Genomic DNA, 72089 nt, shown 5'->3' with positions numbered 1-72089 from the left:
CAGTTTCCTGGATCGCATCCAATCTTCAACAATACTTATAGAGTGGGCAGCCGTCAACTCAACCTCTCTGATAGATTCACCGTAGACTTCCAAGATGATGTCATCCGCAAAGCCGACAATCACCACCCCAACCGGGAACTTTAGCTTCAACACCTCATCATACATGACGTTCCACAACACTGGGCCCGGTATGGAACCTTGCGGAACCCCTGCGGTGATTGGAACGCACTTCTGACCATCCTCCGTGTTGTAGCATAGCACACGATTCTGGAAATAATTTTCCAGGAACTTGTACAGCGACACCGGCACTTGCACGTTCCGAAGCGAGTTGGCTATGAAGTCCCAGCTAACGCTATTAAACGCATTTCTCACGTCGAGCGTGACAACTGCGCAATAGCGAATACCTGTCCTCTTGCGCTGGATCGCCACCTCGGCTGTCTTACTAACAGACAAGATGGCATCCACCGTAGATTTGCCTTTTCGGAAGCCGAATTGATTCCTTGACAGACCGTTTGTACCCTCAGTGTATTGTACGAGTCTGTTAATGATAACGCTTTCCAGTACCTTGCCGGCAGTATCGAGCAGACAGATCGGCCTATAGAACGAGGGGACACCCGGAGGTTTTCCCGGCTTCGACAATAGGACCAGGTTCTGTCGCTTCCATCGGCTAGCTTCCAAGCATCTACTTATTATCGCCCCGAATAATTCGGGAGCCTCTAGAATAGCTGCTTTAATGGCCATATTCGGAATTCCGTCTGGCCCCGGTGCCTTGCTCACCTTTAGGGATTTAGCGAAGTCAATGAGTTCCTCGTTCGTAACTGTTACTTCTTCCCCGACCTCTAAACCGCCGTCGCCCCCGTTACTTTGGATGTTCGGCACGGACACCGACCATCCTACGCTATCCTAGATACTGGAACGTCGGTCGTGGGACGACTCAGCGGCCTGAGGTCAGGGCCTTGGCTCGTGGCGCGGAACGAGGCCCTCGATGATCCGCTCCAGCATCTCTGGCGATCGCTCTGAGGGCGCCATCACGCCTTTGGTCTTTGCCATTACGACCCTGTAGGCATGACCTCACGGGTTCGCATTGGCACTGGCACATAACCTTTCAAAGCAGGCTCGCTTGTTAGCTTTTATCCCACTCTTAAGCGCCGCGCGTGCATCAACTAGTGCTACTCGACATCCTGCTCTGCCCTCGTCCGAACGAGCTCTTTGCATAATTCTCCTTGCACGAAAGCAGGCTCCGCGGAGTTCCGAAATTTCTTCTGTCTACCAGTAAACCGGTGACATACCATGCCAAGTTCGGCTTTTCCTAGGCATGGTGGCGTCACACGCTCGCGACAGCACCTCAACCAAATGATAAGCGTTCGGATCGGGCATATCGCGATCACCGCACTCTTTTCGGATCGCTTCCACAAATACTTCGGGGTCGAAGTATGATTCTTCCATCCACGGGTGGTTGGAGTGTCGGCTCTACTCGCCGCCTGCCGCCTCGTTATCTGACCGACACCATAGCGGACCGCCTGATGGTCACTGTGAGTGTAGCCATTGTCTATCCTCCAGTCTCCTATCAGACCAGGACTGCCGAATGTCACGGCTCTGCCCCATTCCTATTGAAGATACTTGTGGTGCCGACGTTGGCCAGGTCTACGTTGAGCTTTGCCAGAGCCTCAAGCAGAATCTGACCCCTATGGTTCTTGCGACGACTTCCCCACACAGCCACCCAAGCGTTAAAGTCGCCCGCCACAACCACCGGCCTTAGATCAGTCAGCACAACTGATACTCGGTCTACCATCCGCGTAAACTGCTCGATCGACCAACTCGGTGGACCATAACAACTGCAGTAGAACACTGCACCCACTTTGGCAACCGCAAATCCCTCGTTTGCAGTTGACACAACCTCTAGAACCGGGAACCTGCTGGTCGTCCATATAACCGCCAACCTGGACCTATCCGAGACCCAGTTACCGTTTCAGGCAGGAATGCGGTATGGGTCCGAGATGATGGCAATGTATGTCAATGACTCAGTGACTGCTTGGTACAACAGCTGCTGGGCTGCATGGTAGTGGTTCAAGTTTAGTTGCGTTACCTGCACTACGCCCGTGTTTTATTCGTCGGCGCGCCTGCCGGGCACTTTGGGCCTCCTGTTGTGTGCTTAGCGTCCCGTTGGCCTGTACATATCAGGCACTTGGGCGGCGCAGTACAGTCTCTCGCTATATGGCCCGCACCGCCATATCTTCTACACAGGTGACTTCTGTCATGCCCCTTACAGCTCCAGGACTTGTGCCCTCGCTCAAAGCACCGGAAGCAGGCCTCTAGCTGCTGAAACACGCTCAGTGGGCATACGGACCATCCCACCTTCAGCTTGGCCACCTTCAGGGCTGCCTTTCCGTCTACCAGTGGAAGTCTTATTGTAGCTACCTGGGTTCCCGCCGGTCCCTTGCGCAGACGAACTGCTTCGGTAGTCACCACCACATTACTTTGCTCCTTGAGAGCTCGTGTCAGTTCGACCGCTTCAGTGATCTCGTGCAGGTTTTTAAGCTGGAGAGTCATCTCAGGCGTTAGTGCGCGGATCTGTACATTATCAACAAGGACCTTTTCTGCCAGCACTTTGTAGACAGAACCCTTCTCAGTGGCATCCTTTTTGAGTTTAAGGATCATGTCGCCGGTGCGGGAGTGGCGTATACTCCGCACATACGCGCCAAGATCCTTCAGCTGCTCGTCCCCTCTCATGGCCTTCAAAACTTCTGCATATCTCGGCCCCTTAGTTTTGAGGATCGGGGGCATCGCCTTTGCTTCCCTTTTTTCTGACCACTTTCGGTGGAGTTCGATCCTCCTCTTTCTTCCTGGACTTCTTCTTTTTCACTGTTTCCCACTGATTGTCGGATAACTGCGTCTTGTTACCCTCGGTGGGTTTCTCAGTTTGCTTGCGACCTCAGCGACCAAGCGCTTCTTGGGGCCCGTGGGGGTTTCTTCCCCTGGGGACTGCCTTGCACGTTTGGTGGATACCTTGTTGTCATTGGACTGCTCCGTAGTCGCAAGGGCCACAGTGTGGTCAGTCGTTGACAGGCAGTCCTCGATACAAACGCCTTCTCTGCCACTTTTACTTGCGCTTCGAGTTCACTGTGTTCCTTCGTCGCAGCACGCATGGTGCCCCGAAGCATGAGCAGACTTTGTTTGAGGTCCTTCGCTAGGATGCTGCGGCCTGCCACGAACTCGATAATGGCATCGAGCTGATGAAACGCCGCTACCACTCTTGGTAGCATGTCTCTCTTTTCTTCCACTGCTTTTATTAGCGATGGGCCATTCATCGCTGCGTTCGGCGTAGATGCAGTTGAAGCGACAGGTGTGCCGCTTCCCTTTCCGCTCACGCTGGCGCTTCTACTCGTATCCATCGGCGGAGATCGCTGGATACCACCTTTTGCGAACGGATTATTTAATCCGTACGCGCTCACTGAAGTTAAGTTTTTTTGATTTTGATTGTTCATATAGAATCCCACGAGTTGAGGGGAAAGAAGAGTCCACCGCATCAGAGCCCCTCATGATGCGGTAAGGGCTGACACTGTGGAGGGCGCGCTGGTACTCCACAGGCTCCGTTTGAGGCTGAGTATTTATAGAAGACCCCCCCTCCTCCCTTCATCCCTTGGCACGGGTCGCATGACACGGGGCTTGGGACCCTCTGCTCAGGTTCTCAGTATTTTCAGGTTCATCGAACATGCTTCTACCGATATCCGTCATTTGCAGGCGGAGAGATTACACTCAGCCTTCGCCTGAGTTTCCCCTTCTCTGTCCGCATACAACCCTGGTTTCCACCGGTTGTCCGATTTCCACTAAGGAACGTATCCCGGATGGTACCACGAGGAGGTAGAGATAGGAGTTGCTGAATAAGAGGCTGTGGAACTTCCTGGTAGTTCTGGCGCGCATAATTCAACCATTTACCATCCTGCACGAGGATTGTGCAGTGAACCAAAGGCATATAGAATCTTTGTAGGCGATTTTTTGACGCCAACCAGTACACTGTCACTCCAAAAATGAAAACCGGTCAACGGGTTACGATCACAGTGAGAAAGCAGGCATATAATTGAACTAGATCTCGCTTGCAGGTTTGCATCTGGTTGTCACAACTGTAATAACCAGAGTGATGAGTGATTTTGGTGCGCAAACCTCTCACGTTCCGATAGTAAATCAAGAACAAATGATTGGATGCCATTTTTGCGTTACTGGTGGGCCGTTGACGACTGAAACTGGAGGATTATCCAAATTTCTACGGTTGAAAGTGTTCCCCTCGTGCACAGGACCGAGATCAATGCAGGATGCTGTCTGGAAGGGTGGGGGACGGTTCAAATTTAATTTCGTTTTTTGGCATTATAGAAGATGGAGCACATGAGCAGTTTTAGAATCTCACCATCCAATCATCTTAAAAACCGAGATTGGATTGCTCCCGATTTTCAATTTTTCGAATTTGTTTGAAAGCACAATTATCACTCAATTATGTTTGATTTACATTCTAGCTGCGACCGACTTCAAAACTATGTGATAAAATAGCCCCAAAACTTTTAAGTCGTTTTTTCACAAGTTATAAAACTCGTATTTTCCACCTAGAATAAACTGTCGAAGCCCATGCATTTGGTTGTTCTTCCAAACTTCCTTTATTCGCGTGCACCATGCCGATCTGCGATGATATCTTCAAGCAACTCTGCATTTAATATTCCGACTTCGACTTGCCGTACGCGCGCTACATGGCGGAAAAATTGCAACCCCCATTCGTATACGGATAGATGTCAAAGTTTTGCATATTTCCTCTTTGCTCGACATTTCCGACACCGTCCGGTTCTGACTGGAATGGAAAATTCGACAGCAAAGTTCGGCACAGTGAACACCAGAGGCCACCACCGCACCGTTGCGAGCATTACCATACGTTTCCCAGTGCTTCTGCGATGGCGATGGCGATGGCGAGGCGAGGTTCTGACCTGGCCTGGTGGCGTGCTGACCGGAAAAGTCCATTTTATCTGTCATCCACAAAGTCCAGCATGTGCCCGATACGGTCGGGCGATATGGATGTCAGGCCCGGTATCAGATGGCAGCAGTGCCAGCGAGAGCGGTGGAACCTGACTCAACTGGTAGTAGGTCATTGGGAGGCAAATAAAAGTTTACGTTGCATGCAAACACGAGAGTTGATTTTTAAACGGCTATGCAGCTCGGAGTGTGGGATGGCCATAGCTAACGATAAAGTTTGGTTGAGCCCTGAAGAACTGTGTTCGTTAGTTCGGTGGGGCAATTGCCAAAGTTGCGCTCGGAGGAATTCCGGTGTTGTATAAGATCTGTAAACACATTGTAACTTATTTCTGGAAAATTTTGTCTACTCATTCATCTCCAACGAATAGGAGATCCAGTTGAATTATATATGAACGCCACGTTCGGGCACGGCCACCAACTAACACGACTAACTATTATTGGATAAAATTCCTAAACTTTTGTCCTGCCATTTTTACTTTGCATTGTTCTCTAACTGCTGTAAACGCACGCCGGAATTTTAAATCCGCCCAGCGAAACAACCGGGGCGTACGGTTCGGTTCGGTACGGTACGGTTGGAGTCGTTTTTGGAGCATTGTAATTTTGCTTTCCAGCAGGAGCAGCAGTGCAATAAAATACAATTGGACCGGTTGTTTTTGCTTCTAATGATATTTCCGGGCGAGCGCCAGCGAGTGGGTGGAATAAATGCTTTGCGAATTATTCCGATCGTGGAAATATGCTTCCGGTTTCGCGTGTATGCGGTCGTTTTCCATTTTATTAGCGCTTTCCGGCTGTTGCATCTTGTTTCGCTATTTGCTTCCTGCTGTGTGTGTTTTGGGATTTTGCCTGTCCGGTTGAATGCAGTGCGGCTGACAATTAGAAGGGAAAGTTATTTATGTACATTCCGACTGCGAGCTTGTTAACCGATGTACGAGTTGTTATTTTGCATTCAAATCTGCAATCAAAAACAAATCAGCGACCTGCACGGCAGGGACGAGATGTGCTGTATTTGATAGAACTGCTGTTTGAAAGTACGTGTTTTATTTATTTTTATGGCCAAGTACCTATCGCATCGCTGTTTGTAAAGTACGTGACATGATACAGCTCCAATCAGAACAAACTATAGGACAATTGGAGCCAAATTGTCAAATGTTGCTCTCGCTACAAAGGGCTCGTTAGATTGAAAATACAGAAAAAACGTAAAATAAATTCTGATTCAGCTGCAGCTATGCATATAAGGTTGGCTTTCGTGCTGATAAATATTTGCTATAGTGTTCGTTTTTTCTATGAAATTCGTTGTTCCTGTTTCCCCCAGGTTACGTTCGTCATAAACGGAACCGAGTAATACCGCATTGTACGTACGTAGTACCTAGTACGTAGGGAAACATTATGCAAATAAAAAGTTTCCCTCTTCAATAACGGCCAGATCATGTACCATGTTTTACTCCACTGTATTCACCACCTACAACAATATTTTTCGAATGCAATCTTTCTATTTTACAACCCGGTTTTACAGCGAGCGCTTGTTCGATCTAGCTAAAGCAAAGTACCTCCACACCGGACCGTCGCGTCCGGGGGCCATTGTGTGGATCTACCGGCAGACCGTCTAACTAGACCATATATAGGAAAGGTGAGAAGATGATATGTTACCAACACCTGGGAGTTAATAATAATACGACTGAAAGGAACAAAAATGACCGGTTCGGGTGCAGGAACACTGTATTGTGTTTAATTAAAAATGTTACCGGCAATCCGGGCGGGATTGGTCTCCTTTAGGAACTTTCTACTTTCTAGCAAATGGCACCTGCTTCAGTTCATTTCCTTTACTCGTTGGTGTAAATTTCTTTTCTGTGCAAAAGCAAGCTTATTGGTGTCTAACATTTTGCGAATTTTATATGGAGAACTTGTCTGGCAACTCTACGTGTTTGTATTTAAGTTTTCAATTTTGCTGAAAACTTCTATCTGTATAATTTTGCCTCCAGCGTTTGATGGTATTACATTCCGGAAACGGTCAAATGTGAAGTTAGACGTTATCACTTGGGTCGGCTACATTTTTGAGGGAGAGCCCGAGATATATTTTGATGAATATTACGATGAAGCTAAATTTAATTGCACAGAAGTGAAAATTCAACAACCAAAAGAAACGTTGGGGTTTACCTTTCGGATCAAGCCACATTGGTCTTTTATTTCTGCTACCTCATCATAATTGTTGACCAACCATGCGGTCAATACGCACGTCTTGCATAGTTTTTCAGGTTTTTCATGAACAATAAAGTTACACACCACCTGTAAATGATCCGTTTTTAATGGACCTTTTCCGTACCGGAATCAAAATATTGCTTCAAAAAGGTTTTTGCCGTGTTGTTTATAACGGGTGGCAACTAAAATTTTGGAATTATTTTAACAAACTGTCAAAAAAAGACAAAGACACATGAAGAAGATCTGATTTACCGAAATTAAAGATACATTATTCATTGTCGGAAAAAATTAGTATACATTTCAAAACGGTCCGTATACGGCTGTTCGGCGAAGCTTTCGTTTGACGTCGAAACAGGAGCGTTGTACACTCAAAATAATCTGCACATGACTAATGGTAAATTTTCATATGAAAATCCATATGATTATCATGTGCCACATATAAACACAATCCGCCCGGAAGTACACATAGAAATTATATGCATATGAATAGTATGTGCAAATTTTAGTGATAACTGTTTGGCACAAAAAGTTCATTTACTGGGCACATTGAAAAAATCTATGTGTGATGGTACACATAGAAACTATACGAAATGTTTTCTCAGTGTACGGCTGTCATGTTAACTTTGCGTATGCATCTCTTGATTCTACCAATCAACTGTTTGCAATTCGTGGCTCTCCAGTTATTTTTGTACACCAAGGAACTCAAAATCTCGAAGAAATCTTCAATAGGGCGCACTGAGACAGATTTTTGGGATCGTGGTTTTTGGGTAAAAATGAGATCTATTTGGTATTCAGGAACGATTGTGTTTTTTTGACGTATTGCGATGATGTTTTATCCGGCCAAACAACGTATTGTCCATCTGCATGATGTTTTTGTAGAAACGGGATCAAAATTTTCTTCAAACATTCGTCTGGTGCATCCCAATTGACAGTCAAACCAGAGGGCTTGTTGTTGAAGAAACGAGAAAGAGCTGGTTTTGGCTGGTCTTCCACTACCTTGCTTGCGAATAGTTGTTGGGCATCTTAAGATATGGTAAACAGTCGAAGCCGCAACATATTTGCTTTTTAAATGTTATACCGTATACTTTTTGCAGAGATTTCTGTTGCAGTTCATAGAAGTGTACAACGCGCTCCCGAAATGCTTCTTGTTTCGACGCCATTTTTAGCAAAACTGGGCAAACATAAACAAAACAAAAAATATCAACAAAAAGAGGAAAGAGAGAGAGAGCTAACACATACATACGCTCATTTCTCTCTGAGCTCATTTGGTGTTGAGCATAAGGGCCGCGAAAAAAAAATCCAAAAATTTAGTTGCCACCCGTTAATAAACATACGAACCGAATTTGCATACTGCACAAACGGGATGCGGTAATTAAAGACAATAGCAAAAATTATGCTTTCGTACGGCAAAAGTATACAGTAGGTATTTACATTTTTTTGGAATTATGCTAATAAGTAGCACAGCATAACGAGAGCATAAAAGTTTCGGTTCGTCTTTTGTTTGTCCTGCACCGGTGGCGGTGTCGATGTAAATTTGATAAACGGGTGAGTGTATGCCTAGTGAACGGCTGGATAATGCCCAACGTCAGTACCTCGCGCATTTGTAGGTATAAGCTGAAGGCCTCAGGGTTCCTATTCTCCCAGTGGTACCAGCCAGAATACGAACAAACTTAAAGGAAATCGAGTAACCAACTTCAATGGAAACTAAGGTCGTATACGGACAGGGAAGAGACCACTCATGTAAATACTGAGTATACTAACTCTGAACGGCTGTACTCCAGGTTAAGAGCGGCTCACAATAGCGTTTGATTCGGAGTAAAGCTAAGATGGCCGCCCCAGCATCATGAGACTCGGTAGCGTGGTTCTAGTAAGGAAACATACTTAAACAAAATTACTACAAACAATCAATAAATTTTCGACAAAGACAACGAATTAAAGACATGGAATGAATGGAGTTTGCAGTACGTCAAACGCTTCATAAGCGGGTTGTGGAGTCTCCTTTCCATCTAGTCCGCTGTGGTTCAAATGTTCACCAATTTCAACGATTCACAGAGCCTGGGAGGATAAGTAAAGAAGGTAAAGGGGAACGGTACACAACTTCTTAAGTGTTGCTTTAATGATCCTTCCTTACCTAATTTTCTGCTCTTTTCCCATCACGCCTTGTTCTGTACTGTTTGGCTACCATCAACCACTTTGTTTCATTCAGAAGAAGGGAACCGTCGAATGTAAAAATTTAAAGGCGGCGTGATGAACTGAAAGGGCGATCAACGAAAGGATGTGTATGCTAAGAATAAAACTACACCATCATAAACGTGCCCATCCACTCGAACGTAGATCCAACACAAAGGAAATTGACTGAAGTTTTTAGAGCGTCTTAGTAGAATTCGAAACCTGGAAATTAAATAAAAAGAAAACTTATCCAATTTCATTCTACTATGTATATTTTATTCTTAGCAGATACGTATTTCGCCTACGACTTGCAGGCTTTCCACGAAGGAAATTTTACAATTACAGTTTTCAGACGACCTTGATGGGACAGCGGAGGCAATCAACGCCAGACTAAAATCGGAAGCTAGGAGAATAGAGTTACACATCAATGCGTCGAAAACCACATAAATGGTGGGAAGAGGCTCCCGAGAAAGCAACGCTTGCCTCCCATGGACAGTAACTATTAACGGCGATGAACTGGAAGTGGTTGATGAATTCCTATATTTGGGATTTCTGGTCACCGGCAACAATAATACGAGTAAGGACAAGTACAAAACGCTAATCAGACCGATAGTCCTCTTCGGACTAGGGACTGTAACTTTGCTTACGGAAGACATACGTGCACTTGCCGTATTTGAACGAAAGGTGTAGCGAGCTATTTTTGGCGGAGTGTTCTCCGCGGATAGCGGAGAGTGGTGTAACCGTATGAACCACGAGTTGGGAGTTGCAGGCACTACTGGGAGAGATTCCCATCGTACACCTGGCGATAGTTGGGATACTACAGTGGACGGGCCTCGTCGCAAGGATGCCGGACGATTGTACAGTGAAACCCGTTCTTGGAAGAGGCTCCACAGAACTCAATGGGCGCCTCACACGGACAATTGCCATGGACGGCGATGATATCTCTCAAACTAGTTGAACAAAAATAATATCGTCGCCGAGGAGTGTGTATCGTGTGTGTAGAATGACAGGATTTGGAGAATGGAACAAAACTAGGTATTAGACTACCTAGTAGAAGGGTGCGACAGTAGTTTAAAGGTGAAACCAAGGGGTCAGACACTCAGCACAGCCGTTTTTATGTTAGGCGACTTGAAACGAGCCGATGCTGTACCGAAAGTGCCGAACTGCAAGATTTGTTAAATTCGTTGTAATCTGATAGTTCTGGAAACCGTGCGATCTGATTTTGACAACTGGCCGTGCTCCCATTTCATATGTAAAATTGAACCGGATGTGTGTAAAGCCCTATAAATGTTATTTTTATAAGGCTTTAGAGGTGTGCCGCTTGATATCTCTGAGGTGCCGCGGCATAATGTGCTGAGTGTCCGACCCCTTGGGTGAAACGCTTGATCGGCAACCAGGCTTGGTATGCTCTTTTCGCCAAGATTTTGATCTTTCCATTACTGCACCTCAGCCAAGCAGAAATTTTTAAAGTGGTGTATGGGATATTTGTAGAATTAGTTGTTATCTGCAATTTTGTTGAAGTATCCGAGTAAATGATTATAACAAACATATAACAAAAAATATCTCAATTAGATAGAAATAACAGAATTTGGTATATTTTTGATCAGACCAAATAATGAGGCTAACAGAATTATTACAAGTTTTGTTCTTATATCAAAATTGGTTATTATTTTGTTAAAGAGCAATTTCAGCTTGCTCCAGCTTGCAAACTGTTTGTCTCGACTATTTTTGATTGCAATGAAGTTTTGCTAACACATTACTATCACGCACCGAATCATTTTCCATGAAATATATGTTTTCGTCAAGAGTAACTTTTAAAAAGAGCGTATTTAGAAATGAGATTATTTTTTTCAAAACATTCTATCTCGAAAACTATTTGTTTTATGAAAATGACGTCAAAGAAAAAGTAGTAAATTCAGTGTATTTTCAGTAAACAGTTACACTGAAAGAAAAGGTTTTGCAAATACGCGATAAAAACCATAAAATTGTGAATGTAAAAATCCTAAATTTGGTGCTGGTTATTCCTCCCCACGATTAATGCGAGCAACAACTAGCAACATGCCGTATTCTACGCCGAGTTATTTTTGAATGTCATTGTAGAATTTCATATAAGAGAGAACCAGTCTTTTTAGTAAATGGCATGTAGTTGGAGAATGCCTCGTTTACTCACACTTATATTTTATTGCTAGATGCTTGGAACTGAACATAACTAAGCAAAACAACATATAAAATATGGATGGACGATAAAATAAAATCTTATCTTTATATTCTCGGTTTATGTATGTTTACAAAGTTCAAAAGTAGTTAAAATTTTCTCCAAACCTTTACCAACAAAACAAAAAAATGTCTAAATAGGTCGCATAATTACTGAGAGATAGTTTCTTCTACACATCATTTATTTATTTATTTATTTACTTTTTAATTGAGCTTTCAACCGTACACATCATTTAAATAATTAAGTTCATGGTTGTTTTTAATCTTTTCTGTGGTTGAATCCTGCTAAAATGAGCAGAAAAGTTTACAGACTCGAAAACTGAAACATAGGAATCATTGCATAATTATTTTCTTATATATGGTCGTCTTTGAGTCAAACCGAACCAAGTGACAAAACTCTTCGAGAAAAATGCGTTCAAAGTTTGTTGCTCTGTATAGTTAATACCTATCAATCGTTCGAAATCATTTGATAACTATGGCTGTTTGCAACAAAGTAAAATGCAGCTTAGAAAATTGTTGATCGCTAGCTGTCATTAACTAATTTGTTGGATTAGCGACTTGGTCCAGTCTGATTTAACGCCGAACATATTTGATGGCAATTCGTGCAACATTCTTAAAGTGGCGCAACACTGATAAAACGGATTCGATTTCTTCGTCTTCTTGATATCGGCTTTGGATTGAATGCTTATAATCTATTTACTGGGCTGGTAAACGGCTGAATAATGCGTACCGTCGGTGCCTTGTGCACGTGTAGGCATAAAATAGACCCTACAGTGGTTCATAGCCTCTTATTCAGCAACTCCTATTCCTACCGCCTCGTGGTACCAGCCGGGATACGAGCAACTTTGGTGGAGATCGGGTAACCAACCCCGGTGGAAGCCAAGGTCGTATGCTGACAGGAAAGGAGGGCTCTTCCGAGCTTCGTTGGCCCTCCGGCGAAACAGGGGGTTGGTGTAGCAGGCTTTGCAAGCCGTCACCACGAAAAATATTAAAGCATGGAACGAAGAACAAATATATTCTTACTGGAACAATCGGAATAGACCCACGCGACGAAAAAAAACTATGGATTGGAAACTCGGGACGTGGAACTGCCGATCTCTCAACTTCCAAGGGAGCACTCGAGTGCTCTCCGACGTATTGAAGAGCCGCAAGTTCGACGTCGTAGCGCTGCAGGAGGTGTGCTGGAAGAGCTCAACGGTACGTACGTTCAGAGATGGACATACCATCTACCAGAGCTGCGGCAACACACACGAGCTGGGTACAGCTTTCATAGTGATGGGCGAGATGCGGAAACGGGTGATTGGGTGGTGGCCAATCAATCCTCGAATGTGCAGGTTGAGAATCAAGGGCCGATTCTTCAACATAAGCATCATCAACGTGCACAGCCCTCACCTCAGAAGTACCGATGACGACAAGGATGAATTCTACGCGCAGTTGGAGAGTGAATACGACCGCTGCCCAAAACATGATATCAAGATCGTCATCGGGGATTTCAATGCTCAGGTCGGCCAGGAGGAGGAATACAAACCGGTGATTGGAAGGTTCAGTGGACACCAGCGAACCAATGAAATGGGCCTAAGACTTATCGACTTTGCCGCCTCCAAGAATATGGCCGTACGTAGTACCTTTTCCCAGCACAGAATCCACCATAAGTACACCTGGAGGTCACCAAATCAGACAGAATCACAGATCGACCACGTTTTGATCGACAGTCGGCACTTCTCAGACATTATCGACGTCAGATCCTATCGAAGCGCTAACGTTGACTCGGACCACTACCTAGTGATGGTTAACATGCGCCCAAGACTCTCCGTTGTGAACAACATTCGGTACCGACGCCAGCCTCGGTTAGATCTCGCGCGGCTGAAGCAGCCAGACGTCGCCGCAAACTACGCGCATTCACTCGAAGCTGCACTGCCGGAAGAGGACGAGCTGGACGAAGCCCCTCTCGAGGACTGTAGGAACACTATCAAAACAGCCATCAGCAGTGTAGCGGAGAGCTCCATCGGGCATGTGGCCCGGAATCAGCGGAACGATTGGTTTGACGATGAATGTAGGAGGGTGAGGGATGAGGAGAACGCTGCGCGGGCGGCCAAGATGCGCAGTGCCACACGTCAGAACGTGGAAAGACACAAACAGAAGAAGATGCAGCGAAACCAAATCTTTCGGGAGAAAAAGCGCAACCTGGAAGAGCAGGAATATGCGGAGTTGGAGCGGCTGCATCGTTCTCAGGAAACGCGGAAGTTCTACCAGAAACTGAACGGATCCCGCAAAGGCTTTGTGCCGCGAGCCGAAATGTGTCGGGATAAGACTGGCAGTATTCTGACGGACGATCGTGAGGTGACGGATAGGTGGAAGCAGCACTTCGACGAACACCTGAATGGCGCCCAGGCGGAAAACCATGGCGGCGGGGAAAGCGATTTCGACGGTGCAGCAAACGGGGAAGAGGTGCCAGCCCCAACGATAGGCGAAGTTAAGGAGGCCATCATGCAGCTAAAGAACAACAAGTCAGCTGGAAAAGATGGCATCGGAGCGGAGCTTATTAAAATGGGACCAGAAAAGCTGGCCGTTTGTCTACACCGGCTAATTGTTAGAATTTGGGATACGGAACAGCTACCGGAGGAGTGGAAAGATGGGGTTATCTGCCCGATCTACAAAAAGGGCGACAAGTTGGACTGTGAGAACTATCGAGCGATCACCGTTCTCAATGCCGCTTATAAAGTGCTGTCCCAAATCATTTTCCGCCGTCTATCACCAATTGCGAATAGATTTGTGGGAACTTATCAAGCCGGCTTCGTCGAAGGTCGGTCTACAACGGATCAAATATTTACACTGCGGCAAATCCTCCAAAAGGGCCGTGAATACAGAGTTCCCACGCATCATTTATTCGTTGGCTTCAAAGCCGCATATGATACCATCGACCGGAAAGAGCTATGGAAAATCATGGACGAGAACAGCTTCCCCAGGAAGCTCATCAAACTGATTAAATCTACGATGGATGGTACGCAGTGCTGTGTTCGGATTTCGGGTGGATTGTCAAGTTCATTCGAATCACACAGAGGGCTTCGTCAAGGTGATGGTCTTTCATGCCTGCTGTTCAACATAGCGCTACAAGGTGTTATGAACCGAGCGGATATCAACACGCGGGGCACGATATTCAACAAATCTAGTCAATTCGTCTGCTTTGCCGATGACATGGATATTATCGGCAGAACATCTGTGGCGGTGGCTGAACAGTACACCAGACTAAAGCGCGAAGCAGAAAAGATTGGGTTAAAGGTAAATACGTCTAAAACAAAGTACATGCTGGCCAGCGGAACCGAGGCCGAACGACACCGCTTGGGCAGTAGTATATTGATCGACGGCGATGAGTTTGAGGTAGTCGATGAATTTGTCTACCTTGGCTCACTGGTAACGGCGGACAATGATACCAGCCGTGAGATTCGGAGGCGTATTATCAGCGGAAGTCGTGCTTACTATGGGCTCCACAAGCAATTGCGGTCGAGCAGACTAAGTCCCCGTACAAAGTGCACCCTGTACAAGACGCTTATTAGACCGGTTGTTCTCTACGGGCATGAAACATGGACAATGCTCGAGGAGGACCTGCGAGTGCTCGGAGTTTTCGAACGACGAGTGCTAAGAACGATCTTCGGCGGCGTACAGGAGAACGGAGTATGGAGGCGGAGGATGAACCATGAACTCGCACAGCTCTACGGCGAACCCAGTATCCAGAAGGTGGCTAAAGCTGGACGGATGCGATGGGCAGGGCATGTTGCAAGAATGCCGGACAACTACCCTGCAAAGATGGTGTTCGCCTCAAATCCGGTAGGAACAAGACGACCAGGAGCGCAGCGAGCAAGATGGTTAGACCAGGTGGAGCGAGATCTGGCGGAGAGTACTCGGTGTCCGAGGAATTGGAGAGCGGTAGCCCTCAACCGAGTTACATGGAGAAATTTTGTTCAACAGGCTTTGTCTTAGGACGGCAAGCCATCTAAGTAAGTAAGTAAGTAAGTAAGTAATCTATTTACTGAAATCTCGAAGCAAAAACTGGCAACCCCGAATGAGCTATCGGCTAAATCATATAAGCATTTAATCTACCTTCATTCAAGAGTAGTTCTGGCTCAGAGGTTAAGACTAAAGAATCTGACTAAAGAAATGACATCGGAGCTCAGTTACTCGCGGCCTCCTGTCATCATTAAACCTGATTTGCTGATTGTTGTGCGTGACTCTGCTCAATGTTGCTTGAAAACGTTCTAACAATATTTTTTTCGAGCTCAACATTTGGGCGATTTTATAAACTGTACGCTACAAACTTGATTGCCTGATGTTTTCGGCAGGCAGCACGGATCGATTTCGTGATGATATGATGATATTTGTTGCCGTTTGCTAGCAGTCAATATTTTCTCCCGCGTTGATCGACTGATACTCCGCAAGTTTTCGAGCAAAAGATTCAGAAGGTTTCATCGAGATTTATGCGCACTTGGTTTCGACGAACCGAAGATGAGCTCCAGTGTCATTTCTTTAGTCAGATTCTTTAGTTAAAACTGTTGCATTCTGTGCGATGTGTCGTGAGTTCAATCTCGGTCGAGGCCGGAACGATTTTTGAAAATATATGAAAGTTTTTTTCTGTGATATTTGTGAATGTTCCTGATAAACAGTACCTACTATTTTTGGCAATTTAGCCGAAAGAAAATGTCGATATAGCAGATGAAGGCAAAGAAGTTTTGTTATATTTTAACAAAATTATAACAAAACCTGTTACAAATATTATAACCAATTTTGATATAATTTTGTTCAAAACATAACAAATTTTGTTACAGTTTTGCTACTGCTGCTAAGAAGTTCTGATAGAATTTTTGATATTTTAACTACTAACGAGACCAAAATTATAGCAAATCATGTTAGAAATACCGTCATAACTATTCTATTATGATTTGTTATGTTTGTCTGATCGGGTAGGGCTACTCTGGTTTCTTAGCCTGCTCTTCGAATCACCCCCAAGAGCCCAAGAGCGACTTTGAATAGCACGCAGAATAAACTAGAAATACTAGGGAAACCCATCACCATGTCTCATCTCTCGCCGCGTCCCGAAGACATTCGAAAGTGCTTCCGAGATACGCACAAAATACATCACTCTATCCAAAGTAGCTCTGATCAGTCGCGTTAGTTTGGTCCGAAAACCCAGTTCATGCATTACCTGTCATAGCTGGTCTCGATCGACTGCTGTATACAATGCTTTTAAGTCAATAGAGATGTGATGCGTGGGCACGTTACAATCCCGACATTTCTGTAATATCTGTTGGATAGTAAAAATTTGGTCCGTAGTGGTGAAAACTCACACGAAGTCCGCCTGATAGTTCCCTACAAATCGACGTGTTACCGATGACAGCCAGAGTAACAGGATCTGGGGGACTACCTTGTAGACGGCGTTTATCAGCGTTATTACAATAGTTGTGAAACTCAAATTGGTCTAACTTTTGAACCACTGGGTAAAATTAATTGAAACTTTGCATGGAGAAAGCTCAAAGGGCATTGTTTATACGGTATGAGTCTTTTTATCAGGTGCACAGAGATATGAAAAATTCCGTCGAAAGAACAGCTCGTTCGTGAAAAAATCTGCACAATTATAAGCAAAATAAGAATCTATCACATCGTGCCAAAGGTAAAAAGTTAGGAACCCAGAAAGCCAAAACTCGAGCTCAATTACGTATATTCAAGGTTCAGAAGACCCCAAAAGCTGATGAAACCATACTGCTGCGTTATGGACGACGGTGATATCGTCGTCCATAACGTGAAAGCGAACTCCAACCAGATTCCGGAGAACCAGTATTTCATTTCAAAGGATAAGTTAGATGTTCCATAGAACTTCCGAAAACAGAACATGGCGAACTTTGTCAAGGAGTTCATGTGTACAACGGGGTACACCTTTCGTGACCACAGATACCATGAATGGACCAGTGTATATATAAGAGTGTCTCCAAAAGCGACTTCTTCCTCTTCTGAAGTCTCACCCCTGTCCTACGATCTTCTGGTAGTATTTTGCCTCATGTCATTACGCAAAGGCCAGGCTTGGGTGGCATAATCCAAGTAATGTCGATTTCGTGCCAAAAGATCATAACCCTTGAAGGGTTACACCGGTGGGTGCTGCGACCAGTCGAAAAATACTGGGCTATTATGAAGCAGAATCTTCTGAAACATCCTAAAGTAGTCAAAACAGTTGATGAAATGAAGAAAATCGGATAAAAACTCGAATTATGCGAAATAGTTTTGTGTGTTGTAATTTTAACGTGGACACCCTTTGTGTTTGGCTGGTAAGTCATCATAAACTTATTCTCGAAATGCCAGAAATTGAGGCATTATTCAGCCAAAAACTAAAACTGCAGTTAAACATCAGCAGCTCTGTTTAGAGGAGAATGAAAACGGATTTTCATATCCGACATGCTATGATAGATACCAAGCATCATACTCGTCATACCATGCCATATACAAGTGAATAGAAGAAATTATTTATGACGGATGTTGCACCACATCTGCACATCCATCCGTATTTCGCTGTCACAACGTAAAATTCTCTTTTCCTGAGCAAATACCAATTTTCCATCGTTACCCACCAATAACTACTGTTGTAGGTATACAGCAACAGTGAAGCGTTGAATACCAGAGGGAAAATGTAGAAATCGATTAGAAATGCAATATGCACCGCATATTCGAAAGGGACAATTCACCTTTTGCAACATCACCGGAGGCCACCTTCGTCCGCTATATATGTTCTGACACCCGTGAACCGTACCAATGTTTGTTACAAACATATAGATTTCGTACAGTGCACTCAAATTGTTGATCTTTCCCCATTCGTCAGCCTTTTTTTTGTTCGTCGGTTTGCCAATTTCCAGCAGGATGCTTCAAGTTTTTTTTTATTTTCACCATTTGTTTCCAAACAGACACATATGAATAAAAACTTCAAACAATCAAACGTTTTTTTTTTTTTCAATCATATCACTGCATGCATCTTGATGATATAGGTATCAGTAAAAGCACATCGACCCTATGTTGCTCTTTAACGTCCCTTCGGCAGCTTTTCGAAATTCTGTGCTAGTGCAGATCCTTTTCCGTTTTCCTTCCGTTCGGCTTTTCGATATGCTGCAATCAGCAGACATCGCATGGTACATATGCATCGGCAGCGTTTTCCGGCTACCACGGGTTCACATCTATCCATCTATCCATTTATCGATAAATCGCATCTCACCGAGATGCAATTCGCAGTCCTCGAGATTCGCCGGATCGTCGTCACAGCACGGCATCCGAACACAACGGGCGCAACGAATCGAGCAATAAAGCTTTGTATTTCCTTCCCGTTTTGCCATGCATGCTGCTGAGATGGAAAATATTTTCCTAGATCATGCTTTGACTTTAACGTCTAAAGTTATTTCCAGTTCGTGAGAGCTCACAAGCAAACCTTTATGGACGGAAAAAATAAGTGCCATTGTGAAGCACCAAGACTTTTCCAACATGACACATTTTAGTGTAGCCACATATTGCTGGCTAGTTCAACTGAAAAGGTTACAGCTTTCATTACCCTTTTGGCAAAATTTCATGAAACACAGGGCGACTTTGAGTGACAGCATCGTTTGAAGCCTTCTGTAAGGGTCCCATGTTGGAAGAGCCCTTTTCTTTTATCGGCTAGTCTGAAAATCAATCACCTATCGAACAAGTTAATTAAAATTAAACTGAAATTAGTTTTGTTTAGCTTTTCAAAATTCAATTAACCTTAAAAGCAAACAACAAGTTTCATTTAGCCAAACTAACATTCTTCAAAATACTTTCATCCATTCCTAACACAGGCTAAACGTTCGAAAAGTGGTGCTTGTTACCGATAACCTACCTAAAATATCAAACTAGCATAATTATAGCCACAATGGAATGACCAACCGACCTGTTCCCGCGCTGCAACCCGAAAGTAGTAATTTTGGGTGCAAATTTAAATTACGTGTGCTAATATGCCGGCGCAAAGCCCAAATCCATCGTGATCAACCTCATTATGGGAATTCGGCGCGGCGCTAGCACACGTGTCCCGAAGGCTTCTATCTCATTCAATTAGAGCATAATAATTTGCTTACCATCACAAAACCTAATCACGAAACTAAAATGTGCGGCGCGCAGGCACCGATTGTGAAAGTGGCTCATGTGTAGCGTTTGAAATGGTTATAGACAAAGCAGGGTTAAAAGCGCAAAATTCAAAATATAATTTTACCTAATAGGACCTAAAATTTTTGTTTGATACTTAAAGACTTTAACAGCATTTAACGATTCATGAAAAAATCCGTCGCGGCACATGGGTCACATTGAAAATAGCATTACCGCGAGAGCAAGGTTCAGACCGAGTACACTAGAAAAACTATATTGTTAAAAATACAAAATCATATAACTAGATCGGTAACAGCTCAACGACTTTCTCTAAAACATTTTTTCAGTGAAAAAAAAATTTGAATTTTGCTCCAATATCCAACACTGATTGACATCAGTGTCACCAAATAGGATGCAAATTGGTATTTTTGCAGAATTCCGATAGCTCACTCGCTTGTTGCTTCATCCCGTTGGCATCCCGAAACGTCCAGCGACGATACCCGCACATCATCTGTCGCAAAATTGGTGAATAGAATGCGCACATGCCGGCTTCTGGTTTGCAATTCATCTTCCTATAGGTATTATTAAATAATATGTTCGGACGAAAATTGCGATCGCTCATTCTGAAAGGCATTCTATTTTCGAAAATTTTGCATCGTCGATGGATGGCGTCAAATTGGAGCCTCAAAAGAGCTAGGAATCCAATAAACGTTTATATTTGGAGCAATTATCATGATTTTGAACAAAAATATTAGTTCTTGAAACCGATTGAGAACGAAAGACCAAGATTTAATCCATTCTGGATATATTAAAAATCTATTTTAATAAGATGCAGACGATTGTGAAGGGAAAACCATACGCTAAATATCAATTTAGCAGCCGATTTGGCGAAATAAAGAAACTTTGAACTCTGAATAGTTTGTTTCCTCAGCAAAATTTCATTCTTCATTTGTAGCGTTGAGGCACTACCTTATTTTACAAGGGCGTTCCTCTTGAAATCTAAAAGAATAAAGAATTTTAGTTTCGAAATACTATTAATTTTTCAGGCAAGTTAAAGTTAAAGATTATAATGTAAGAGCTTTTCAAAATAGTTGTTTTAGGTAGGTATATTGTTTTAAAAATCTTTAAGATTATACTCTTTAAAGCTCTGACGGGCAACGTCGTAAAAACGATGTGTTCAAGCTAATGACTATTTTTTCATGGAAATACACTTAAGGTGAAGGTCGTCAGAGTCCAGTTGCTTTTTTTAGTGATTTCAGTACTTTCACGACGAGAACAGAGTTGCTAGTAGTAGGTAATAATCTGTTATGAACAATTTTGAAACGTAGAATCGCGTATCTATTTTTGCTATTGAACGAGATCCGACAGTAATTCTATCACATAAAATGGTGTCTACGGGGAATTTTATTATCAGTGAATTTTATAAGTATATTTTCGACACTCTACGACCGTTAATTTAATAGCGAAAATTATTTATTTAATTATTTAAAGCTCAACGTAAATATGGCAGCACTCCACTTATACATCCGTTTCCTTGGTAACGTACAACAACGACAATCGAGGATTCGGAACGTAAAGTTTTTCATATCATTTCAAGTGAACAGTTTGGGCAAAATCATTATAATATCTTACCAAATAACTGTGCGGGTGGTAAATTAAAGTTTTCTGTGTCTCAAGTTGTTTCGCGAATGATGTGACGACTGGAACGGCCGAAAAAAACTCAGGAAAAATCGACGACGAAAAAGTGCAAATATAGTGATGAATTTTAATTGGACAGAAATCTTTTTATTTAGTGCAATTTGTGCCCCAAAAAGTAATAGAACCTATATAATGCAATGTTTAGTACTTCGAGTTGCAAGATCTTATTACGGCTAGCAGCTTAGTTGAACTAATTTTATATTTTTGTGATGGTTTCTCGAGCCTATGGGAGCATGTTGGTACACTGAAGAAGGGAATTCGGTGCCATATTGACTGACTGCCATGAATGGACTCTGGCGACCTTCTCGTTAAGAAGAAATGAGTCATCATTGATTCTATAAATTTCAAAAGCAGTTTTATGTTTGAAACAAAAATGCTGTTCATGAAAATATATTCTCTGTGTTGGCAGATTGGCAAGAAGAATGCAGTGATTACATTTTTGACAACAGAACCCCTGTTTTGGACCCAACAACTGCTTCCGAAATTGGGCTTTCCGGCGAAAAGTTAATGACTGCTTATTTCCACTTAAAAGAAATTCAAGTTTTGATTTTCATGCAGAATTTGGACTATCATAGCACTGTGGGAGGAAACCGTAATCCAGGAGGACAAAAGTAATTACGTTAAAACCGTTAGTCCTAGATATATTTCATTTTCGGAGAAAATTTGTAAGTATTTGGAGTATTTTTAAGTGTATATTAAGAGTGGCCCTTATAGTACTTCTTCCCCAATGATTCTTCTCCACTGTACTCGGTCCTAGGCTATTCGTCGCCAATTCGTTGCGCGTCTCGACACACGCAAGTCGGCTGCAACCTGGTCGATCTATCTAGCACGTTGGGCCCCTCTATTCCTGGTTCGGATTTCACTGCACAGTCGTCCGTCATTCTTGCAACGTGGCCGGTCTACCGTAATCTCCCAACTTTCGCCAGATGTACAATGGGAATGTCTCCAATTAGTGCCTGCCACTCGTGGTTCAAACGCCTACGCCACTCTTCGCTATCCTTTTGTACTCAGCCAAAAATAGTTCACAACACCTTTCGTTTAAATACGGCAAGTGCACGTATGTTTTCTATAAGCAAAGTTACTGTCTCAAGTCCGTAGAGGACTACCAGTCTGATTAGCATTTCACACATCGTCAGATTTGTGCGGCTGTGTATTGAACCGCCCTGCGGAGGGAGAACTAGGCTCGTCTTCCAGCTTCAATGCGTCGTTGAATCTCCTTACTCGTATTATTGTCAGCGGTGACCAGAGATCCCAAATATATGATTTATCAACCACTTCCAGTTCATCACCATCAGTAGTCACTGTCCGTAGTAGTAGTAGTAAGAGGGAAATCCACCATCATTTCAAGGACTTGCCGGTGTATGTGGGTAGACTTACAGTAGATCCAAATTTGATTATCAAATGAATATCACACTAATGCTGTTATAGAAGGACCAAAAGGGGTTTGGCGGACCCACAAGCAGAGACACTTGTGCGCATTCCGGGGTTTCAAGATTTTCCTTCCAACATTAGGATCCTTCCATGTAATAATCAATTTCGCTGCACCAGCTTTAACCCACGTGATGGCTTGTTTGTGAGAAGAACTTGGCATAACTGTTTCAGACCTTAAGGACTCCGGTTGGCAATCCACTCCATCATCCAGCCTTCCACAATTATGCTGTTCATAACAATGATAACAATCATAACAATTATAATATGATATATAGTAAGGTTATAATAATATTCTGGTAAAAGTTCTATGTCATACCTTCATGTTTGAGTTTTACCTACAACCCATTAAGTAATTTCCCGTTTTGTAGTCCTCTCATCCTTCCTGTCCTCGCCATAGTTCTCTCCTCTCCACTTGAGCTAGCACTAATCTACAAAAAAAAAACCGGAAATCCCTTGCCGGTTTTCGTCTGGCTTGTTGTTGCAGTATGCAGATGTTATTATGTTCTCGTTTGTACCGATATTATCAATATTTTGTGTGTATGTAACAAAAGATACGACCGGCGTGAGAATGTGTCGATAAAAGTCGCGGATTAAATTGCTACAAAAGTGAAGTTCACCCGTTTTTACACCACCGAAAATCGTTCCATCGCGATCCGGAGACTCCGTATTATTTCGGGTCATGTTATCCCGTTTGTGCGATCGAAAACAATTTGTTTATTGCTGATCGAAATTTTGCCTTCACTAGACTGCTATTTCTTTATCGCTATTGCGCTATTGTCCCGCATAACACCAACAGACGAGACTCGCTCACTAGTGCCTCACACACGCGCATAGAATCTGGGATTTTCACTGTTCCATCTCACACACGAGACACGACACAATGTCGAGCGTTCAACGTACACCGCCAGCTGCTAGTGCTAGCACGAATACTCCGTTGACAAACAAACGACTGCGGACTGACGAATGTGATGCAAATGCTTATCCGATCACACTAGAAGGTATGTTGCGGACGATGATGCAGCAATTTTCGGAAACGAGACAGCTGATCGATACGGTACGAACTGAAATTAGGGATGTCAACAGCAAAATTGATTCCGTTAAAGCTGATTTGATGGATGAAATTAAATTGGTAAAAAACGAATGTGCAGTGAAATTTCAGCAACATGACAACGCACTTGATCAGCTTAACGCAAGGGTGGATAATATGACGCAACAGTTTGGAGCTTTACAAAATCGAAACGAGCTCATTGTAAGCGGAATTCCTTTCAAAAACGGTGAAAATTTACATTCGACGTTAGAGGCAATAGGACGACATCTAGCAGTGAACGACACGGCCACCACGTTGGCGCAAATCAGGCGTTTGAAATCCGGCAACAAATCGGACAGCGATGGGCTAATCGTTGTGGAATTTCCGCTGAAGACCACAAGGGACGAGTTCTACAGTGCATACTTGCGGAAACGAGACCTTAAGCTACGACACATTGGACTGGACTCAGATCGTCGTGTGTACATCAACGAGAACCTCTCCATCGAAACACGTAAACTCAAATCGGCTGCACTTCATCGAAAGAAGGCGGGAAAGCTGGTATCAGTTTACACTAAACAAGGTGTCGTCTACGTCAAGATTGCAGCTGGTGGACCACCCATAGCCATTCAGTCCGAGAATGAGCTGGATAAATATTCGTAACTATGTACATTCGTTCATTTTTGTAGTAATGTTTAAGTAGTATTTTTTGTATTCTTGTGAGTTGACTAGAAAATTGTATGTTAAACATTTTTAATTCCCGTTCCCCCATAATTATGCAGCCCTCTAGAAATTGCTTCCCATACTATATTTGATGCCACCCTCTTTTAACCACACCTCAACGAACATTCCTAGAGCAGTGCTGAACGCTGTTCTATCACCTGGGAAGCTGAACATCTGTCACGGAAATTCCCAAAGCCTTTGTGCACGTAACTGTAGTAAGCTTGATGAGGTTCGAGACATCTTATGGGACTCTAAGGTTGAAATTGCGTGTTTCACTGAATCTTGGCTTAATTCGAAGATAAGCGATCGCAGCATCGGTGTTACAGGCTATCGCGTTGTGAGGAATGACAGAACATATAAGCGTGGTGGAGGTATCGCGGTTTACTACAGGGAGTATTTAACCTGTTCTAAAGTTTTTGGCACAACGCTTGCAGAAGATGCAACGGATAAAACTGAATGTCTGGCATTGGAGTTTCGAGTGGCGGGTCGGAAAATTCTACTGATAGTCATCTACAATCCTCCGGAAAACGACTGTTCGTCTTTCCTGGAGGAAAAGTTGTCTAATCTTGCTGTACGCTACGACAATATCTTTTTGGTGGGGGATTTCAACACTAACATGCTTCAGCCTAGTAGCAAACGTGCGCTTTTCAAATCGGTGCTCAGTACCTTTTCTTTGACATCCGTTAGTGAAGAACCAACATTTTTCTATGATGGAGGATGCTCGCAGCTCGATCTTTTCCTTACCACTAGAAACTAGAAGGTCTTGCGATTCGGACAAGTCAGCTTTCCTGCACTGTCGCAGCACGATTTAATTTTTGCGTCATTGGACTTTGACATCTCACCACCTTCCAGCCTGTGTTTTTACCGAGACTACGTCAACTTCGATGCTTATGTCCTGGAAAACGAAATTTTGGCTATCCCCTGGAACCGGTTCTATGCGATGGAAAACCCGAGCGACTGCCTGGATTTTTTCAATGCGCATATCAAAAGAGTGCATGAAACATGCATCCCTCTTCGTGTCAGTACCAGTCGCCGTAAGAACAACCCTTGGTTTTCTGATAGCGTTCGTCAGAGCTTGCTCGAGCGTGACTTGGCGTACAAGGACTGGTTGCAAGCTCCAACACATTTGAAGGACGTGAAGCGGCAGCGATACAAAGCGCTAAGAAATCGTGCTAACACGAAAATCGCGCAAGCCAAACAGCAGTATCTGCATCGTTTTCTAGACAGCAGAGCTTCATCGAAAACCCTATGGCAGCGAGTGAAGAGTCTTGGAGTTGGCAAGGATAAACAGCATAGTCCCTGCGAGTTCGATCCAGATGAAGTGAATCGTACCTTCTTAGCTAACTTCACGAACAGTACTCACCGCAGACCAACACCAGAGAGTTCAGCACCAGCATCGTTGCACAGTTTCTCCTTTCAGCAAGTACAAGCAAGGAAGTCGTGAACGCTATCTGGGACATTAAGTCTAACGCCGTTGGGATGGACGATTTACCGATTAATTTTGTGAAGATCATCTTACCGTTAGTTGTGCAGCACATTACGTATTTATTTAATATGTTTATCGAACGGTCCACCTTTCCTGACTCCTGGAAACACGCGAAAGTCATACCGCTGAAGAAAAAAGCGCACCTGAACGATATCACTAATCTAAGACCAATAAGCATCCTCTGCGCGTTGTCAAAAGTGTTTGAGAAGCTTCTCAAGCAGCAAATGACATCTTACATGGAAAACAGTGGCTTACTGACGGACTACCAGGCTGGTTTCCGCAAAGGACAGAGCATCAAAACCGCAGTTCTAAGAGTGTACGATGATCTAGGAGCCATTGTTGATAAGAAAGGTGCGGGTATACTGTTGATGCTCGATTTTTCGAAGGCCTTCGATACCATTCCGCACAGCAAACTACTAGCCAAGCTATATACGCAATTCAACTTCTCTTCTGTTGCCGTGAGTCTGATAGAATCGTATCTGTGTGAAAGAAGACAGACTGTGTTTTGTGGTGGTTGCTGCTCCCGTAGTGTGGAAGTACCATCTGGAGTACCTCAAGGCTCAGTACTCGGCCCTCTACTATTCTGCTGTCATATCAATGATCTACCGACTGTGTTGAAGCACTGCTCTATTCAGATTTACGCCGATGATGTACAACTCTACGTCGGCGGACGTGGTCCCTGTGCACATGAGTTAGTCAGAATGATGAATGATGATCTCGAACGTGTTGCGGATTGGTCTCGACGGAATAAACTCTTTGTGAATCCTGCTAAGAGCAAAGCACTATTCATCACAAGCAGACGTCGAAGAGCTGGAAGTATCGTTTCACCAGTGCCTGGACTTCTTCTCGATGGTCAGAGTATCCCGTGGTCAGAAAGCGCCAGCAACCTGGGATTTATTTTTCAATGCGATCTGCAGTGGGATGGTTTGATAACACAACAATGTGGTAAAATCTATGCTAGCCTCCGAACGCTTTACTGTTGTACTTCCTCTGCATCGACTGCCGTTAAGCTGACGCTTTTTAAATCCTTGATCCTGCCGCATTTTCTATTTGGCGATGTCCTCCTCATCCGGCCCAGCGCAAGCTCCTTCGATCGATTACGTGTGGCACTAAACTGCTGTGTGAGATACGTGTATGGACTGAGCCGCTACGATCACGTGAGCCACCTGCAACAGAACCTCATTGGATGTCCGATAAAAAACTTCTACGCTCATAGATCGTGCGTCTTTCTGTGGAATCTGCTAAAAACTCAGGCCCCCAGTATTCTTCATCAGAAACTGATCCAAACTCGTGGACGCCGATTGCAAAACCTTGTGGTACCAGCCAACAACACTGCATGTTACGCTGCTTCACTGTTCGTTCGAGGTGTGGTAAGCTGGAACTCGCTACCGCCCGAAGTAAAACGTTCATCGTCGGAGGCAATGTTCAAGAGAGGCTGCATAAATTTTTGGAACCGTATAAACTAAAATATGACAAGACAATGTAATTATCGTGAATTAGTGTTAATTAGTTAATTAAATTATTATAATGATGTACCTTTTATTAGAACCGGAAGTAGCAATTTCAAAAAAGATATTAATCTTACGCTACTGGACAATAAACAAGTAAACAAGTAAACAAGTATTTGGTAATTTGGTAATTTTCAATAATATAAAAAATTTACATGTGATTGAAGGTGAATTTAATATGGATATTTTGCTCACCAGTGCCGCTGATCCAATATGGTTATTAAATATTATTATTAGAATAAATACCTGTATGGAACGTGTCAACGATACTAGCAACACTCACCCGCCTTGCTATGCCAGTTACCAATACTTAAATATACTTCCTCACCACTCCGCTATTTAGCGCCGTCTTAGCTGTCGGTGCCGCGCTCTTTCGTTTCAACGCCTACTGTGCGAGCGCAATTCAACGAAATCGGGATCCGATCCGATATATACGTGATTTATTTGCAGCTTTCCTTTGCATATATAAACCAGCCTCTGCGCCGGTTATGCCACCGCACTTCGATGTGTGCGCACAGCCAGTATTCTCTTCACTCTCCCTCTCTCACTATCGCTCGAGCTCGAGCGAGAATAGGGGGAATAACAATGTTTTTTTTCGCATAGTGAATGGTATAACGACTATTTTTGTATGGTTTCCTTTGGTGGCATAAGCAATAGTCTCATAACTAAGCTGCGATAGCTTGTTAATGAATGTGACAGCCACCAGAACTATTTGTGGACTTCCTTTCATCGCCAAAATCGTGAGCGACGTCTCTCCCAATGATGCTATGATTTCTCTGCTCGAAAACATTTCTTGAATCTTGCTCATTGTTGTGTGATCGATTTCATTTTAAAGGAGAGCCACACATGATCACACTACAACCGTAATAATTAATGCAAAGGGCATGTTATCGAAAGCGCCTTCAATATTAAGGAAAGCACAAAATACCGTCTCTTGATATTTGAGTGTTTTCTCGATTAACTTTACTACACAGTGCAATGCGGTTTCTGGAGATTTACCGTGTTGGTATGCATGTTGATTTACACGCAACGGATTTTTTTTGAAAATTCATTGCGGATATAGTTATCCGCGATTTTCTCCATCAACTTGAGAAGCGTTGATGTCAGACTTATTGGTTTGAACGACTTATGCATGATTTCCTCTTTCTTATCTGCCTTAGGTATGCATTTAGGTACATATTTGCCTACTTTTCGACAATTCCGGGATATGTCCCAAAGTGAATCTGGGAGCACGGAAATTATAACGCGGCCCATTTTCTGTAAGGAAGTGGGTAGAATACTGGTGATTTTATTGGTACAAAAGAGCTAAATGCCCATTTAATCGAATACTCAAATCAGCGTGCAAGCAGAGTCGAGTCGTCTGGCAATTATGTAATGAGAATTCTAAAACAGCGAGGCCTAATTTCATCGATTTATTCTTAACACTTTTGACTCTGCATTTAAATAAAGGAGGAAAGAAAATAATGGAAATCATGCAAATAATTCTGAGCAGCCAATTGTATTATATACAGCCAAGGATTGTCCACTACAAATTTTTAACGTTTTCTACAGTTATCACCAACCGCGAGGCCCCCTGAAGCGCAAGGGTCTATGCGACCGCAAAGATTTGACGGGCTAAACGCCGGCTCTGCTGTCAAGGCTTATTAGTATACCCTAGTCCTCGCATCGACGTATTCTATATGCAATAAGCGAAGCAATTTTCTGCTTTTTCAAAGTGAGCCGATTGGTGCAAAATATACTTTACGTCCATTATGCCAACCACACATCATGCTCGTTTTCGCTACCTATTGGGTATGTTGACCAGACGTCCAGGATTTCAATGACTCCCGGAAAGTGTTTGACATTGTTTTTATATGCTGGTAATATGTCCAAACGCTACAGGTGGGACATATTTTCTACTAAAAATTTGAACGAGTTTTTCAAAACGTTCTTCATTTACGAAAAATGGTTGAAAACAGTACCAGTCTGCTGAAAAATTATTGTAATGTTGTATTAAGTAGCCTCTAAATAAATTTGCTATGAACTACATAACCGTCAAGGTACTTTCCTTCGTCCTAATACGTCGGCAATCACCGACAGCGCAAGGTTTAATAGGGAATTAACAGGTGGGCTTTATCGAACCTCGCGTCACTACGAACCAAATTTTTACCATCCGACAGATCTTGCAGATTGTATGGAGTACAATGTGTCCACGTAACACACGTTAATTGACTTCAAAGCCGCATACGATACTGTCAATCGAAACCAGCTATGGCAGATAATGCAGGAACACGGTTTTCCGGACAAACTGGCGCAACTGGTCAGAGCTAATTTGGAACGAGTTGTTGTTGTTGTTTGTTTCTTGCGCATCGCGGGTACACTCCCGAATCCCTTCTACGGATCCACTCTACGCCAAACTGAAAGCGGAGTCTAGGGGGATTGGGAGAAAAATAAATGCGTCGAAATCAATTACATGAACCCAAGAGACTCAAAAAGAGACAACCCTGCACCTCCCGTGGACGGTAATCTTAACGGTGACGAACTTCCAGTGGTAGCTAAGTTCGTGTATTTAGACGACAGGCACTGCTTGAAAAGATTTCCATCGTACATTTGGCTAAAGTCGGCAAGCTACGGTCGGCTGGACACATCGTAAGGCTACCGGACGGCAGTGCAACGAAAATCGTTCTCTTCAGCATCCTCACCGCAACCCGGAACAGGCGATCGAAAACTACGTGCTCCTTCTGAAACGTCTGGAAAATTGGCGATTGGCCCGATTGACCCAAGATTTGACAAATAAGCCGCTGAATATGTCCCGCATTCATCCAGAAAAAATCTGGTCACTTTACTATTGGGCTACATTTTCGTAGAATAACGTTTTTTTGATGAAAATTTAAACAAAATTTACAAAAAAAAAATATAAAAATTCTGAAATTCATTTTTTTTTGTTCTTGGCTTACGCACGAACTATCGAGCGATCATTTGCTTCCGTTTATCGTTATCGGTTATCGACTGTAATAACTCAATTTGCTTTTTATACCTGCTCAGGACCTACGAAGTAGCTACTAGTTGTTTCTCCGCCGGAACCAGTATCGGTTTTTGAGAAACCAAGACCTTTTTCTTCACTTTCATGTTGAATGCGCCTTACTTTACTATTACATACGCGTTCCAATTAGAAATCCCACAGCACAAACTACGGAAAACATACTTGCGCTATATCTCACTGATCGCACTGATCACATTACTTACACCGATAAGAAATCGCGCACCACTAAACTCACTTTCGTTATTTTACTCATAAAACTTGGCGGTGCCACACAGATTGCCATGAATGGCACGATCATCGATCACTCACTCACACTCACCCCATTTGCTTCGGCTTTTACCGTTTTTTTCCTTCTGCGTCTGCCAGAAACCCACGCGCTAAGCTGCATTTTCACTAGAATAGCCTAATTTTTTCAATGGCCAACTTTATCCCCCCGCTAACTTTTGCCTTTACCAGCAACTGGCTTGAATATGACTCGGGAGACAACTTTTCTTCATCTCACTACACACCAAAAATTATACAAAATCACATTTCAGCCGAACCGCGGGTCGAACACACGTAATTTACTTCCGTTCAAATCGCCTTCAACAAAGGCGAAGTTAGTCAAATTTCTAGGTGTCCGATACTTATCTTACGACTCCACTAACGCACTTTAATTGGACTAAACTCTGAAATAACTAGTCTTTCCGCGGACTTAGCTTCATCACGAATAGTGATCAGCACACGCGATACCCGTCTATACCGTTCGAATGATCGGCTTGAACTAGAACTAAAACTTGAATGAAATGCAAAACGTGAACGTACGAACGAGAAGCCTTCATGAATGAATGAATAGACAATAAACCGTTATGATTCAAACTACGAATTCGAACAGTTTAGCTATGCTGCTGAAACTTTGTTCAAAGTTAACTGTTCGAATTTTCTTTATTTTACCTCCCTAAATTAAGTAAACCTTGATACTTTTTATTCCAGCTCTATACTGACCATTATTAACAAAGATGCAACATAAGATAAACATTTTGCTAACCGAACGGACAGACTATCAAGAGCGATTACTAAATTACGTTATTGGACCGACTGGATGTCACTATCAACCAAAACGGGCCACACATGGCAAAGAAAAAACTTCTATTTCTTCAATCCCAAGAGTATGCAACAAACCAGATGGTGGATTGCTTCCATCTCCCCCCCATATTCACCAAACTTGGCCCATCTAATTTGTACCTGTTTGCATATATCTATCGAGGATTCTACTAGGGAAAAAACGTCTACAGTCAACCACTGTTTCACCAAAAATTAAAAAAAAAATTTGATGATAGCTACCAACCAACGAATATCCATCACTTTCTAGGGTTTGCTCCACTAGATCTAACCATCGAGCATGCTGCGCATCTTTGCGTCTGGTACCAAGCGGATTCGAGGCGAAAACCATTTTTTCGGGGTTGTTGTCCGGCATTCTCACAACATGTCCCGCCAATTGTACCCTTCCAGCTTTAGCAACTTTCTAGATACTGGGTTCGCCGAACAGCTGCGCCAGCTTGTGGTTCATCCTTCTCCTCCATACATCGTTCTCACATACACCACCAAAAGAGAGTCCTAAACACACGACGTTCAACAGGCACTTGGCTTTAGATGTATTCACTACTAATCCAACCTTCTCTGCTTCACATTTCAGTTTGGTATACTGCTCAGTAACTGCTTGGAACGTCCTTCCGATACTGTCTACGTCGTTAAAACCCGCACGTTTCATAACACCTTCTAGCGCGATGTTGAACTGGAGGCAGGAAAAACCATCGCCTTGCCGAATTTTCAAAACAGGCTTCCAAATGGTCTGCGGGTTTCAAACGGGATTGATAACGCGCCCGATATGCTCACACAGCACTGTACACCATCCATCGTGGCCTTAATCAGTCTTGTCAACTTACCAGGGCAGTCGTTTTTGTCCATAATATTCCAGAGCTTTTCACGGTCGATAGTATCGTATGCGGCTTTGAAATCTATGAATAGGTGGTTCGCGACACCTTTGGAGGATCTGTCGCAGCACAAAGATTTGGTCCGTTGTTAATCACCCGTGCACAAAACCGGCTTGATCCTACAAATCTACTTGCTAGCGGCGGTAGAGGGCGAGACGATATGAGAAAGCACTTTATAAGCGGCGTTGAGAATGGTGATCGCTGGATAGTTCTTACATTTCAACTTGTCGCAAAGCACAAAGGCACAAAGCCTTTGCGGGATACGTTCAATTGCTTGTAGAATTTACGCGTTTGCTGAGAACGATACAGCTGTTCCAGGTCCCCGCACAGAAACTGGGTTTACTGCCTTCAATGCTGTCTATACCGTTTCACGTTCTGACGGGTTCCTTACTGCAGCATCGACGCCCGCGCTGCATTCTTCCCAACTAACATCCTCTGGCATTCCTCGTCGAACGTTACGACAACTCTTTTCAGCGAATCCAATTTAGTCATTCCAGATCGTATCATGGCGAGCGACGGTATCGAATGTTGGCAATAACGTAGCCTTTGGCGCATTTTAATCATCGAAAGGTAGTGGTCAGAATCAACGTTTGCACCACGATAAGTTCTAATCTAGATGACATCCGTGAAGTGTCTTCTATCAGTCAAAACGTTGTCGATTTGCGAGATGGTCTGTTGTGGTGATCTCCAGGTGTACCGATATTAGAGGCTTTGCCGGAAGTGGGTGCTTCATATGGCCATATTTTTGCAGACGGCGGAGTCAATGGCCGTTTTCGTTCGTAAGAGGGTGTGCGCTGAACATTCCAATAACCAAACTGAATTCCTCCTCCTGGCCAACACGAGCGTTGAGGTCTCCGATGATGCTTTTAATGCCGTGTCTTGGGCAGTTGTTATATTTCCGTTCAAACTGCTCGTAGAAATGCTTGTCAAACCACCTACCCATGGGAGGGAAAAATAACATACAAAATTGTTGCAATTATAATATCAGAAAAGAGGTAATTAAAGTCATAATTTCACATTTCCGGATATGTTAGGTGCAATAAAAAAGTCCAAAAAATAACTTTTTTCACTTTTTATTCAACTTACCCTTGTAAAATACGCTTCGTTTAAAATGGATTTCCTTTAACATTATTCACAGTATCGACAATCCTACTACAGCTAAATCTTGCTGATTTTCACGTTTGATTTGGGTGGATTTTGCTTTCTATAAGATGCTGGCATAATTTTCATCATCGCATCAAACATCCCTGGCAGATAAAAACAAAACAATCGTCCAATGCTCTGCTGCATGCATAGCATAACCCCTAACGGTTACAAACCGATTCATTTTCCACTTAGAGCTCGACAATAACAAAACAGAAACAAAAATGATCAAAACGACGAGAGCTCGTAAATGTTCACGCGAGTGTAAACAAAGGTTTGCTGCAAATTGAGATTGAACTAGAATGGAACCACATCTCAACTTCTAGAAGAAAGAAAACATTTTCTCCTTTAAGTTACATTTTAAACTTTTTTTTGTTGTTCACAAGACTTTTTAACCTTTTTTCCAGGGATAACCTGTTTCTTAGAACTATTATACCTACGGCACAGAAGGGAACCGGACAAATGAGCAAACGTTAAATCGGTAGAATGCACTGGAACTGCTGGTAGCCCTCTGGTAAAAAAAACAAATTGTTCTCTAGCTGAAAAACCAACTGAATCAATTTCTCGCTCCGGAGGAGGCGTTTCCTCGAACTTTCCTTCTATTGCTTCACCTCATGCTCCTAACCCTTTTGGCCTACACTGGGTCTTTCTGCGGTCTTCTACTGCTTTTTCTTAAGGGATACAAATTGATATAGAATTTGCCGCTTCAAACAAAACGCATCTTTTTTCTGGGCTTTTTTTTTTGTTTAGCTTTTGTTTCTTAATCTTTTTTTGTTTTCAACCCAACACAACAATAGGAAACTACACTAGTTAACAGTGGATATATCCAGCACTGTTCGTCCTCGACAACTCGCAGAGTTTCTAATATACAGACTTGCAGTTTCCTAGTGTCGCCTCTCGTTGATTTTTTTACTTTTTTATTTTTTTTTCCAAGTTTTGACTTTTTGTGTTATTTTTTTTAATACTTTTTAGTTTTTTTTTTCTTTCTTCACTTCTCTCCTACATCTTCTTTCACTCGACCGCTTCCGTTCACTTCAGCCTCGCTTCTTCATATAAATTAAATCTAAAAATATACCTTTAATTAGTATTCCTTAAGTTTTGCTTCACTCTTTGTAATAATAATTTAAACTTCTTAATTTTTTCACAGCCGTGTTTTTCATATCTAGTATAATTTTTTTTCGTTTTAAAAATGAACCTCTTTAAAATGTATTCATTTCGTGTTTGCAAACTTTGTCTTTGTTTTTGCCCCTAGATTATTAAATCTCAGTTTCGCAAAACTCACTTTAGCAGTTCAGTTTCCTACATTCTGACGTATAGTTTCCATATATTACTTTAGGATCTTTCAGTTTACGTGTAGTCCTTTCGCATATGCGCGTTAAAGCCTGCTGCTAGCTAGAAAGAGTATTGGGTTTACATCTACCAAGATCAGGAGAGCTAATACTAGAGCAAAAGTATTTTTATGTATATAACCGGACTGTTGATAATTACACTGGCTGCACTATGCGGGGGAAAGATTCTTTTGTAAGCAGTTTTTGTGATTTTTTTTCGTTTGGTCCCCTCACATTGAGCTTATGCGCCTGCTATCTTCCTTACCGTAAAACAACTTTTCACGTACGTGCTAGTATGTATGCGAGCGTAGATGTACAAGACAACAAAAAACCGATGGCACAAAAAACGTAATAACTAAACGAGATCATTTCATGATAGGGCGTCGCAATGGAGAATCTGATCTCCACTCACAGGTAGTTGGCCTTAAAATCGGATCGTCGCGCACAGACAATTTGTCCAATGCGCGCATGTCCCATTTCGCAGGCGGTAAATTGAACACATTTTTGCCTAACTCGTTCTGCGTGCCTTTTCAGTGTACATTTTCGACGGCAGCTGAATTCAGTAAGTAGAACTTTCTTCCTTTGACAAATGATGAAGTGATCGGCACGAGTGCCTGATATGTGTGTGTGTACGAATGTGTGAAAAGACTGAACTAGTTCCTCCGGAATTTTGAGACTATCCTATATCACACCGCTCTTTCAGCCCTTTTTTTTTTGTTTGGTTCAACTATTTACTCTAATAGAATTATAGTCAGTCTTTTGAAGCTTACCTCCCTCACGCCGCACTGAAAACTACAGGAAAAACTACGCTCAGCCGGCACAAACTGCAGCGATTTTTCTACTGAACCGAGCAAACGGCTCTAGCAACGATATCGTCGAGGGCAGTGATCATGACGTGAGCGATAGTGCCGAAGCCACCGGTATAAACAGCGGCTCACAATCAAAGATCGAATTGAGATCGTTTGTATCCTTCAACCGTCGCCAGCAGGTGGAAAATACGGATTTTATTTGCTCGAAGATATCCGCATCAAACACAGACCGGGCCGTGTTGGTAAGATCGAATGGCTCTGTAAAAATGTGGATTGCAGAGTTTCAGTTAACACGGTTGATACAGTAATTTTAAACGGAATAAAAGCTTACCTTCTATGCACAGCTGTCGCCAATGGTGTGGGTCATTCTTGTAGCTGCGAGCAACGCGAGCGCTTTCTATCGAGATAACCGAGCCCGTACGAACCGATATCGCGTAATGCGTGTAACTGTAAGTTAAAAATAAACCAACATTAAAAAGTGAACAACGGTGAATAAATAATAACTATTGTGTAATAGATATCATTTACCGAATTCTACATACGTTTTAATACCCTATCTCCGAAATATAGGGTGATTTATGTATTTTGGACAGGCTTTACGCGTAAGCTTTTTTGGACATTTACGGCAAAATCAAATAAAAATGTCCAAAATAGCGTACACGTAACGCCTGTCCAAACTACATAAATCACCCTAGTATTCTGCATATCATAAGACTCCTTTTATTCTAAATTGATAGCAAATATACATGTCATGTGTCGAAAATGTAATTGTCTCTGACTCTGCGAACTGCACAGCCTGAGTCTATACCTGATCTAAAACAGAATTACTCTAATCGGTTTCTGATTCACTACCAGAAGGTATGTGGACTGAGAACCAAAATTGACTTCGATATAGGTAATCGTTGTAATGAGAATTTGACATGAAAAAAGTCGTATTCGTAATAGTTGTTCAGAAGCGCATTTTCAGGTTTCATATGGAACCATAATGGGCCAAATAGTAAACCTCGCGGTGGAGATGTATTGAAGTCTGCATAACTCGACAACTAATCAAGCAAATAGAACAAAATTTGGCATGTGGGTGTTTTCGGTGACAAGAATTTATTCTATGGTAAATTGAGACCCCTCCCCTCTTTATAAGGGGAATTATAACTCCTCTCCTCTTTAAAAGGGGGAGCTTCCATACAAATTTCCTCATAACTCGAGAACTAATCAAGCAAATGAAACCAAATTTGGCATGTGAAGGTTTTCGAGGGCAAGAATATTTTCTATAGTAAATTAGGACTCCTCCTCACTTTAAGAGGGGGGGCTCCTGTACCAAAGAAACACAATTTTCCTCATAACTCGAGAAGTAATTAAGCAAATGGAACCAAATTTGGCATGTGAAAGTTTTCGAGGGCAAGAATATTTTCTATGGTGAATTAGGACCCCTCCCAACTTTAAGAGGGGGGGCTCCTATACAAACGAAATACAAATTTCCTCATAACTCGAGAACTAATCAAGCAAATGGAACAAAATTCGGCACGTGGGTGTTTTTTGAGACAAATTTTTTTTCTATGATGAATTGGGACCACTCCCCACTTTAGCAAGGGGGGCTCCTATACAAATGAAATGCAAATTTCCTCATAACTCCAGAATTAATCAAGCAAATGGAACTAAATTTGGCATGTGAAAGTTTTCTAGGGCATGAATATTTTATATGGTAAATTAGAACCCCTCCCCACTTTAAGAGGGGGGGCTCCTATACAAACGAAATACAAATTTCCTCATAACTCGAGAACTAATCAAGCAAATGGAACCAAATTTGACACGTTGGTGTTTTGGAGACAAAAATTTTTTCTATGATGAACTGGGACCCCTCCTCACTTTAGGAGGGGGGGTTCCTATACAAATGAAATACAAATTTCCTCATAACTCGAGAACTAATCAAGCAAATAGAACCAAACTTGGCATGTGGAGGTTTCTGGAGGCAAAAATATTTTCTATGGTAAATTAGGACCCCTCCCAACTTTAAGAGGGGGTGCTTCTACGCAAATGAAATACAAATTTCCTCATGATTCGAGAACTAATCAAGCAAATGGAACCATATTTGGCAAGTGGGTGTTTTTGGAGGCAACCATTTTTGCTATGATGAATTAGGACCCCTTACCTTTTTAAGAGGGGGGGCTCTCATACAAACGAAATACAAATTTCCTCATAACTCTAGAACTAATCAAGCAAATGGAACCAAATTTATCATGTGGGTGTTTTTGGGGGCAAGAATATTTTCTATGGTATATTTTCTATGGATTTCCCCACTTTAAGAGGGGGGGGGGCTCCTATACAAATGAAAAACAAATTTCCTCATAACTCGAGAACTAATCAAGCAAATGGAACCAAATTTGACATGTAAGTGGTTTTGGACGCAAGATTTTTTCTATGGTGAATTGAGACCCCTCTCTTCTTTAGAAAGCGAGTTATGGCCCATCTCCCCTTTAAGAGGGTAAGCTTCCATACAAATGAAATGCAAATTTCCTCTTATCTCGCGATCTAATCAATCAAATGGAACCAAATTTGGCATGTGGGAGTTTTAGATGGCAGAAATTTTTTCTATGGTGAATGACGACCCCTTCCCGTTTTAAGAGGGGAGCTCCCATACAAATGAAATTCAAATTTCCTTATAACTTGAGAACTAATCAAGCAAATGGAACCAAATTTGGCATGTGGGAGATTTTGGAGTCTTGAATTTATTTTACGATAGTTAGAGACCTCTCACCCCTGTGGTAGGGGGATATGGACTCTCATACAAATAAAACAGAAATTTTTGCGAAACTCAAAAACTAATCGAACTCGAGAAATTCGAGACTCTTCCATAAAACATTAGTCAATACAAGACCACAAAAACTATCTATAGTAACACTAGATCATTCAGGACGAGACGGTCGCGAGTGTTGCCGGTGACCCGCCGTCGGAAGCGCCGCCCACTGGGGGGCTTGCAAAACTCGAGAAGTGACAAAGATCATCCGAGATTCATGATTTATGTACAACACAGGTTAATTTGTGGCAATACGAAGTTTGTCGGGTCAGCTAGTATATTATATTTTAGAACCGTAATGAGCTAGAAGGTTGCTATTTACTACAAAGTTGTTTGTAAAGTCAAGACGCATTCGGTAACGGACACTGAAGTTTGGAACTAGTCTACTAGATGGAGTATACGGTGAAATTCAATTCATTTGGCGATATTTCCGAACCATGATGAGATAGAGGGTTGATGTTTCAGACAAAGTTGTTTATCAGATCAAGATACTTCCGACGATGGTAAATAAAATTCGGAATTAAGTCAGTAGTTGGTGGAGATGACGAAAAAATCAAATTCTTTTCGGAATATTGCCAACCCATGATGACTTAGAACACTGCTATTCACTACAAAGTCGTTTGTGTAGTCAAAACACGTTAGATAACGCATCATTGTCCTTTTCACCATTGATGGCGTTGTCAATTCCAGCCAATCAACAGCTATTTCTATGGCTTTCTGACAGAAGCAATTGATACGTATTTCTTCAACTTTTATCAAAAGACATCTGGCGATCAATTTGACCGATAGGGAGGACTTTTTCGGGAAACGTCTTGTCTGTTTTGTTAAACGCAGGTACAACATGTTGTCTGAAATTAGGAGTGATGACAGGACGGAAAAACAGAAATCTGACAAAAATCTTGGACATTACTAAATATGTATCTGGAAGATTTTTGAGCTTTGTCGGGTATGCAATATAAATCTGTTAAAATCTAGATTTATCAGCAAAGCAAAACCATGGGTATAAACGTCCTTCGAACTTGAAGAATTTGACCCTTCTTTATCGATAGACTTCGCAGCCGTTTATTAGAGTACAGGAAAATCACGGGGCTCGTGCAAAGATCCTATTAACTCTGTAGCGGCACCGCCCAGTCAAGACTTGAACATACGACGACTGGCTTGTTAGGCCAGCGTCGCACCTTGGAGCTAACTGGCCGCCCAGCCAGCACCAACTCATATATCAAAGTACAAAAATTATTGTAAATATCTCTTAATAAACTCGGAATCGTAACTAATGCTTAATAAAGTGCGCCCAAGTTGATTTTCTGTCGTATATCATAACAGTAACTGACACACATACGATATTCAGCACAGAATCGTATAGCAATACGGAGCGAGCCGGGCTTAATCGGATATTATCGTGGATAATTATTTATATAGCTACTAGCTGACCCGACAAACTTCGTGTTGCCACAAATTAACCTGTGTTGTACATAAATCATGAATCTCGGATGATCTTTGTCACAATCTCGAGTTTTGCAAGCCCCCCAGTGGGCGGTGCTTTCGACGGCGGGTCACCGGCAACACTCGCGACCGTCTCGTTCTGAATGATCTAGTGTTACTATAGATAGTTTTTGTGGTCTTGTATTGACTAATGTTTTATGGAAGAGTCTCGAATTTCTCGAGTTCGATTAGTTTTTGAGTTTCGCAAAAATTTCTGTTTTATTTGTATGAGAGTCCATATCCCCCTACCACAGGGGTGAGAGGTCTCTAACTATCGTAAAATAAATTCAAGACTCCAAAATCTCCCACATGCCAAATTTGGTTCCATTTGCTTGATTAGTTCTCAAGTTATAAAGAAATTTGAATTTCATTTGTATGGGAGCTCCCCTCTTAAAAGGGGAAGGGGTCGTAATTCACCATAGAAAAAAACTCTGCCATCTAAAACTCCCACATGCCAAATTTGGTTCCATTTGATTGATTAGTTCGCGAGATAAGAGGAAATTTGCATTTCATTTGTATGGAAGCCCACCCTCTTAAAGGGGAGATCATCATAGAAAAAAATCTTGCGTCCAAAACCACTTACATGTCAAATTTGGTTCCATTTGCTTGATTAGTTCTTGAGTTATGAGGAAATTTGTTTTTCATTTGTATAGGAGACCCCCCCCCCCTCTTAAAGTGGGGAAATCCATAGAAAATATACCATAGAAAATATTCTTGCCTCCAAATCACCCACATGATAAATTTGGTTTCATTTGCTTGATTAGTTCTAGAGTTATGAGGAAATTTGTATTTCGTTTGTATGAGAGCCCTTCCTCTTAAAAAGGTAAGGGGTCCTAATTCATCATAGAAAAAATGGTTGCCTCCGAAAACACCCACGTGCCAAATTTTGTTCCATTTGCTTGATTAGTTCTCGAGTTATGAGGAAATTTGTATTTCGTTTGTATAGGAGCCCCCCCTCTTAAAGTGGGGAGGGGTCCTTATTCACCACAGAAAATATTCTTGCCCTCGAAAACTTTCACATGCCAAATTTTGTTCCATTTGCTTGATTAGTTCTTCAGTTATGAGGAAATTTGTATTTCATGTGTATAGGATCCCCCCTCCTAAAACGGGGAAGGGTCCCAATTCATCATAGAAAAAATTTTGTCTCCAAAAACACCCACATGCCAAACTTGGTTCCATTTGCTTAATTACTTCTCGAGTTATGAGGAAAATAGTGTTTCTTTGGTACAGGAGCCCCCCCTCTTAAAGTGGGGAGGGGTCCTAATTTACTATAGAAAATATTCTTGCCCTCGAAAACCTTCACATGCCAAATTTGGTTCCATTTGCTTGATTAGTTCTCGAGTTATGAGGAAATTTGTATGGAAGCCCCCCCTTTTAAAGAGGAGAGGAGTTATAATTCCCCTTATAAAGAGGGGAGGGGTCTCAATTTACCATAGAATAAATTCTTGTCACCGAAAACACCCACATGCCAAATTTTGTTCTATTTGCTTGATTAGTTGTCGAGTTATGCAGAAATTTGTGTTTCATTTGTATGGGAGCCCCCCCTCTTAGTGGAAGGAGGGGTTTCTAACCATCACTAAAACCTTTCATGGGCCCAAAAAACCTCTACATGCATATTTTCATGTCGATTGGTTCAGTAGTTTTCGATTCTATAAGGAACATACGGACAGACAGACAGACAGACAGACAGACAGACAGACAGAAATCCTTCTTTATAGGTATAGATTTATTCCTCATACGTGATGATCTTTAAAATAGTACGAATATGCCAGTTTTGCCACATCAAATATAATTTATTAGCATGTATATATCATGGGCGTAGCGACGGGGGGAGGTGTTTTGGGGGTTCAGACCCCGAAATAAAGATTCGTTCGAAATACAGAATAGGGGTGAGCAACATTCTATCTCGTCACGACTCTGAGATATATTCCAAAAAAATCAATATGCTCGTTATAAGCGCCATCTATCGTATTAGTTCCGAAAGTTGTTGTCCGTAGATTGATCTCGTCCAAATAAACAATTTTGCCAAAGACAGTAACCTTCTATTTCTTCTCAGTCCCGAGATATTAGAGATTCTAGTATCGAGATTCGAGAATCATTTAATTTGGTCGCCATTTGCGCCATCTAGCGAATCAGTTCTCAAACTATATTTTTCATTTCTAGATGCGTCTTAACTAGATAAACAGCTTTGTCGAAAACCGCAACATTCTATCTCATGCCAGTCCTGAGACATAGGGAGTATTATTCGCCGTGTATTCAGTACACGACGCGACCGCTCTAGGCTTAATCGTTATACTGTTTTCATTGACAGCTCCATCTCGTTCACCGTTGTGTTCACTGGCGTACATCGATATGTTGTTTCCAACGCCTGGTCACCTCCGATCTTTCGGTAATTAAGTTCCCTTCTAATCGTTGCATATAACAGGAGTTGGCATGGTCCGGTTCCTGATTCCGTTTATAGTTTTAAAGAAGCTTCTCGTATCGTGCTTTACTTACTTACTATCCTGGTCCGTCGTCCCTCAGAATTTGACCTGCATATTTTGCCAAATAACTCGGTCCATAGTTGTCCGTCTTCAATTTCTTGACTGTCCCGCACTTCCCATACGAGCATTGACCACATTTCGTGCCCGTAAAGAACTACCGGTCTTATTAGCGTTTTGTACATGATACTTTTGATACGGGGATGAAGCTTACCAGACCTAAGGGTCTTGTGGAGTCCGTAGTAAGCACGACTGCATATTTCTCTGCGACAGTTATTATCCGACGTCAACGACCCGAAGTATACAAAATCGTCGACTACCTCGAACTGGTCCCCGTCGACTACCACACTATTGCCAGCAGTCTAGAAGTGTCAGCAGCTCTAGCCAAAATTTCGGCGTTGTACGCAGACGTCTGTCTTGCCAGGGCGTTGGGTTCTGGCGTGTCACAGTTGCAGTCAATATCTGAGTTCTGTGGCTCGATTCTTGATGTCGGTGACTGTTGGCACTCTGCGTTGAACCACTCACTGGAAGTGGCTGCAGCAGTAGTACCCAACACTTCTCGTGCTGTAGTACTGAACGCATCGTGGATGTGCTTCCACTGCTCGTTCAGGATCTCTTCAAGGTGTTCACCGATCCACGCATCAGTTTTTCGAGAGTACTCTGCAGCAACTCCTTCCGCTGATAACCATCGAATGTTCAGTCGTATCTTCCTTGTTAGACTCGATTTGAATACGCTGGACAACCGTGCGTGAATCATGCTTACTATGAGACAGTCGACGTTTGATCCACGGAAGGACCGCAAGTCTGCGACATCCATTTTCATGTATGTTTCCGAATTTTCTGTCGTGCAAAATAGGTGTTACAGACAACGCAAACATATATATTGTCCAAATATTCACTGGAAATTTCCTGACCTTTTCAGGTTGAAACGAATTTCACTGACATTTCCAGGTTTTCGCTTATTTGCAGGTAATCAACGCCATGAGTTGAACCAAATTGTATCCGTTTCGCATTCCCCAGTAAATTTTAGTTTATTTATATACATTTTTAATAGGGCTTTCAACCGGTGGTTGGTTCGCCCCCACCTAGTAAATTTGTATCCCCGATTGGACCGAAAAATCGAGAAAATTTTGATGAAGATTTTTACATTGTCATAAAAAAATTCGAAATCCAGTTGACAGAAGAATCAACAATTTTTTTATTACAACAGTCACTTTAACAGCGTCATTCTTGTCTACAATTATGTGAAGACCACGCACTATACAAACAACATCGTCAATCAAAACCTAAAAATTTAACAATGACCAGGTACTTACTCGAAATTAGCGTAGTACTCCAGAAACTGCAGGAACAGCTCACCAATGGGCATCGAGTTTTCGTTCTTGTACGGCTCCATAGTCTCGGTCAGATCGATGCTGCTGATGTCCGACATTCGCTGTAAAATTAGTAAAAATAGTTCAAACGTTGCATCCCTCCTCCTAGCCTACAGCAACACGCAACAACACAGTAAACGAGCACACTTACCACAAACTTATCCGGGTACATCGCGTGCAGACAGGGCAGTATCGGAGGGCTTACGCCGTACTGAAGGAAATGGATCACCATCAGCACCAGCGAGTAGCTCGAGATTGTCATGTTCTTTGCATCGTTGATGTTGTGATGCTGTGCCCACATTTTGGCGACCAGCGTCAACGGGCGGACTCGCCAATCCACTGCGAAGCGGAATCAATGGGTTGAAAAATCATCATAAGAAATATATAGTTCAAAACACATCCTTACATTGCGAATAGCAGAACAGCAGATGCGTGTTGCGAATGCCGACGCAATTGTTGTAGTTGAGATCCACTACGACTGAACTGGTAGCGTCGCGGAACCGCAAAATCGGAACCTTGGCCTGAATAACACTGAATTCCTCGAAGAAGGTGCTGATGTTCATGAAATAATTCTTCAGCTGACCGAGCTGGAAGAGGGCCTCTCCTCGCATATCGAACGGCACCGAATTAGACCGGCAAACCAAACACATATCCACATCAGAGTTGTCCGAAGCATATCCGGCAATCGTGCTACCGACCATATACAAACTGAACCGAGGAAACGCTTTGCGAATGCTCAGAAATAGATATCTCCACAGATGGATTTTCTGTGCGTACTTATGTTGAGTTTGCTGTGCAGCAGCAAATTTCTGCCAAAGGGCACGTGACAGGGGGGCCCATTTACAGCCGGGCGGTGCGAAATCCTCCGGCGGAGCCAACATCTCCACCAAGTGCATTCGTGCAAGAAACTTGTCGGCGGGTGTGTGCGCGCTGTTTGCTTCGTTCGGTGGAGGAAATGACAGCACGCTGTTTGTCGACAGGGAAAAGGTTGGTGGCGGTTGAGATATTGGCGCTGTGGATGTTGCCGTCACGGTTGACGCCGAAACCGTGAGCGGTCTGTGCTGACTCCAGGCGGGAGCATCCTTACTGTTGACCGTGGATGGCGGACTGCTACTGGGAGGTGGCTGTTGTTGCTGAGCGCTTGCTACACTAAGGACGTTGCCAGATAACGTCCGGTTCGGTTTGTTGCTAACGGTGAAGTACACCGGTGATGAACGTCCAGAATGGCTACGAAATAGATTCAAATAATTGATTGTATGTTTTAATAATGAGGCCATATTTACCGTCTCTTTGGATGTCCGCTCTGCATCGAGTTAACCTCGTTGGGCGGCACCGTGGACGGCGGTGCACTACTGTAACCACTGCTGCTTCCATTGCTTGTACCGCTGCAGTTGCTCACGGTGGAATTGCCTAGCGTGCTGTTAGTTCCGGTATGAATCGACAACTCCAGTGAGTTGCTGCTTCCATACAAAGCATTTTGGAGGTTTTGCGGCTGGTGGTTGAGAATCAAATGCGGTTGCTGCTGCTGCTGCAGCAGTTGCGGCTGGAGCTGGTGCTGCTGGTGCGAAAGGTTATGATGAGTTCCGGTGAACAGCTCACTAAACATTGGCATTGATTGCGTTCCGACTAGTGACCTTGGAGTAGCAGCGGGCGAGCTTGGTGGGTTTGGACTAGTGCCTCCACTGACAGTCACCAGGTTCTGATGAGAACCATGGTAGCTTTGGCTTCGCAGGAAGAAATCTGCCACCTGAGGCGTCGTTGTAGTTGCTGTGCTGATCGGAGGAAAGGCCGCAGTTGATGACACACCGGAGGAAGTCGACGAGGAAGACCGATAAACTTGGCCATTACTTGCGTACTTGCGGGGTCGGTAGGAGTGACTATTGTAACTGGAGGAATGTGACGAATCGGACTCGTAACCGGGGCCTGCTGCACAATGAAGCTCAAGATTCTGCGAAACCGACGACGACACAGCTGATGAATCCGTCGACGGAATCGAAGCCATTGAAGACGAAGACGAGGAAGAGCCAGGGGCTGTACACTTTTTAATACTTTGCACGACTTCGTCAATTCCACTATCGGATTTTTCATCGCGCTGCGGCTGAATACTAACACCCAGGTCACCAGATTCCCCTGACTCATCAATGCTCGGACTTTCCGACTGAGGACTAGGGGTAGGTGATCGACTAACGCTTTTGTGACTTCCGGAGTTCCTGTGACCTCGGTCATAGCCCCTGATATACACCAAGTTTCGTGGATTATCCGACTGGTGATTCTGATACTGTTCGTACTGCTGCTGGTGGTTGTTATTGTGGTGATTATTGTGGAAATGATAATTTTTGCGGTATCCGTGATTGAAGCTGGAATTTTTGTTTCCATATTTGCCGTGCATTACATTTCCCTTTTTGCCATTGTGCCAGTTATTGTTCCACGATCGTTTACCTCCGGTTGACGGGTTTCCACTGCAATCAAAGAATAGCGTTAGAAATTGTTATGTCTCTTAAGAGTGTAAGTAGGATTCAAAAGTTACTTACCTCCCATTATGCTGACCTCCTCGACTGTAGTTCCGATTGTGTTGCTGGTAGTTATTATTCTGATAATGATTTTGATGCTGACCGTAACCTGACTGTTGCCCGGGATGGCTATGATGAAGATGATGATGATGATTTTGCGAATAACAGTAAGCCAAGCCGGTGTCGTTAGAACTTCCTCCACTCGTATTAATGGAAGCATTTCCGTTGGCTGAATTGGCGCCGTTAGTTAGATGTTCCGCCGGCACAACAAAACTGGGATATACTGGTTCTCCTCCTCCGGTATTCTGCATTACCAAATCATCATAATAGTGGGAAAAATGCCTCTGGACATGCTGGTGCCGTGATTGCTGCTGCTGTTGTATCTGTTGATGTATCATTTGTTGCTGTTGTTGCTGCAGGTTAAAGGTGTAATTAAAAGGCGGACTAGCACGAAACATGGCAGTCGGAGCTGTCGTTGCCGAGTTTGCCGGAACACCTCCGCCAGCAGTGGACATTCGCATGCCTACCATGTGCAAGAAATCCAAAGTGTACTGCGGAGATGTCGTTGGAGGTATATGCTGCTGCTGCTGCTGCTGCTGCGGTTGAACAGAATGAGGCTGTCCAGGGGGCTGATGAAGGGAAATCGTGGAATGATGCGCAATGTGATGGGTTTGTGGCGGTGGCGTTGCAAAGTTGTCTATTTTCAACGAACTCCTCAACTTGCCCTGCAGTAGGGTCATCGGGTCCAGCGGAGCAGTTGACGGCGGCGGATTAACACTTTGAAGCAACACTTTGCCAGTGTTTGAGTTGCTTCTAGGGCTCCCGGGCTTAGAACTGCTGACACCGCCATTGGTGGGTGCCGCCGCTGATTCCGGCGTGCATGATGATGGTGGGGCCACTGACGACACAGATGAAGTTGTGGATGTTGTTGATGGCACGGCACTTCCCACAGAGGATGGCTCGTTCGATGATAGAAGGGCCGGATGCCGATGATACGTGCTGAAGCTGCCGCTTGCATTGAGAAGCTTTAGGAGAAGGGGAGACGGAACACACGGATGCACGATTAGATTTCGGCGCGAGCGTCGGAGACGTTTCTCTGGTTTTGCTGGCTGCATTGTGGCACCAGTCGAGCGATGAAAATTTAACAAATATAGATAGGATACAAGAAGCGAACAGTTTGATCTTGTACGAGTAGCGAGATTTTTCCTGTTCTTGAAAGCATACTGCACAGTTTGACTTTTGCAGGCTTTGTTTTTGCGAATGAGGAGGAAAATTTATTCAGACACGCCTACCATGATTAGAATCTTTTGCGCTGCTGGTTCTAGGGGTTAAAACCATGGTGATTCAAATGCTCTACTCATCATAGGTTAAAGCGATATTTTCTGATTTTGAGAACACACAAGAAGCGTGAAACCTTTGAAGTGCGGTAGCTGATGGGTAACTAAATATCAATTCTGTTTTGACGCAGGACTACGTTTTACAGGAAGGTAAAGTCAAAGTGGGTACTTATATCTTATTTTTCCATAAAATTTTGTTATGAGATTCAGTGGTCTGAAACATATCGAGGTAAGATAACCACACGCACAGGGGAAAGATGAGCGCCCGTTTGAAAAATGTATTATTTGCAATTTCGTTCATTATCCTAAGAAAGGTTTTAGTATAAAAGAGCCTTAATTCGTCAGTAACGGAAAGGGGGTCCCCGAAAGGACGCCATATTTTCGTGGTAGGAATCGCAGTCCACTCCCAACGCGCTTTGTACAGAGCTGAAACTAATACATGTGCCACCTAAACTACAGTTGGTGTGCGAGCACCTCATGAACAATCTGTTATCCAGGGCAGGATTTGTTGTGAGCCCGAAAGGCAAGAGGCGCAAAATTTTTGTTACAAACATAGCAACAGGCGTTTTGGTCATAACTTCCGGTTATCTCCGTTATGGTGAACCTAAATTATCACATTAAAAATGCGTTTTTTCGAGTCACGCAGACGGACGGACTAACAGACTGCTCATACCCATTGTTGGAGTTGAGCAAGATAGTTGTAATTTTGTGCCCCGATTCGGTACTACATGGTTAACAACACCAATGGGATTGGGATTTGGGCTCTAGGAATGACAGTTATGAAGAAATAATACCTAGATAAATCAAGAACTCCGTATTTGCAGAGCAGATGCGCTGAACTTTCAAGTTCAGGGCTACAAAAGTGGCAGGTAATCCTGGTAGGAGTCCTGTATTTGTGCGTAGTTCACTATGAGTTAAGTTGAACAATTTTTAAGCTACTGTAAGATTTGTGTAGATAAGCTGTTAACTGTTTAGTCTACACCCTTTATTTGATTCCAACGGGTCGCTTTCTTAACACCATAATGGTGGGCATCCCATTTAAGTTTTTAGCCAGAATTATTCCGAAAAGTTTGACTTCATTACTGAAGCTCAGCCACCTATACCAGCCTCAGCCTGGTTATACCAACCAGTATAGAGGAAACAACAGTATGTTTTTTTCACGAAGAGAGCTCCTAACAAACAACTTGACAGTACTGATTGTCTTCTGATGATAAGATACGTTGACGACCTAAGCAATAGTCTCATAACCAAATATCTTGTAAAGGAGTGCGTCGGCCACCAATGTCCAAAGCAAAGAGGAGAGAACTTCTCGACGTATTTCCCAGCGATGCTATGATTTCTCTGCTGGAAAGCATTGCTTGAATCTACCTCATTATAGTGTGGTGGATTCCAGAGGTGGGCACAATTCCGCTAATCCGCTAACAGCTAATTAGCTCAGCTAACATTTTGGTTAGCGGTTAGCGTTTCCGCTAATTTTTATAACCGTTAGCGTTTTTGTTAGCTTCCGCTAAATTTATGTACCGCTAAATAAACCGCTAACTTTTTTTGGCAGAAGGAAAATTTGTGAGAAATATTGCACAGGCTTCGGTCGAAGGATTCCAAATTCCAAACTTTTGTACGTACTCTACCAGCCAAGAGCCGGGGGCCAATTCCAATTTGTGACGCGTCTCGGCACATGCAAGTCGGCTTCAACCTGGCCAAACCATCTAACTCGTTTGGCCCCTCTATTCCTGTTGCCGGTGGGGCTCTTGAAGAGAACGGATTTTATTGCACAGTCGTTCGGTATCCTTGCGATGTGGCCGGCTCACCGTAGTCTCCCAACTTTTTCCAAATAGTGACTACAACTCATGGTTCATACGCCTATGCCACTCCCCGCTATCCGTTTGTAGTCCGCCAAAAATAGTCCGCAACATCTTTCGTTCAAATACGGCAAGTGCACTTCCGTAAACGAAGTTGCTGTCTCAAGTCCGTAGAGGACTACTTTTGTGCGCGGACTCAAATAAATCGATATTTAAAAACTTCGAGGTCTCCTACATTCACTGAAAACATCAAGGAAGATTTTTCGATTTTCTCGAACATCATTCGTTTTATAAATTCATAAGTATTGGGCCAAATTTCAACGCAATAAAGTTTTTACAACAACCAAGGAAAATTATTATCTACAAATTTTTTTTTTACATATTTTCTACCTTCTGATTCTGATTTCATTGCTTTTTTACTAGAAACATGAAATTTTTTTACTAGATGCGCCACTACTGGTATGCTTACCGGTAATGCTCAAGTGTAAACCCAACAAAATGTAAGTAACTTTTTATTAAGCAATCCAGAGAAAATATTATTTAGAAAGCTTTTACAAAAATTTTCACAGCCATGGAAAACTCCAATAAAAAATCGAGAAATCTATGTCATGGAACATGGAAATGTTTTGTACCCTTTTAATGTGATAATATGCTAAGCGATAATGTTCTTCAAACATTTTTCATGAATGCCTGCAATTCTTTGCACGGAATTATCTCAGGTATTTTTTCTTAGACCTTTGAAATAAAAAATTTCTTTTATTGCCGAAATCAGCGCTTATCAAAGTAATGCCGATTCTACAGTGCTAGCAAATTTAGCTGTTAGCGGTTAGCGCTAGTTTCCGCTAAATTGTTGATTGATTTAGCGGTTAGCGGTTATCGAAGCTAACGTTTTGATTTAGCGGATTAGCTGTTAGCGAAGCTAAAATTCCGGTTAGCGGTGCCCACCTCTGGTGGATTCCGTTTTGAAAGAGAGCCTTAATAATTGAAACGTTTGCCCGGACATTGTCCGAGCGAACATCATCTTCAAAATCTTGGTTTTGTACAAGACGATTTCTGTCGCTTCTGCAATGCTGAGGGCGGAAGCTTGGAACACTTGCTCTGCAATTGTGGAGCACTCAATAGGACACACACTGCAGTATCTCGAAAAAGATTTTGGGAGGTTTGGTTTGTGTCGCCGATCAGGGTGACTAGGTTTATAGATCAGGTCACACCTGATTGGCACCTTTCTCGCTCCAGCTTCCAATCTATCACTTCCTCAATAAAGGTTTGGAAAGCTTGAAGCGCAAAGAAAAAGAAATGAGCATGGCACAATAGTAAAAAATACTGGACGCAGTGAAAAAAGTACCCAACAGCCTTCTGTTCTGGAGTAGTTAGTGCGATGAAAAACGCCAAGGCCGGTGGAAAGCACGGTATCCCGGGTAAATTTTAAGAAACAGGAAACGAGCGGTTGTACGTAAAAATAATCCAGTCGGATGGTTGGAATATTAGATGGTCTCATTTCCCAGACAACTTCCAAGAGTACGACTTGCCAACTGATTGTTGATTTTAGGGCGGCGTACGATTCAATCAAACGAAATGAGATGCGATAGATAATACTAGAATATGGCTTTCCGATGAAGCTTAGTAAGCTACAGTCGTGCGATGCTAGATTTTTCAAAATAATGTGTCAGTATAGCCTCTACTGATTTCGTCACGTAGGATGAACTGATCGACCACATCTGCATCAGAATCCAACGACGGGAGAAAAAGTTTGGTCCCGTTACGACGTGCGCCGATTGAAGAATCCAGAGCTAAAAAAGGCCTTTGTCGAACAACTTGAACCCCGAGCCTCGGAGTTGCCACCTGATGGAACCGTCGAAGAGCAATGGACCGGCATTAAGAACGCCTTGATCACCACCAGTGATGAAACCCTCGGCAAAGTGCGCAGCGGGTGGAGGGAGTGGATTTCGACTGAGACTTGGAGCCTTGGAGCGGCGGGTGGTGAAAGCCGGCATTGTATGACAGGCAGTGTATGACGCCTACAGTTCGTCGAATTAATCGCGTCAATTCAGAGGCGCCATCGCTGGATGAAATTGAAGCAGACATCAAATCCAATAGGGCGCCAGGGATAGACTGTATTTCAGCCGAGGGGCTCAAAGCTGACCCATCTTTGTCACCCCAGATAATGCATCAGCTTTTCAGCAATACATGAGAAACCGCTAGTTTTCCGGTGGCATATTGGTCAAAGTCCCTAAAAAGGAAGACCTAACTAAATGCGGTAACTGGCGTGGCATCACAGTACTCTGTAAGGTAATCCTCAACCGGATCCAGGAGAAGATCGACGCTACTCTCCGGCGGCAGCAAGCTGGATCCTGTGCTGGGCGATCATGTGTAGACCATATCACAACGCTCCGCATTATATTGGAGCAGATCAACGAATTCCAGGACTCTCTTCTGCTGGTGTTCGTTGACTTCGAAAAGGTGTTCGACCGACTCAACCACGAAAACATCTGGGGCGCACTTAGGCGTAGAGGAGTTCCAGATAAGCTAGTCCATCTCATCGAGGCTCAGTACGAGGCTTTCTCGTGTAAGATTTTGCGCGATGACGTCTTGTCCGACTCCATAAGGGTTACTGCTGGCGTGAGACAGGGCTGCATTTTATCACCGCTTCTGTTTCTCATCGTTATGGATGAGATATTAGTTGGAGCAATTGACAGTAGACCAAATCGAGGATTGCCTTGGAATCCTCTAACGATGGAGCAGCTAAATGACCTCGACCTAGGCGACGACATTGTCTTGCTCGCACAACGCCGAAACGATATGCAGAGCAAGTTAGACGACCTCTCCGAGAGCTCCCAGGCAGCAGGTCTCACAGTCAATGTAGCGAAAAGTCTATGGTAGTGAACACTGACAATTCCACCAACTTCACAGTAGCGGGACAACAAGTTGAACAGGTAGACGCCTTACAATAACTTGGTAGCCAGACAACGCCCGATGATGGTACCAAGACTGATATAGCCACATGGATCAGGAAGGCCATGGATACCTTTGCAGGTCTACCAAACATTTGGCGCTCAAACCAGATCACTTTACATACGAAAACCCGTACTGCTGTATGCCTGGTAAACGTGGTGCCTGGCGCGTCTCAGCGTAGACAACGCAAAATCTGCAGGTATTCATTAACGTGTCTGGTGTCCTGACAACTGGATATCCAATGAAGAACTCCATCGTTGATGTTGATGAGATTTTGAATTTGACATTCCTCGATTTTGTTTCTAGCACAAGTATCCTTTTTTTTTAACAATGAGTAATTCTCGCTGAAACGGGGCCACCACTGACACGAGGTCTTCAAACATTGGAACTTTTGCGCTCAATTGGTTGAAAATGGTTAAAAAATATGAATTCCACTTTTGATACCTTGAAATAGTGGACCCCTCGTGCACCAAGGGGTCTAACAGGTTCAAAAAAAATTGAATTTTGAGCAAATCTTGAGATACATATCATGTGATATTTCATAAATTTGCCGTGAAATAACTAACAAATTGCTCGGTTCTGTTAAGAAGTAGAACAGGGCTTTCAAATGGAGTAAAAAAATTTTTTGGCGGCCATCTTGCACTTGGTCGCCATATTGGATTTTATCAAAAAATCGCCGTTTTCACCATGAGCCCCCCAACCGATTTTCATTTTAAGGCCACCATTGGAAAGCTGAGGAAAATTTCAACCAATTTCAACCAATTGACAATTTCATTGTCAACCAATTAAGCGAAAAAGTTCCAATATTTGAAGACCTCGTGTCAGTAGTGGCCCCGTTTCAGCGAGAATTACTCAATGTCAATATTAATAAGCATACCTACCAAAAAAATAGGTATGGTAAAATGTTACCTCATTTTAACATATTTATGTGTTCTAAAGAATACAAAAACTCATGACAAGCACGAACAGTTATCAACAAATTAACAAAACATCAAAATTACGATTGAATTGTTTAAGATTCAAACACGCGTCATTGATTTTTGGGATTTCAAAAATAGTTTTTATGCTCAAAATAAAAGATGATATCTATGAATATCATGAACATATAGTGTTCATGATATTTTGTTGGCGAAAACAAACAAAGAGATTTTTTTAATCGAGGAAAAAAATGAGTTTAAGAATTTTTACCTAAAATTCAAATGTGAAAAACAAATCAATTCTTTTTTTTTCACATACACGTTATTATTTTTCATGCAAAATCCTTCAAAAAGGAAGACAAGAATGATAGAAAAAATTTACTGCAGATTTCCGGAAATTTCATTGTTCGAATTTTCATTTTTGTTTCGTATTAGAAGCGTTAACTCCATTCGTGTACTCATTTTTCGAGTTTTTAAGGCTGCAGAGCCCACCGGCAATTGATTTTATAAAAATAATTTGACGTATATCATTCAAATTTTTTTTTTGCCCCCCGACTTTTCAAGCCAATTTCCAAGGGGTGACAAAAACTTTAAAAATAATGTGCAATGGCCAAACTGATTGAAATCCTAGAAATCACTGACACGTGTTTGAACCTTAAAAGGAATATAATCCTAACTTTGTTTTTCTTCAATATAGGCTGTCGTGAATTAAAGTCGTGAAGATTTCTAATTCAAAAAATACCGAATATAGTCCTACCGCAACCATACAATCGTATTTATAGAACAAACCTTTTGATTTTTAATTTTGGCGGAGTTAAATAAGCTAAATATAGAACATAATACAGTCTACAATACTCAACCCCAATGTTTTTATCAGAAAACCAACAATTTAATATTCAAACTAACTGATATTTAACGTTAATAATTGTGTTTTACGTGTTTCGCCCTTATTCTGTATTTGGAAGAGATCTTAACTGCCCATAAATGCATAACAGTTCCATCTGACTTTTCACCACTTTTGAGATAAACCTGGAAATCATCTTTAAATTAACTGTTCTTTCAATATTTCAAACAAAAAAGTTATGTTTGTTCCCAAGATGTTGAAAAAAATATATCAAACTATGTCAGTCCCATATTACAAATAAACGCATAACAGTCACAGTAGTAAAAATATATCAATAAGCATCTGTTTTTTGGAAATGCCTGGACCGATGCGAGTGCAGCACCTACCAAACCGAAGGTTTTATGGCCTACAAGAACACTATTGAAGAGAATTTGGATCGGATGTACGATTCCGAAATTACAGTGGGAACAAGTTCCGGAATATATGGGACTTGAACATAGAAGCACCTTAACAAACCTATCATGTGACACCTATATACATGGATTTGCAAATCTAGACTATTGGTAGTCGTATAAAGTGTTCAAGACGTCATTTGCCACATCTAAACATGTCCGTGAATGTTCCAGTTAGCTCTACGGGGGTCAGTATCTGAATTTAACTAAAATACAACATGTGACATCTCTAAGTCGGTACTCGAAAGTGCAAAACTGGTTTGAAATAGTTCATTTGTTGTCACATATAGTGTCCAGGATCACATCGGTCATACGCGGGCACTTTCTGGGAGTGTTCCGGACAGACAGGAAAGCGACCAGCTTCTGAGTCAAACAAACCCCATCATGCGACCTCACTATAAACTCAAGATAACAAATTACAATAAAAAGGAGAAAAGGCCAGGAAGAGATTTGAGTCAAAAAGGACATTTTGAACAATTGAATTGAACGAGCACGTGAATTATCAAAACAACAACGACACGTGGTCTTGAAAATACTGCCGAGTCACCGACAACCCAAGGATCAAGGCATGCTGTGACTGTTATACGTTTATTCTTGCTTATTCAAGCACAAATTATCGCATATCAGTAACTTCGGCAGTTTTTCTAAGTTTTTGAACAAATTTTAGGTCACTTGTGACCAAATTGCTTGTAAAAGTATTCTGTTATGTACATTCAAGAGATTTTATGACGATTTGTTTCCAAAATCAATTCAATATTAAAGAAAAATTGTCGTGGCTTCAACAGCGTTTTCTGTCTTCCATTTATGGGCAGTTTATTTCGTTCGACTTATTTCGAACGAGTTACTCTGCTAGTCTGCTCATATAATAATGGCGGAATGTACAACAACCACTTTCGTTCAAAGAACCAATCCGTCCGAAATATAGAATGCGGGTGCTTATTCCTAATGTTGCAGGTGTCATTATCTAGATCAATAAAAAAATAAACATACCTTTTTCTGGCCATTTGCATTCGTTGACGTTCCACCGAATGGGGCTCCCTTGTCGGGACCGTTGGGCAGCGAAGTGATCGTACATGCTTCCGTTTTTGACTCTGCTTCGGCGGTGCCGCCCGGTTTGGCCACCACCGGAGTGTTGAAATCTTTCGATACGACTGTCGTCGCGGTGGCTGCGATCATCAGCGGATAATCTTTTTTCTTGCTGCTCTTACTGCTGCAAATATTACTGCTACTACTGCTACTATTAACGTTACTACTATTACTATTAATGCTAGTATTGCTGCTAACGATGCTGGTTGATGTACTCGGGCAAGTAACGCCACTGTTTTCGCTGTTAGCTTTACCGGCCTCGTTGCCAGCACTGGGCGCGGCTGTCATCTGAACAGGTAACGATTCGGGATTCGTTCCCCCGACATCCTGTTTGTCTGATTGAGCATTTACGCTCGGAACGAGCTCTACATTATAAGCTCTCAGATTGCTGAAGATCTCCTGTCGCTTCCGATTGGGCGAATTTATTCGATTATTTTTGCGTCGGTTGATGGTATTCAGCGTGGAAATCGCAGACGCACCGACCGGTCCACCGGATGGCTGCATCTTGGAGGCAGGTACCGGGTTTGATCGGTGAATGGATTTCTTGACTGCCCCCTGCAAACCGTTGACGCTTTCGGCACCATTCTGCTGGTTTGGCGTTTCGCTGCCGCTTTTCTGAATGCCCTTTTGGGACGGTACAATGTTTTCTACATTATGGCGATTCTTAGTGCTAATAGTGGCATTATAATTGGCAGATTTCCCATTACATGCCGTAACTGGAGACGGAAGCAAACCGCCCTTGACACCGGTTTGTGCAGCTGCCTGTAGTGCAGCTGGCGGATGCATCCTTTTTGTGGACATGAAGCCTAGTTACTAGTTACTTTCAAGAAATACGCTTAGTTCTACGCCAGCTTAGCCGAATTGATAAAAATGTGATCGAGTCTTGTGCGATTTACTATCTAATACTTTAAGGACTTTTCATCAAAAACGATTATTCACGAGCAAAGAGCTTCGTTGAATCGATAGGAATACGGAAGGAAAGCAGGCGATAAATAGAAAATAAATAAATAAATATTCTTTTAAAAACTATAAATATAAGAACAGCATCCGTCTCCGGGATTGACAAGCTTAATTTAAGGAAAACTCACGAAGGCACTGAGCCTTGTGAAGGTGTAACTTTGTGATAAATCGCCAAGCTCCAATCTAGGTATTCAACGTGCCCACAGTAAGAACTAATAGCTCGAGTAGGTTGGGCTTGTTCGCTAGTAGGTCTACGACGGCGTACTCTTTGCGCGGTCAGATGACTTCGAGATAACCAACTGAATCGTTAGTTCGATTGCGGCGAAACCATTCCTTCTCCGATGATGACTCCAACTGATGATTTGAGCTGTAATTTCGATCAATGACGGTGCTCCGAAACTGCACTGCTACATTCTGACTGCTCCGCTACGTGAAATTCGACATTCCAACGGCAAACGAACATGTTATACCTGCAAGAGGGGAGTATTTACCATTATTATTATTTTTTATTAAGATCGAGGTTGCAAATCGGTAAACCAAATAAAAACAATTGATTGTTCGAATTCAACATGGATGTCAAACACAACCACATCGATCTTATAACAATAAACCACCTTAAAACAATGAACCATTAAATCAACGCCACAAGATGCATCTTAGAGGTATTTATTATAAAAAATGCAATGTTCAACATTTTCTATCATTAATTTTTAAGTAATCTTTATAATTGCAATCATGTATGACTTCAAGCATGATTTATAAAATATCGTTTGGCCAAATTATTACACTTTACCTGGATAATAATGTCTAAATAACTTCTGATCTCGTTCTAATTCATACCAAGGTCACCCAGCTGATGCTAATATTGGATTTTTGCTGAGAAACATTTAAGAACGATGACACTTATAATAGATCTGCAATACAATAATTCCAGCATCCATGCAGAACTTCTATTGATGTGAATCGAAAATTTGTACCAAATCAAAAAAAAAAAAGATTCAGACAAAATGGTATCCACATACGCCACTCCACTATCACATCTATCACATCACATCCGTCTATCGGGTACGGTGAAACTGGTGCGGCGGCTGGGCTGGCAGGCTCCTCTTCTCTCGAACCAAATTGAACACTCGTTAATTGACCATGTTCACACACAAGAACTGCACCGACGACGAAAGTGAAACCTAGGTATTACACAATACGCGATAATAAGGGCGGGACCACCGAAATCTGCCTAACTTTATCCGAAAACTCACAAGCCTAACCTAATCCGCTACGCGGGCCGAGTGGTCTTTTTTCCTTCAACAATGTCCTTTTAAAGGCAGAATAAAAAAACTGCACCTAGACACAGAGAAGGGAAAATGTCTTCCGTTCTCGAACTGGCAGAGCAATTTTTTTCGCCTATTGTTGCACACACGCTTACCTTTTCCGTAGACTTTTCTGCGGGAGTTTTCCGTCTTCGCTGCCTCAAACGCACTTAGTTTTCACCGATTCCATTACGGGGAAAGTACGCTCACACTCGAGCCGTGGATTTAATATCCGGTAAATTCCACAGCAGTCGAATAGATCGATTTACAAGAATCAGTTCAGAACCTTTTACACTTTAGCGAAAATCGTCCAAAAAACGCAGCTCTATCGCTTATTCTTTTTTTCGCAACCACTCTCTCACTATACGCGAATCTTCTTTTATCACCATCTACTTCGATACTCGCGTCGCCGTTGTCCGTCTATCGTCTTCTGTTCTGCTGTTCTGCCTGCAGCAGGCGGCAATGGCTGCGTGCTGCTGAATTTTGTGCGAGAGCGTTCCGCATGCACGCGCGTGCTCACTCTCTTCTCACTTCATTCTGCGCTCTGTTTTTTATGCGGTTTGCTTACCGAACCTTCTTGCAGCACTGCAGTTTTGACTTTTACGGCAACGCGTTGCATATGCAAGTGTTGTCAGAAGATTCATATTTCAAGCGCAAGCAAGCGGTAAGCTGTTTTGCGGTCTATGTATTTAGTGCAATGCAAGTGCATTTTATCAAAGCGATAATAAATAATGTTAGTAATAAATAAAACAATTTAATCATATGATAATACATATACATTAAAAGAAGGAATACGTCTTCGATAAGTGCAGTGTGATTAACAAAAAATTGAACACAGCTTTTCAGCGTTTGTTTCTATCGGTGGCTTTTGATCGGGTTGAATACCATGGATAATGTGAAATTCAGGTAAACCCAGGGGGGATCTATCGGTAAGGAATTATAAAACTCACATGTGAAGGCAGGCAGGTGACCATAATTTTCAATGCCGCTCTTGCTACTTTTTTCTTACCGATTTGCTGCTCTTGCCTGTATATGTAGCTTCCGAAAAGTTTCTCAGTTTGTTTTACTTACGCTAAAAAGCAGATAAATGCATTATCGGGATTAAAACAATACAATCGATAATTGCACTGCGTGTTTGGGTTTGAGTTTCTGTCAACTGCAGCAGACAAAACTAAAGTTGCGAGTCCCTTGACTCGAAATCAATCACACGCCGTTTGGTCCATGACAGTACAAACGTCATGGACCAAACACCATCTGCGGTAACGCACACATGTATAGAATTCGACAGCAATAGATCCCCCCTGGGTAAAACGTTAAACAAAAATATTGCCTTTCCCGAGTAACTTAAGGAGAGAGCCTACTCTCGAAGACCGAAAAATAATAGATTTTCGAAAAAATTTTCAAATGCTAGAATTATAGTTAATGTGTGGCTCTGCCAGGTAGCGCAGGGAGCCTATCAATTCACGTCTTACCTCTTTGGTGGCCCAGTAGGAAAAGAGGCCGATTCTATGAGGGCATTTCTAAGGCATGCTAAGATCCGCGGATCTTCGTGTCGGAGTTGCTGTTACCTACGCGCATACTGTACGCACTCAGTTGTTGGTGTATATATTATTGCCTGGTATTTTCCGCCTGTCACATATCCCCCTTCCACTCCATTAAAATGTGATATTGTTATAGATTCATTTTACTAATCGTTTTCATTACTATTTCTCATGAAAATAATTCAAAGTAGGTTAATTCACTCCAATTTAATCTGTTTGGCAAACCACATATTATAAGTAGCATAATATTGCTGATTGCAAGGAAGATTGTCCAATCAATAAGTGCACAATTGCTCATAAAAATGCTATTTTGGCTTAAATCGTTTCGGTCTCTTCGGTGCACTTATTGCTTGGAATGTAACGAAAAAGTGCGCCGAAGATACCGAAACGCTTTAATGCAGGATCGCTCCTTTATGACCGATTTCGCACTTTGGATGGTATAATTTTCCTTGCAATCAGCAATATCCCAACAAACACCGAGGCTGAATTAAAATGCTACTGATTTGGTTACAGCTGATTTAACTCTGAATACACGTGGTAGACGCTGAATAAATTTAAACAAAGGCCTCTGTATTAGGGTAATCAACCGAATTTGGACCCCTAGAGGAAGTAATTTTACATTTATAGAAATAAAATATATATTACCTTCTTTTGTTATGCAATTCATGCAATACTCTCTTTTAGAACAACTTGCCTAAATGGCAAAGTGTTGTTGGGTCATCTATTTGTCGATAAAAATGTGCTATAGACATTTTTATTTACTATGTAGTTTTCATATTTTGGACCCTCTCACTTTATTTTAGACAGTGTCCAAAATGTATGTTGGACACGACAAATATCAACGAATATATTTTGGACACTAAGAATTATTCAACCAGGATGATAGTTCAGTCTACTTTCAATATTTAAATTCATTTAATATCAGAAATTTATCATGGGATGAGATCGTAAATTTGAATATAAAGTCAATCTCGACTTTATATGGTTTAAATCCGTTGTTTAATTATGCTTGTTTGGAAGACTTTTCAGCACAATTTGATTACTGTAAATAAAAAATCTTCCGTTTATCATATAACACAACAGTTTCACATGTGCATGTAACATAACAGTCTTCATGTTTATTGATTATATCGGACATGAAATTAAAATATACGATTTAATATGGTTGAAACGTTAGCAAATATCCTCAGGAAGGAGGATAAAATATTCAAAATTTAATGTAAGTAAAGTCCAAATTATTGCATTCTTGGTATCCGGTTTGTCGAGAAATGCGTCCGATTGAATTACTGGAAACGTTTTCAGGGGATTTAGAGCTCTAATTTGCGGCTCACTACCAGTCTCGATTTGCGAATCATTCCGTTCATGATACGGTATTTAATGACAGGGCATCCCTTCAGAGCCATTTTCTTCACCCATTCAATAAGCTCAAGTTCGTCAGCATGATTAAGTACTGGAGCAGTTCCAGGTCTTGACTGGTTTTTGTATTGATTGCTTAGCCGAAACTTGATCGTCGATCTGGGAATACCGAACTGGCAACATGCTGTTTTAATTGCCACACCGTTACTGATTTCCTGCCAGCATTCATTAATTGCATCCTCCGAGCGGGCCACTCTACATGATTTTGTTATATTGTGCTTTGCAGCTGTACCTGGATTAATCCAGATTATTTTCTCTAATGCCAATGTATAGGACAAAACAAAACAGCAACATTGCAGTTGTCACTCTTTCTCTTTCTCACTCACAGCATTCGCATTGTCGCACTTTTTGTGCCAGTCGCACTTTTAGACTGCGGTGTCCAGTGAGGTGCAAAATGCGGGATATTTAGCATGATGTATTCCCTGATAAACAAGATATTTTAAATAACGAATTGTTATAAATGTTCTTTTTACTTAAAATCTTACCGATTCAATCACAAATCGGAGAAATAGATAGACGCTAGGATAGACGGGTACATTCAATTTTGCTTTTCCACTGAATCTTAATAGCTAAACAAACTGCTGCCAGAAGTCAAAATACAGGGGTGTCCAAAATCTGATGGTATGAAAATTTTCACGATACAATTTGGACACTATTTTTTTGTGGGTTTTAATTAAAATCTTGAGAAGAAACCTTCGAAACCACGTAAAATACGTCTTCCAGAATAAAACTAACTGATTTCATCAACACAAATTCATTGGATATAGCTATTAAAACCAAATCGAAAATGTGTTGCAAACATCGTTTCCTCTTCACCTACGTCGGATTGTGAGCGGTATGTGGCAATACACTTTATGATTGTAAATTTTAGCTAAATACAGGTAATTTAAAGTGATCCGAAAGCATTCAGGCTTAGAAAAGAATCCAAAGAATATTATTACGATATCAAACTAATCGAATTTTGAGCTACTACTGTGTTACCTGACTCACTGCGCATAGCGTTGTATTCGCGGTATCGTGTTGGTTCGAAAGGTTTCGAAAAATATCGCCCTTGTATCGAAAATATCGTTGATTTTGATCACTAAAAATAACGTACTTAAACGTTATATTGCAAGTGCTAGCAGTACGCAATAATTGTATTGTGAAACTGAATTGTTATTTATGCAACTTTTTACAAGTTAAATGCAATAACAAAAGCACAACTTATAAAAAATTGGTTGTTATCGATATTAGCTGCATATGCGTTATAAACGAATAAAACGCATGGTGACGTTTTATTTCAATAACACGTATATTCGCAGTGAGTCAGGTAAAACAGTAGTTAAAAATGTGGCTAAACATGTTGAAAGGGTCCAATTCATGTAGGGGTCCAAATCAAGTTGGTTACCCTATATGAGTGTTTAAGCAGCCTACGAATGCGCTGCAAATCAGCTGCTTCACATAATAGTGTCACAATCAGATTAGGCGCATCTTCAACCTCTCCACAACCCGTCAATATTCTCAATAATTGTGCTATACTAGCTGAATAAACGATTTTTCATCTTAATAAAAAAAAGCCCTCTCAAGAAACATTTAAGCGCTGATTAAACATTTTAGTAGTCATTATTGTTCAGCCATAGCTGAATATGCACCAAATAAAATTTATGTAAACAATTCTACAATATTTATTTAGTCGAAATTGGAGAACTTATACAACCTGTTTCGTTTGAGGCAGGAAAAACACTTGTTAAGCAATTATATCACCCTTTATATAACCTCTGTACGCCTTGTTTCCAGCTTTGCGCAAATTGGTTATTTAAACACGCGCAAAAGCCTCTATTAAGCTACATTGCAGCTTCGAAAGTAGCTATTAGCAAGCCCGAAGCTTGATAAAATCACCAAATTTAGATGTTTAAGAGCTGAAAAAAGACAATTAATTTTATTTCTAAAATTAAACCATAGTTTAGCCACAGGTAGAAAAAATTCAGCTATTAAAGCGTTTGATCAGCCAGAAATTGTTACTTGGGTAGCTGCTTTCAAAGCTGCAATGGAGCTTAATAGAGGCTTTTGCGTGTTTTTAAATAACGAACGAGAACGAGAAATAGTTTTGCAATGCTTTTTCAGTCGCTTAATCAACGTCTCATCAACCTTTATGCTGCCAAAAAATAATCTATTTTTAAATTAAAAAAAATAGGAAGCGTCATATTTAATTTGCTATGGCGTCGTATGCTATATTTTAAATTTCGAATAATTTGGATTCGTATATGCAAGCTAATTAAACGTGCATGTCGTCATCTTACGGGAATTGAACCGCCATCTTCTGAAATTAAAAACTTTCCAAGCATTCAAAATATAAATTCTACTATTTATATTTATTCGTGAGAAATACGTACACAGAGAACAGACATTTATGTTCATATAAAATATCTTTCAAATGATGTGTAAGCTTTTGAACAAAACACTAGCGACATCTCTCTCAGGGTGCACCAGTTGTGCTACGTCCATGTTGCCATTTTAATTCTTACTACGCTCTACACTTTCGGATTACTGGCAACTCTACTATCAGCTACTTATCAACGGCGAGGTGTTTGTTGAATATTCTTAATAAACATGAGAGACAATAAGAAACACATTTGAAGAATTATTCGGTGCCTGGAAATTGCATGCCAAAGACGGATAACTGCCGCAATTCAACCGAATATTTTACTTGTTGCTCATAACTGAACAAAACATTGAAGGCGGAGCTCATCTAAATCAAGAGTAGATACTATATTTTTCCTATATATTTCCTATATAGCATCGTTTGACGGAAGCATAGCGGTTCGAAGTACGGGAGCATTATAATCTTCATCCACAATTTTAAAAATACAAATAATCGTGATTAGAGTTATTCCATTTTTGGTCGTTCGCGTGGTCATCCTATTCTTTCAATTAATACCACCTGACCCCACCACGACTGCACCGGTAGCTTGGGGTGCCTTCTGGAAAACCTCCAGTCAGAGTCTTGAGTCAGGTATAAAACGATACAACGAAACAATGGTTTAAATATCTTTGATAAAAAAACCCGTTGTTTAGATTCGCCAGCATTTTGGAACCTAAATCAGTCTTTCGTGCCAGCGAGCTAGAACGGAAAACAGTAATTTGCTACGCTTGTCGGAGACATTTTTCATTCTGAGAGAAAGTTTACAGAAATGGTTCAAAAAGAATAATTCAGTAATTACCGTTTGTGAAATGTTTTATTTACTTTCGTTTTAGATTTGTTTAATTAGGTAAACAACATGTTAGTTACCTTAGCAACTTTGTAATGCCTCGGTTAAAATGTAACATATGCATTAGTAACCAAAGCTCTTCCTCTTTGTGATGCGAGCGCCACGTAACGGGAGCATTACCACATACTTTCAAAATGACGGTAGAGCTTTTACACATCCCGCGAGATTAAGATGAATGTCTGTTCTCTGTGATACGTATGCGGCCTAAAACTTGCAGGCTTCATCAGTGTCTGTTTTCAAAAAAATCTTGCACATTGGATCGCCTTAAACCAAGCGATCCAAGCTGCATAAAGTAAGCACTCAAATGGTGTTCGATCAAGCGATGTTTAAGCTACTTTAAGGTTTTTCAAACCAGCTTTCATCCAAAGCTGATAAACAAGCTTAATAGCGGATTTTCGCTATTAACTAAACAATCCGCTTTTAAACAGCCATAAACGTTTTACGGTTGCTTAAAGGTGTTAAAGAGGCTTTATAAACCAATAGAGGCTTTCACTAGCCTCACAGCTTTCAAACTACTTTAAAGCTGCTTAAGGGTGTTAAAGTGGCTTTACAAACTAATATCAAGCTTTTATTCGGTTCACAGCACACATACTGTCAGATAATAGAATTTCGCAATTCGACTGCCAGCAAAATTTATGTCAGTTATCGACTGCTTCAAGTGTAAAGATATTTTCACTGTCTGTTCTGCAGATGTAGATGGGGCGGATCATACGGTGAGTGCTTGTGGATCAGAAGATGGCGGTTCAATTCCCGAAAGATGACGACATGCATTTTTAATTAGCTTGTATATACGAACTCAAGTTATTTGAAATATAGCATACGACGCCATAGCAAAATAAACATGACGCTTTCTCTTTTTTTAATTTAAAATAGATTATTTTTGGCTGCATAAAGGTGTCCATAGTAACTCCGTCAGGGCGAACTCGACGCTCCTCCAATGAATGTCAAAAGATTGTGCCCACTTGTGCTCAATATCTGCCATTATCGCTCGCGGAAAGCTGGATATATTACGCCCTATAAATGTATAACTTTATAGGGCTTTAAGTTATATTATGGGTGGGAAAGGTAAATATATTAAGGTTGAAAAAATATTTTCATAGGGAAAAGTAATATATTTTCAATAGTATCTTGTCCTTCGGTGTATCTGTATCAACCTTAAAGTTTACTCTAAATATGCCGCGTGGGGTTTTAGTGTCTATCTTTCGGTAAGCATGAGCAAAAGCTATACCTACAATGATCCATTGTGCTTTACATTACTTGTGCCCAGTGTCAGCATGTCAGAACTAGCTTTAGCGAGTAGACATGATGCACTAGGTGACCCTGAAAAGTGCGTAATCGCTCATAAGTGTTATCCCAAGTAACAACGGTAGCTGAATTGCAAGAGCAATGGCAGTTTACGAGTTGGTTTAAGGCGATCAAAGCTGCATAAAGTAAATACTCATAGTGTTTAAATAAGCGATGTTTAAGCTACTTGAAGTTTTTCAAACCAGTTCTCTCCCAAAAGCTGAACAAGCTGAACAAACAAGCTTAATAGCGGATTTTTCTGCTAAACAATCTGCTTCTAAACAGCCATAAACATCAAACCGTTTTACGGCTGCTTAAAGGTGTTCAAATGTAGAGCAGAAGCTTTCATTAGGCTCACAGCTTTCAAACTAGTTTAAGGCTGCTTAAGGGTGTTAAAGTGGCTTTACAAACTTCTACCAAGTTTTCTTTCGGCTCACAGCACACATACTGCCAGATCATAGAATTTCTCAATTCGGCTGACAGCAAAAGTTTGTCAGTTATCGACATTATCGACTGCTTCACGCTAGGCGGGCTAGGCTTCAGGTGTAAGGATATTCTCACTGTCTGTTTTGCAGATGCAAATGGGGCGGATCATACCGTGAGTGCTTATGGACCAAAAATGGCGGGTTCAATTCCTGGAAGAAAAAGACATGCATTTTTAATTAGCTAGCTTTACTTATACGAATTAAAGTTATTCGAAATGAAAAATATCGTGTTCGACAATATGTTCATAGCAAAATAAAAATGACGCGCTCCATTTTTTTAAATTTAAAAATAGATTTTTTTGGCTGCATAAAGGTTGATGAGACGTTGATTAAGCGGCTGGAAGAGCATATTGCAAAACTATTTCTCGTTCTAAAAATAGAATTGACAGCATTGCGCAACTTGGCAATTTAAAAGCGCGCAAAGTCCTTCCGCTTTTAACAGGTCTGACGCTTGATAAAATCACCAGATTTAGATGTTTAAGAGCTGAAAAAAGGTTTTTATTTCTAAACCTAATCCATAGTTCAGCCACAGCCACAGCCACTTGCGTATTTTAGATTGAATCATCTTGGTACCTTCGGCTCACTTTTTCGTTATATTCGCCAAAGATATTAAACGATTCAATCTAAAATAGGATTTTTACGAGCGATTGCACATGCTGGTAAATTTTTTCTTCCATTCAGCAATATATTTCAATAATGAAATTTTCTCTGAGGTAGAATATTTTTAGAACATGAAAAACTCATATCAAATAACATTTTACCGGGTTGCTGAGAGAATTTACTAACATTTTCTGTGAAAAAGTTATCCGAAGATTGGCTCGAGTTATAAATTTTTAAAATAATTTAAAAAATCGGAAAATTTCCTTTGGAGTTTCCAGATAAAATAAGAAACCTTGATTTTTTAAATATTACTTTCATTCGAATGTAAAATATACAAAATTTCATGGAATTCGGCTCAAACTAATTTTCGAAAAGAAAATTGGCGAAAAATACACAAAAGCTAAAGTGATGAAAGCATTCTTTAGTGTGCCTGGGAGCGCTGCAAGCAATGCAAACAACAAAGCAACGCTTCAACGTCAAAAGAACAAGAATGAGCGCAGCAGTACAGTGAGTACAGCGAGCACGATTCTTTTTGTTTTGTGCGGATTTGTAATTCACTGTCTCACTCCGCTCAATTCTTAATCTCATTTAAAATTTTGGATGTTCTTTTTAAAAATATTTGTCAGCATATTTATGTCGGTTTTGTTTTAAAACATTATGGACTCGTGTATTGTAAATAGTATGCTGAGTAATCCATCTTCGGCTGGTTAATCTGACCCGAATCTGATTTGGTCACAACACTTACAACTATAGATACGTAAAACCGTAATATTTTTAAATCAGCCCATGCTAAATCTGACTAATAATATAATTCAACGAAACAAAACAGTGGTCAAGTCATAATAAAATTGTTATCTCTAAAAATTGATCTTTATATGAAAAGTTTGAACAAAAATATACTCAAAAATTTATCCAATCGTTCAACGGACAACTGAACTGCAAGGGCAATACTAATCGCGAACGCGATTCCTTTTGCGTAGATTGCGCAAACGCAAGAGAGCAGATGTATAGTGAGAGTGAGATGAGAATATGAGCGTGTGATCCATCGGTCACTGGAGCTCAGGGTTGTATCTTAATGTAACTCAACTCAATTTTTGCAGATGTTCGCTCTAATGAAAATAAAAAATCATTTGAAAATGATGTAAAATGTGGAAAATGCTAATCAGGAACCTTGCAAGATATTTCGTAAATGCTTCAAAAGCCGTACGGAATCGCTTTTTATTCTAGAAATGACATTTTTAATTAATAGGGTACGGCAAGGAGTATTGTTACGTTTTCGATACTCTTCCAGCAGCGTGTATTGAGTAAAATGTCACTCGCTTTAAGTTCACAAAGCTTGACACCTTAATCGCAACGTGTCAACAAAAGTTGTTTTCTACTTGAGCAGCACCAATAACAGCTGTTAAATTTTCCAGATCTGAAATCTGAGCAATAATCTGTATTTCATAAGTAGAATAATTTAGTTGAGTATTAATAAAATAAAATAAAGTGATAGTTTAAATTGCATTCGACCATGGCGTGAGTAATCATTAGAATATATTATTTTTTATACCTAAATTTGATACTTCACAGTTCTAAGGTAACATTCAAAATTACTCTTACATCGGATCCGAAGCTGCCGTTCAAAGTGTAAGTCTTTACTGCCTTTTGCCAAGCAACAGTAGTCGCAATCCTAACCCGAACATCAAAATTGTAGACTTAGCGTTCCGGAAACCACTCCATTTACGGCCGTGCTGAAGTTCGCCGCCGAAGAGTTCCGAGTGCCACCAGCAACCAGTGCAATTATCACCGACGATGGAATCGGCATCAATCCACAGCAAACGGCCGGTAATGTGTTTCTCAAACACGGTTCCGAGCTGCGACTGATTCCTCGAGATCGCGTCGGCGTTTGCTTAGTGTGAGAATTGCATTCCATGTGTGTGAATGGCAGACTGGATGTTTGAAGCATTGTTGAAGGGCAGATGTGTTCGTATTGATTTTGAATGCTTAACTATGTTTATTGGCTAACATTTGTTTACAAAGAAATAAAGCTTTGATTAATTAAGGTTCGTTTCTATTAGATGTTTTAGTTCGTAGATTTGTACGTGGACAAAATCAGTTCAACTAACTTACCAATCATTCAGAGTAAAACTCAAAAATATTAAATATCTACATTAAGCCATTTTTAGGATTAACAGGGGAATAATTTTGCTTGAAACTTGACGAACGAAGTTTATTTTCAACGAAATGAAAAAGACTTGTGGCATGATTACTTAGCTATTCTGTATTCTTTCGTATCCATTTGAGAAATTTTGATACATCCGTAAACACTGAATATCGGTTCGGATCGCACATTAATTGGTTGCGTTTCTGCGCGCTAATCGATACGATTCCACGCAAATAGTAGCGTAAGTTTTCCACAAATACCAATCCACCTCCACTGTCGCCGTTGCAAACAGAATTTCCTAAAAATAATAATTTAACGTTAGCTTTAACAATTTTAATAATTTTCACACTTACCATCAGCGTGTCCCGCGCAGAATGATTCCCCATACGCCAACACGGTATTGTACTGAACGTTAGTTTGTGAGCACTTCTTTTGTGCCACCACGGGCATGTCCAGATAGTTAAGAACGTTCGACACAACCCCATTTCGATTGAATCCCCAGCCAGCAACCTTTCCATAGCGAGTGTAAAACGCACTAATATCGGTTGTGTTGCTGTACAAACAAACTGGTTTAATGAAACTGTTAAAAACGATATCTTTTTTCAGTTTCACAATTCCTATGTCCGTAGTATGCTGAGCGGCATTGTAATCTCGATGAATCACTACATCCGACACGGCATGGTAGAAGTAGTCTTCCACTTGGCTCATGTCCACCATTCCAATATAAACTTTCAACATGTCTAATTGCAGAGTCTCATTGGTATTTTCCTTCGTTAGACAATGTGCCGCCGTTAGAATGCTGCGTCGTGCGATGATACTTCCACCACATTGGTATTGCTGAAATCAAACAGAACGAATAATCCTTTACAATTGTCAGCTCCAATTTGAAGCATCCTTACATCGTCATAGAAAATTGCCACATGCCACGGAATTTCTCCGGATTTTGCATTGGTTCCTCCAATAATTCTTGAAGCTACTTTCGGCTCGTTCAACGAATACATCGTTGCGCATTCACTTTCGTCATAATCTTCCTCAGAGGCAGCTCCAGTAGTCTGGAATTGAATAAAACCAATTATCTATATTTTTCTATCAGCTAAAAATTTTCCTAGAGGTTCACCAACAGTCATTTGTCTGAAAGGAGCCATCGTGCTGAGACCATCGCTCGACCCAAACACTCTCGAGGGCGCTTCGGTTTCGGACGAAACTCTTCGCCGTCGCTGCCGACAGATGTCTCTCCCGTTAAAGTTGATTTCCCGCACATCAGGAACCCGGCCTATTTCGTTGAATTTAACGAAAAAGTGCAACTGCACTTCCGCATCCTGTGCCAAGATCAGCGTGCTGTTTTCGATCATAAATCGAACGTTATCCTCTGTGCGGACCTCCCCGAACAAGTTCTACAAAAAAAGCAAAGGTTAATAGGACTTTTACGAGTATTTAATAAACTCACCCCAATAAGGTATATCGGCCCATCGAAAACAATCTCGATAGCCACCCGATCGACGGTAACATCCGTATTCAGCGTTAGAATTCCATCCCACCGACCGGAGGTAATTACTATGTTCGGACTCATAGCCTGACAGGAGGAATTGAATCTGCTTTCCTTATTGTCGGTGAAATTTCTCGGTACAGCCGGCTTTGGGACAGGATATAGCACAGCAAAATTTCCTCCGATAGGTAGTGGACGTGTCAGCGGGACAGCTTGAGGGGAAACTGGGTCGCTAGCAAGCGTCCAACTAGTCGGGGGGTAACGATAAACAGCAACCGGATCAGCGGGTTGAACGGACGTTCTACGATTGTAATGTTTCTATTAAAAATCATAGATCAAAGCGTACAATGTTAATATTCTTACCGAGCAGTTGGTTTCAAGGGACATTGAATCACTCCGTTTAGTCGCACTTCTATAGGCCTTGGTTGCGAACTTGTGGAGTAACTGACTTCTAATTTAAGGCTTAAGGTGGAGTGGGCATAAACCGTGTAACCTTGCTTCGTAATGCGGAAATCTCGATTGTTGAGGCTGCTAGATGTTCCGAAGTAATTCTAGAATATCAAATTAATGTCAAGTAGGTGAGTGGAACTTTTAGAGTGATATTTTATTGATATTGAGATGTTGTATATGTGTGATAAGCACTAAGATACAACATGCTTCAAAGCTAATGAAGAACAATTCCAGTCCGAAAGGATCCTCCATATCAGCGGTTCTCAACCTTTTTTCGGTTCGCGTACCCCCTGACGGATTTCCCTATACTATTCTGAAGCAAACTAAAGTTTTGGCGAACCGCTGCTCCATATGATCAGGATTCGTACTCATCAACAATGCCACGGACCATGCTAAGCCTCTACGTAAAATACGGCTCCCATTACAGTCTCGGGATCTTCGTCAGTGTAGTATCGGTCTCTGTGGATCGATCAGATGCTAGGACGCAACATTTATAACGTTATAACGTTCCTCCCACAATCAAGCTCTTCAATAGCTCAGTCTAGAGAAATGTGACATCTCCTTTAACCCACGGTTATGCGCGCTGTTGTACTCTGACAACGTATGTGAAACGTTAACTTCATCCCGGTATATCTCGGGATACTGGCAATTAAAAAAGTAGTAGTTTTCAGTAGATCAAGATCTTTTGACTGGTGAATAAAGTTTCATCACTTTGTCACCAGCCTGCGTTAATATTCGAGTGAAATCTATTCTGTTTAAGTATGCATGGTTAGTGAATAGCTGAATAATGCGTAAAACAGACACCATAGCGGTTCTTAGTCTCTTATCAAGCAACTCCTATCCCTACCTCCTCGTGGTACCAGTCAGTACACGAGCAACCTTAGCGGAGAGCGGGACACCAACCCCGGTGAAAGCTAAGGTCGTGTACTAACAGGATGACGATAAAAGGCTGTTTTAAGCGTTCTATGCGCAGCTGGAGGCAACGTATGACAGCTGCTCGCCACAAGACATCAAGATCGTCATCGTGGATATAAACGCCCAGGTCAGCAGGGAAGTAATGTATAGACCGGTCATCAGGACCCATAGCCTGCATACCGACACGAACGACAACAGCCAGCGATGCATTAACTTTGCAGCTTCCCGAGATTTGATGATCAGAAGCACTTCCTTTCCCCACAAAGATATCTACAAAGCCACCTGAAGATCAACTGGCCAACGAACCTCGAACCAAATCGACCATATTCTCATCGAGGGCCGGTTTTTCGTGAACATCAATCACCAA

At 41.8% G+C, this 72089-nt stretch overlaps 3 protein-coding genes across 4 annotated transcripts in view; 1 reads left to right on the top strand and 2 right to left on the bottom strand.

Annotated features, from left to right (window-relative positions):
- Positions 1 to 33674: 33674 nt before the first annotated feature.
- On the bottom strand, positions 33675 to 58478 carry LOC128742775 (poly(A) RNA polymerase gld-2 homolog B-like). 2 transcript variants are annotated; one of them, XM_053839227.1, is made up of 9 exons: positions 58268 to 58478; positions 55789 to 57314; positions 46519 to 47522; positions 45271 to 46446; positions 44394 to 45214; positions 44139 to 44326; positions 43931 to 44049; positions 36193 to 36308; positions 33675 to 36119 (listed from the first exon to the last, which is right to left on the bottom strand). In XM_053839227.1, the coding sequence occupies exons 2-9, from the start codon at positions 56683 to 56685 to the stop codon at positions 35941 to 35943; spliced, it is 4500 nt and encodes a 1499-aa protein (XP_053695202.1). In that variant the 5' UTR covers positions 56686 to 57314; positions 58268 to 58478; the 3' UTR covers positions 33675 to 35940. The 2 variants fall into 2 exon arrangements, with proteins under 2 accessions (XP_053695202.1, XP_053695203.1); XM_053839228.1 differs by lacking the exon at positions 58268 to 58478 and adding an exon at positions 57638 to 57885.
- A 9587-nt stretch (positions 58479 to 68065) lies between these two features.
- Positions 68066 to 68793, top strand: LOC128741728 (ubiquitin-fold modifier 1). Its single transcript, XM_053837717.1, has 3 exons — positions 68066 to 68243; positions 68298 to 68354; positions 68422 to 68793. The coding sequence occupies exons 1-3, from the start codon at positions 68239 to 68241 to the stop codon at positions 68624 to 68626; spliced, it is 267 nt and encodes an 88-aa protein (XP_053693692.1). The 5' UTR covers positions 68066 to 68238; the 3' UTR covers positions 68627 to 68793.
- Positions 68794 to 68887: 94 nt separating this feature from the next.
- LOC128741727 (uncharacterized) overlaps positions 68888 to 72089 on the bottom strand; it is a 9538-nt gene continuing 6336 nt past the window's right edge. The window contains exons 3-8 of the mRNA XM_053837716.1: positions 70721 to 70908; positions 70319 to 70658; positions 69993 to 70265; positions 69771 to 69923; positions 69225 to 69708; positions 68888 to 69169 (exon numbers count right to left, since the gene is read on the bottom strand). Coding sequence (XP_053693691.1) covers positions 68982 to 69169; positions 69225 to 69708; positions 69771 to 69923; positions 69993 to 70265; positions 70319 to 70658; positions 70721 to 70908 — 1626 coding nt within the window. The 3' untranslated portion in view covers positions 68888 to 68981. The remainder of the gene's footprint in view (positions 69170 to 69224; positions 69709 to 69770; positions 69924 to 69992; positions 70266 to 70318; positions 70659 to 70720; positions 70909 to 72089) is intronic.

Source organism: Sabethes cyaneus, chromosome 3, assembly GCF_943734655.1.
Source record: "Sabethes cyaneus chromosome 3, idSabCyanKW18_F2, whole genome shotgun sequence".
NCBI lineage: Eukaryota > Metazoa > Arthropoda > Insecta > Diptera > Culicidae > Sabethes > Sabethes cyaneus.
Note: the sequence above shows the minus strand (reverse complement) of the source record. Positions and strands in the feature narration are given on the sequence as shown.

Excerpts from the sequence above, each read along its gene's own strand:
- LOC128742775 (XM_053839227.1), bottom strand. The coding sequence starts at position 56,685 with ATGTCCACAAAAAGGATGCATCCGCCAGCTGCACTACAGGCAGCTGCA. Across the intron at positions 46,447-46,518 it reads GGAGGTCAGCATAATGGGAG|TGGAAACCCGTCAACCGGAG; the intron begins GTAAGTAACTTT and ends CTTTGATTGCAG. Across the intron at positions 45,215-45,270 it reads AGCGGACATCCAAAGAGACG|CCATTCTGGACGTTCATCAC; the intron begins GTAAATATGGCC and ends TCTATTTCGTAG.
- LOC128741728 (XM_053837717.1), top strand. Across the intron at positions 68,355-68,421 it reads CCGAAGCTGCCGTTCAAAGT|ACTTAGCGTTCCGGAAACCA; the intron begins GTAAGTCTTTAC and ends TCAAAATTGTAG.